We start from the raw sequence: 72,089 nt of genomic DNA, 5'->3' as shown, positions 1-72,089 counted from the left end.
TTGAAGAAAATCAAACCAAGTCCATCTGCATTCAAAAAAGAAATTGCCAAGTTCACAGGAAAATCCAAGGCCCCATTCTGTAATAAAATCAAGCTTGGTGATAATATCATAACAAACTCATCTGATATTGCACATAATTTCAAAAGTTTTTATTCATCAATTTTTGAAGAAACTGTTCCTGTAATTCCTGTTGATGATCTTAATAATAGAGTGTGGTCATGTGTAAATTCAACATCTTCATTTGATGAATCTTTTAATGCACTTGAAAATGCCGATTCATATCATTTCGTTTCTCCTGAAAAGATAAGATGTATTATTGGGAATGTAAATACAAAAAGATCCTGTGGCCCAGATGGAGTCTCTAATTATATCATCAGAAGATTTCCTGACTCCACAATAAATTTACTTACCTGTATCTTTAATAATTGCATAAACAACGGATACTTCCCCTCGCAGTGGAAAATCGCCAAAGTAATTCCCATTAAAAAGAAAGCCACCACCGACAGTATGGATAATTTCCGCCCCATCTCTCTGCTGTCAAATATTGGGAAATTGTTTGAATTGGTCCTGAAAGAGAAATTGGAAAAAGAATTTACATTTGACCCAATTCCTAATTTTCAATTTGGGTTTAAGCGAGGCCACTCTACTCAACATGCCCTGCTTAAATTCCATAACGACATCACGTCAAACTTAAATGATCAAAATTGTACGGTTGCCATTTCACTGGATATACAAAAAGCCTTTGATTCCGTGTGTCACCTTGGAGTTTTATATAAGCTTATTGAACTTGGTGTTGATCCATTCATTGTCAAAATCATGCAGAGTTTTTTCACATCACGCAAATTCATGGTGCAAATTAAAGACGCAGTTTCCTCTCTCGGTGATGTGAAAAGTGGTGTCCCTCTGGGCAGCATTTTATCGCCATATTTGTTCAACATTTTTCTGCACGATTTTCCACATGTCTCTCAGCATTCGAAAGCCATACTATATGCAGATGACTGTCTAATATACGCACATAATATGTCTCCATCATGTGCATTGAACTTCGCGTCTACTCACCTGAACATAATCAACGATTTTTACAAGCGCTGGGGTATAAGAATCAATGCTGAAAAGTCTGTCGCGATCTGCATTCGTAATGCATCGGGGAAGTGCCCCAGGTATGTGGTGCCAGAAAGTAAGACGCTTAGGCTCTCACTGGATGGCGTAGATATTCCTTTCAAGACATCCATGAAGTACTTAGGCATAACATTCAATAACTTGCTGAAATTCAACGTCCATGTACGCTCAATTATGGAAAAAACAAAGAAAATGTTAGGGAGATTTTCATTTATCCTTAATAGCAAATATTTACCGCAAAATACCAAGCTTTTGCTATATAAGGTGGCGATACGGTCCATCCTTATTTATGGTTTTCCAATCTGTTTCTCTATTTCTCCAATAGTGGCCAAAGAGTTGGAAGTACTGGAGAGAAAAGTTCTAAGAAAATGCGTGGATAAAAATTTTGAAACCCCACATAAAAAATATTCAAATACTTACATATACAATTCCGCCGGAATTGTTCCTTTCTGTAAGTACGCAATTCGTCATCATAGAAGGTTCATAGAAACGCTGGCTGAACATGAAAACTCCCTATTAAACTCAATATATGACTTGGAAAAAGATACCTCCTGGAATGACTTGCCTTATCTTTCATCGGTAGGAATCCTGAATGAGAATCCAGAGGACGATAATGATGAATATACAATGCCACCTTTCTTCGCCACCTCACTTCCAGGTTCCCATAGAGGATAAATAGTCTACAATCTGTGATATAAAAAAAAATATTAGTTATACTATGTTGCTTTTTAAGCATATTACTTTACAATTGTTTGTATATTTATACAGCTCTAGTATTTTAAGAGCGCTCGTTTATACTTTTACATTTACTTACCAACTGTGATCTATACACATATTCGCTGTTTTTCATATCGCAAACAGCTCTCTTTTTTTGTTATTTAGTTTTAAAATGTTATTATTTATTATATTCAGACACGCAGCTCTGTTCGTCATAGCTTAGGCCTCGAGCATACCTTATTGACATTTCATTTGTTTTTATTTTCATTTTGCTTTCTCACAAAATTCGCATGTAGCATATAATCTACATTCATTGTTATTAGAGCAAGACAACAATAGTTCTAAGAATTACAAATTGTCAACATCTTACTTTGTATATCTATACCAACGAAAAAGAAGAAGACTCGAATAAAATATTACTTACTTACTTAGGGGTAGTTTACACTATATGTAAATGTCATATGACGTGAACTTTTCCATCGTTATATATTCGCTAATATGTGCAATATTGGAGATTTTTCTTTCGCAATTTACTCTGTGCGTCCACACCAGCAATTATGTAATAAAACTACGTCTCCACATTCCCTCCGTGGGTAGATATGGAATGATTTTATTTTGTGTCATATGACATTTACATATAGTGTAAACTACCCCTTACTTGTGTACATTGTTCAATTTAAATTACTCTAAGAACGACGATAAAATATGTCCCATCTCTAACAAATGAGAGAATTTATCGAAATAAATAAATTATGACAGGAAAAATAAAAAATTTAAAAATTTATTAAAAACCCAACAATTTTTAGAAAAACTGCAAAATATGAATGAAAAGTAAACGGTTTAACTACTAGTATATATTCAAATCATAGCAAATTGTGTCTTCTCTTTCATTGCAATTGCATTTCTTGTCCATCGTTTCAAATTCGCGTACAAATTTAGAAACAAAAATCAAATGCCTGCCGGAAAGTCTGTATACCAAAAAGTTATTTTGGCAGGTCTCTCTCTCGTTAATTTTCAAAATAGAAAAATTTGAAAATTTACTGAAAACACCAAAATTGTGAGAAAAAATAGAAAACATGAATGAAACTAATATAATTTAATATTAAATAGATATCTGAAAGAAGGACAAATAGTTTTTCAGTTCATATCAATTAATTCTTTCGTTCATTAGTTCATTCGTCTTTTGGACGAAACTTTCTTTAATATCAGTAAACAAAAACTATGAAAATATGAACCAAGTTGCTATGAATTGTGTACCATGTCGTATGAACGGGTTAATTCGTGTTCATAATTATGAGAACGAACGACGTTATTCAAATGCTGGTATGAACATGGCATTACTTAGAACTCACTTGGATAAAAGAATCGTTCGATCGAGATGACTCCTTAGTTGAAAATTGGTCTGTTCCTTTACTTTAAAAAATGGTAACGGTGGCAAAAAATGGTAAAAGTGGTGAACTGGTCTCATATAAATTGTATGTTTGTTGAAGTAAAGGAACGCTTTGCAGGTTAAAAATGGTAAGAAATGGTAACCTCAGGCAGGTAAAGGAACAGAACAAATGTGAACGTTTTAGTGTACTGTTGTAGACACTTGCAAAACATTCACTGTAAACATAAATACGATTGAAATATGAGTTGTCAATATTATACCATATATACAGAAATTTATGAAAATTTTCTTCAGTCTGAGTCTTTACTTCCTTAAATAAACATTGTGTTCTTTTGTATAAAAATATAAATTGTGTGTTCCTCATTTTACCAACCAAGACCCCAATAAATTGGCGACGAGGATTATGGCAGATCAAAAAGTTTTGGAACTATTGGAATTGCAGAGCAAACTCCTAGCAAGCTTGACGAATGGAACTCCTCTTAATAAACATCCAAATGCTCAAAAACAGTTAATTGAGAAATTATGCAACAGCATTTCAGAATTTTGCTACGATGAAAACGAAGGTTTAACATTCAGTAATTGGTATTCCAGATATGAAGACATATTCTTGGTTGAAGGAAATTCGCTGGACGATGCTGCCAAAGTAAGAATCCAAGGGATAATTCGTTTGCAGAGTCAGTCAAAATCTTAAAAGAAATTTTTGGATTACAAGAATCTTTGTTCAGCACAAGATACAAATGTTTGCAAATAACTAAAAAACCTGATGTGAAAATTTCAAGCTGTCGGAAATGACTCCAGACCAGTTTAAGTGTCTTGTCTTTGTTTGTGGCCTACAAGCGCACAACGATTCGGAAGTTCGAACGAGATGTTTGTCATCATTAGAGGATGATTCTAACAATTCCCTAAATAAGCTAGTCACTCAAGCCCAAAGACTACTTAACTTGAAACATGATACCGCCATGGTACAAGACAATTCACAAACAAATGTACATATTGTCAAATCAAACCATAAACATTGGAAAAATACAGATAATCAAACCACAAAAGTTCCCAAAACACCATGTTGGAATTGTGGAGGGATGCACTACTCCAAATTTTGCAACTACGCAAAGCACACATGTACACAATGCAAGATCACAGGACATAAGGAAGGTTATTGTAATTCTAAAAAACCGAACAAATCAATGCAAGGTCAGAAGAAATTCAATCATCACAAGAAATCAAATTCGCCTCAGAAAAGTGTCGTTCAAGTCAATCGACTATCATCCGCTTCAAATCGGAAATTTGTCATGGCCACTATTAGCCCAACATCGCCATCAGGAGGAACAGGTCATGATATCAAAATGCAAATCGACACCGCTTCAGACATTTCCATTATTGGTAAGAAACTCTGGATGAAAATGGGAAAGCCAGGAACGCAATGCGATGACAAGTTCGTAACAAGTGCTTCCAAAAACAAAATCAAAGTCATAGCCGAGTTTCCATGTCAAGTACGGCTATCAGGTGATGTACAACAATGTATTTTATCTGTAGTAGACATTGATACTCTTTGCATTTTTGGTGCAGATTGGTGTGAAATTTTTGGCTTGTGGGACAAACCACTTAACAGAATTTGTTGTCAATTACAATCAAAAGAATCTGTCAATAATGAACTGTCGAAAATTAAATCAGAATACAGTGACGTATTTCAAAACACTCCATCCAAATGCTCAAAAACACAAGTAGAACTACATCTAAAACCCGGTGCTACACCAATTTTTAGAGCAAAAAGACCAGTCGCTTACGCAATGCTCCCATTAATTGAGGATGAGTTACAACGATTGCAATCATTGAACGTCATAACTCCAGTTGAATACTCTGATTGGGCAGCTCCAATTGTGGCAGTAAAGAAATCAAATGGCACGGTACGGATCTGTGGAGACTACTCATCAGGACTAAATGATAGTTTGGAACCACACAAATATCCATTACACCGTCCGGAAGATTTGTATGCAAAGATCGGTAACAGCTGCATGTTCACCCACATTGATTTGTCGGATGTATATTTGCAGACGGAAGTTACACCGGATTCTGCAAAACTTCTCACAATAAATACCCACAAAGGGTTATTCAAATTCAATCGTCTAGCTCCAGGGGTTAAAAGTGCTCCAGGCGCTTTCCAACAGCTAATGGACACCATGCTAACAGGAATCGACGATACAGCAGCCTACATTGATGACATTATCATCGGAGGTAATACAGCGGAAAAACATTTGGAAAACGTACACAAAGTTCTGAAGAGGCTCCGTGAGTACAATTTTCATATAAAATTTGAGAAATGCACATTTTTCTCAAAACAAGTAAGATATCTGGGAAACAACAATACACCATCAGGACTAAAACCAGATATAAACAAGCTCAAGACAATTTTGGATCTACCACCGCCAACAAACAAATCTGAACTGAGATCTTTCCTCGGATCTATCAATTACTATGGCAAGTACATACCAAATATGACAAACTTTAGGGCACCCTTAGATTACCTGCTTCAAGACAGTGTAAAATTTGAGTGGAATCAGCAATGTCAACAAACTTTTCAAAAGTTTAAAGCAATTCTTAACTCAGATTTACTGTTGACGCATTATAATCCTTCACTACCAATCAAAGTTGCAGCTGATGCCTCAGAAAAAGACATAGGAGCATTCATTTGCCACATTTTTCCTGACGGTTCGGAAAAGGTAATTGAACATGCTTCTCGTACATTGACACCGGCAGAGAAAAACTATTCCCAAATAGAAAAGGAAGCTTTAGGGCTAGTTTATGCAGTGAAGAAATTCCACAAGTACATCTATGGAAGAGAGTTTATTTTATGTACGAATCACAAACCCCTACTTTCAATTTTTGGCAGTAAAAAGGGAATTCCGGTATACGCAGCAAACAGACTACAAAGATGGGCACTGACACTCATGATGTACAATTTCAAGATACAATACGTAAACACCAAGGAATTTGGATGCGTAGACATGTTATCAAGACTTATCAACAATACCACAAAACCCGATGAGGACATAGTCATAGCTTGTTTAACACTAGAAGCTGATTGCACAGCATCTCTTCAAGATCATTTCAACGAATTACCTATCACATTCAATATGGTAAAACAAGCCACACAGCAAAATGCAATATTACAAACTTTAAAAAAACCACTACAGAATGGTTGGGATTCAAAATTATCACCACATTTAGTTCAATACTACTCTAGAAGAGATAGTTTGTGTGTCATTCAAGATTGCATCATGTTCAACGATAAGATGGGAAATACCTGAGTGTCTTAGACCGCAAATACTAAAGCAAATACATCGTGGACACCCAGGTAAAGAGCGTATGAAGACACTCGCAAGAAGTCACGTTTACTGGCCAGGGATAGATGAAGATATCGCTATCTTTGTAAGAAATTGTCAGAAATGTGCACTTGCATCAACCAAACCTGTCAAACACACTCTACAGTCATGGCCATTGGCATCCAGACCAATGGAAAGAATTCACATCGATATAGCGGGACCATGCAATGGTCAATACTATCTTGTAATTGTCGATGCTTACTCAAAATGGCCTGAGATTGTCAAAGTCTCAAACATTACAACTACTACAATGATTTCAAAATTAACGGAAATGTTTTCCCGCTACGGAAACTGTGACACACTAGTGTCTGACAACGGCACACAATTTGTCAGTGATCAATTCCAGGAATTCATAAAATCAAGAGGTATCAATCATATAAGAACTGCCCCATATCACCCCCAATCAAATGGACAAGCAGAAAGATTCGTTGGAACTTTCAAACGAGCCATGAAAAAACTTAAGGGTGAGGGAAATAGTGATACAATACTGGAAACATTCCTTCAAACATATAGATCCACTCCAAAGGAAAATTCAAAATCTCCTGCAGAATTGTTTCTAAATCGTAAAATCAAAACAACACTCGATTTATTGAAGCCACAAAATGATACGAAGGACAAACAACGAAATGTCAAAATGGAACAACAGTTCAACAAAAAGCATGGAGCAAAGCGGAGAAGCTTCAAAGCAAATGATCTCGTATATGCTCAAATTTATAGGAATGGGAAACAAATGTGGATACCCGGAACAATAGTGGAACGAGTGGGAGTAGTTAACTACAACGTCTACATTTATGAAGGTCAGAAAACAAAACTCATTAGATCTCATATTAATCAGCTGATCCAAAGAACAGACAAAGGTATTCCCGATTCAACGGCAGGTTCTATTCAAATGATGATGGAGATTTTTGGTATAAAGCCCTGTACTCAAACTGAACAGCAATCACATGAAGAAATGGAACTAGTAATTCACGATGAACATTCACCAAATCGACAGCAAATTCAGAATCCCGAAAATATAGAACACCAACCAGATGCTGTTTCCATTACTGATTCTTCTAGCTCTCTTGAAGATGACCGGCGATCACCTGTAATGTTTAGCACACCTACAGCTCCATCACCTCCACCAGTTTCAAGACCAACTCGCAATCGTAGACCGCCAGCCAGATTTATCGATTAACTTAAAAAAGGGAGATGTTTTAGACACTTGTAAAACATTCACTGTAAACATAAATAATATTTCTAACTACATACCATTGAAATATGAGTTGTCAATATTATACCATATATACAGAAATTTATGAAAATTTTCTTCAGTCTGAGTCTTTACTTCCTTAAATAAACATTGTGTTCTTTTGTATAAAAATATAAATTGTGTGTTCCTCATTTTACCAACCAAGACCCCAACATGTACAATGCTTCGCGTTTAACACTGCCGTACCGTTAGATTAACTTTGTTCATCAGTACAACAAATAATATAGTATTGTTGTCTTGCTCTTACCAATGTAATCTGTATATTTCATTTTCGTGGTACATCAAAAAGTCAAAACAGAATTGATCTTTCGATTCCCTCTGAAAGAATCGAAGAATCATAAAGTGGGGTTCAGACGATCAGTTTTGACTGACAGCTTTGCTCAAATAATCGATTGCTTGCCAGTGTGGTCGTTCATTTTTGTCAGTCATCAGGCAACCACAAAATTTTTTGTGGATGTTGGACAGTCAGCTGTTGGTTGTTTGTTTGTTTGACCGTGTGAACGAAACAACGTCAGTCAAGGAATAATTTAGCAGAGTAAATATCAAATAAAAGTGTTGAATCCCAGAAATTCCAAAATAAGTTACAAAATCACAATTAGTCTTTATTCAAAAGTAAACGTAAACAGAATGAATATGCATGACAAGTTATAATACACAAAAGCTAATATGTTGACAAAAGTTTTCAATGAAGACATGATTGAAAATTATTTGAATAACAAGTAGTTTTTTATTTCCAACATTCCCTCGCTCCTAATTTTCTTCTCCTTTAATTTTTTTTACGAATTCTTTCAGATCTTCTTGGGGTAAACTGCTGTCTACGTTTTTCGTTGCGTCGTATTATGAAACTATTTTCATGTTCAAATGGTTCGTTAGTTCTTTGCATAGCCGGTTGAGAGTTTTGGGAATTTCGATGTGTTTCCACTGATGCCGTTGGAATTAAAGCTTGATTAAATAGTTCTATACTTGTGGAAGGATTTGCAATGTTGGGTGGTGCGAATGGTGGTGAGCGACTATGGCCCGTTTCTTCTCTTGAATTTCGACCTGCTTGCATATCTGGAATTATTATGTCAATATCGTCATAATTACGTGGTAAATGGAATTGTTAATTTAAGTTGTTATCAGAGCTGACTTCCATTCTGCTTTTATTTTGATTTTGATGCCGTCTGATTTCTCCCTGCGCTGTATTTACCAAATACATAAGATTTCCTATTCTTCCTTTTACTTCTCCTTCTATCCAGCGCTTCTTACCAGAAAAGTTACGTACATAAACCTTTTTATTGAAATGGAATGTTTTCTTGAAAAATACGGGTTTAAAGTAGGACCTAATATGTTCTTTTCCGGCCAACCATTTTTCACATAATTTACGATAATTTGTAGTGTTTTGTCTTCTTTCGTGTGCAACGATACCGTCTCAGAATCTATAGGACAGTCTTGCAATACAATGTTGTATACTTCATCAATATATTGTAATTCCTCTGATTCAGTTTTATCGAATTCATTGTCTTCACCCATTGGCAGTCTTGATAATGCGTCAGCGTTTGCATGATGAGATGTTGCTTTATACTTTATAGAATAATCGTAGGCTTGCAGTGTAATGGCCCAACGTTGAAGTCGATGCAGTGTCATAACCGGAAGTTTTTTGAATGGATGGAATATAGTCGTGAGAGCTTGATGATCTGTTACTAATTCAAAGTGTCTGCCATAGAGATATTGATGAAATTTAGTGATTCCGAAAATTATGGCAAGAGCTTCCTTCTCTATTTGGGAATAATTAACTTGAGAAGCATTTAGTGTTTTCGAAGCAAAACATATCGGTTTTTCAGTGCCATCCGGAAATCTGTGCGACAGCACTGCACCTACTCCGCGGTTTGATGCGTCAGTTGCGAGAATGATTGGATATTTGTCATCATAATGGACTAATTTAGTTGCATTCATTATATCTTCTTTTAATGCTTTGAAAGCCGATTCTTGTCGATCAGTCCAAGCAAATTTTGCATTTGTTTTTCGAAGTTCGTTTAATGGCGCTGCTGTTTTCGAAAAGTTAGGAATGAATTTGTTGTAATAATTTATTTTCCCTATAAATGCCTCCAATTCCTTTATATTTGACGGTCTTGGCATAAGCTGAATAGCATCTAATCTTTTTCCTGAAGTTCTTATACCATCACAATCAATAATATGTCCCACATATTCTACCGAAGATTTCGAATTTCACATTTCTCAGCTTTACATTTAAGTCCATAGTTCTTCAGTTTCTCTAGTACCTTAATCAGATTTTTTATGTGTTCTTCGTTAGTCTGGCCTGTTACAATTACATTATCGAGGTAAATGGCGCATCCAGGAATATCTCCTAATATTTCCTCCATGAATCTCTGAAAAATTGCAGGGGCACTTGAGATCCCAAAAGGCATTCGTTTATACTGATATAGACCAAATGGGGTATTGATAACCATAATCCTTTGTGCTGCTTCGGAAAGTTCAATCTGCAGATATGCTTCACTCAAGTCAATTTTGGAAAAATACTGACCTCCTTGCCGTTTGTGAAAAAGTTCTTCTATTTTTGGTATTGGATATCTTTCAATTTCGATTTGAGGGTTCAAAGTAGCCTTAAAGTCTGCGCATATTCTAATGCATCCGTCGGGTTTTTGAACCACGACAATTGGTGAGGCCCACTCACTTGAATTTATTGGCTCTATAACGCCATTGGACACCAGGCGATCGACTTCCTGTCTTACTTTTTCGTGTAACGCGAATGGTATATTATATGGTTTCATGAATTTTGGAACTGAATTTGGTTTAAGATTAATCTCTGCTTTAAAAGTTGAACAATGTCCAAGTCCTTCAGAAAACACTACATGGAAATCTTTCAATACTTCCTCTAATTTACGTTCCAAATCTGTAAGATTATCACTCAAAACTTGAAAGCAGTTTTCTTTCAACAGATTATTGTATGGACATTCCATCTCAAAACTGAATTCTTTTAGCCAATCGCACCCAAATATGCTGGTGACATTTTCCAAATCAACTACGTAAAGCGGCAAATTTCGTATTTGATTGTCAATCTTAACATCGACGTTAATCATTCCTTTCAGAGGCAACGTAGCTCCTCCATAGGATTTTAGAGTTTTATTACTAGGACTACACAAAGGTTGGTTTAATTTTCTATAGACGTCAAGCCCAATCAATGAGCATGAAGCTCCAGTGTCTAATTGAAATGACAATTTCTCATTATTTACCTTGATATTGATCATCAGTTTTCCAGTTTTTCCATTGTTGATAGTGTCGATTGCTTCAATGTGACTTATTGATGATTCTTCTACTGTCGTTGCCTGAATTTGACGAATGTTACCAAGTTTTTCTGGTGACTTACATACTTTCGATATGTGCCCAAACTTTGAACACCTATTGCATTTGGTTTTGTTCTTGAAATGATAGCATTCTTCTCTTTGGTGACTTTTTCCACAACCAGGACAAGACTGTAATTTGCTTGAAGTAATATTTCTGTTTGACTTATTATCTGGAATGCTGTAACGCTTTACAGCATGAACTTCATTGGCCGGTTCCGTTGAATCTTCGATTTCGCTAGACGCCTTCACAGTTGCTTCAAAAATGGAACAAATTTGCAAAACCTCTTCTAAGGATGGATTCGATTTTTGCAAACATGCTGTTCGAACTTTTTCATGTGGTGTGTATAAAACAATCATATCCCTTATCTTATTATCGACGTACGATTGTTTGCAGCCTTCATTCTCACACGCGAAGTTACACTCTCTAGCAACTCCCCTTAAATCTGCAACCCAATCCGCATACTTCTGATTCTCCTTCATTCTCGTCTGATTATAAAATTTAAATCGGGCTGCCAAAATATGCTGCTTATACCCTGGTTACACTATTGAAGGTTAACCCACTGGGTTTAATAGATCCAGTGGGTTAATCTTTGCTGGTTACACTTAGCTTTTCGAGGATATAAACTGTCAGCTGTTGTTTGTTTACGTATACATACAAAATAACTAATGAAGTCGTGTTTTACACTTCTACAATTTCTCGTATGAGATATCGTCCCCTCTTTGCTCATATTGGTATATTTTACACACAGGGATACATTTTTGTATCATGGTATCAAGCGTACTTTTTGTTAAAAAAGTGTCTAATGTAAAAAATATATATAATTTTATGATTTTCAAATAACTTTAGATTTATTAACTCCATAAAATCTCATGCGACCAATCGTAAACGTGTAAAACACGACAAACTCTGTTGCAAAAACAGTTGCAACTTTTGGTACTTATTGAGTAGAGTTGGATTTTTTTGCACAAATACGGAATACAACACTGTATTTTTGGTGGATTTGTGCCGGATTTAAAATAAACCCAGTCGTGAGAGGATTTAATTTTTGTATGGCAAATCTGGTCAGATTTGACCAGATTAAGCAATAAATCCTCATAAAGTGGGTTAACCCGGCAAAAAACTGTAGTGTAACCGCACTATTACTTAAAAAATGTGTGTCCAATGCGGAAACCAATTCCTTGTATGTTTTTTCTTGAGCGTTTCCATCAAAAAGTTTTTGCAATAACTCCAACATGTCAGATCCGACCCAGCTAAGAAAACAGGAACGTTTCGTGTCTTCACACGTGACAGAACTTGCTTCCATATGTTGGTCCAATTGAAATCGATATGTTGACCATTGATCTGTTCCAGGAATGAAGCTCTTAAATGAAGGAATCACGGAAGGTTTCTGGTTCCTTGAGAAAACCTCCTCTAAAACAGCTTTATTTTGAGCCATCATTTGTGCCATAAATGATTGATTGGATTCCTGTAGTTGAACCAATATCTGCGAAAGAGAGTTTAGATCCATTGTTTATTGAATTTTTCTTTATATCCTCGTCGCCAAATGTTGAATCCCAGAAATTCCAAAATAAGTTACAAAATCACAATTAGTCCTTATTCAAAAGTAAACGTAAACAGAATGAATATGCATGACAAGTTATAATACACAAAAGCTAATATGTTGACAAAAGTTTTCAATGAAGACATGATTGAAAATTATTTGAATAACAAGTAGTTTTTTATTTCCAACAAAAAGTTAAAAAAGTCGTGTGTTTTTATTAATTTGATTGATTATTATTGCAAATAAGAGATAAAAATAGCAGACAAAAATCTTTTCCTTCATTTTAATATCGGCCAAGCAAAAAATTGCAAACAAAACGACAAACATGGACAACGAACATGAATTTTTAAAGGAATCTTTCGTTGCTACGAAATGCAAAGATGCCTCTGGGACATAACCAGTCCAGAATATATGATGCGCGACATTAAAACAAAAGCATATGGAGAACTACTAAATGTTATGAAGAAATACAAGAAGGATTGTTCTATTGACGACGTCAAGAAGAAAATAAACGTAATCCGCTCATCGTACAGAAGGGAATTGAAAAAAAAATAAAGCAATCTGAATCTTCTGGAGCTGGAGTGGACAGCGTTTGGCTCAGAATCTCGAATTTCTTTTAAAATATTCACATGTGAATATTGTTTTCGGGAGGCTATCCATTTTTTTACCCATTTCCTTCTTCTTGTCACCTTATTTTCTTCCTCTAAAAAAAGCATAGTACACACGGTCCAACAAAACTGACAGTCATCGAGGTCTATTTCGTTAATATCAAAGCCTAACGGAATAATTACTTTCCTAATCACTAAATTATACCTTAAATGTTGTATTTCAATCATTTTTAGCTAACAAAAAGTTTTTATTTGCCAGAAAATTGTCCTAAAAGTACGTTGACTGTCAGTTTTGACTGTTAGTGAAATGATCAAAAATGCACATCCAATCTTTTTGTCATACATATTTATTAATAAAAGTTGTTATTTATATGATTTTATAGATATGTGAACACAGTAATTTTGTTAACTTGACTGTTGGTTTGTCATCCAACTTGAATGACTGTTTGGCCGCTACGAACAGCACAACAAAACTGAAGCAATCGATATTTGACCAAAAGCTGTCAGTCAAAACTGATCTGATCTGGTCTGAACCCCACTTAATAGAAAATCGATCTTTCGATTCTCTATGATGTCAAAACTCGATTCCGATTTTTAGATTCTTCAAATCAAAGAATCGAGGAATCGATTACTCGAAAATCGACTTGCGGTTAGCGGTTTCTCCTGGAATGACTTAAAGGAGCCATTGTGAGAAATACCAAACGATAAAAGCTTTGTTCCCGTACTTTTAAATAGTAAAACTCGTAAAAGAGAGAAACATTTTTGTCACACAAAAGTTTTTTTTCAAAAAGTTCGGGTACGCATAAATGGAAAAACGTCAAAAAAGCTGGAACAAATGTCAAAGTCGGCGTACCAGCCAATCAGACGCCGGCATCCATGTTACTATTTTTTACATCAAATTTGTCGAGTAAAAAGTTTTTAAAGAGAGCGTCATTCAGCGCCATTTTTGTTTAAAGAGAAGTGAACATTTTACAACTTTTTTGTGTACGGGAACGGGGTTTCGGGTAAAATGTGTAAAAGTCGTAAAAACTTTTTTGTTCTGGAACAAAGCTAATATATCGTTTATCTATTACTGCTATGCCATGGCAGAACTACCAGGTAGTGGTATCACACCAGCTGATCGAATATGAAAAGTCATATCCCTTTATAAAAAAATTATTTTTGTTGTAATTTCCCCAACAACATAAAGAAAGTTTTGACATAACATATTCAAAATTTTACGATGCCACTACCTGGGTAATTGTGCCATGTGCTATGCCCAAATACGACCGTATTCACAGGGCGTGTGTGGTGAAAAAAGTAGAACATATGTATTCTTATGAGAACTACCGAAATACGTCGAGCGTACCCAGCAAAATGTATTTGAAGTTGTTCTATGTGAAGTAGTGATTGCATAGCTTTTTCTGAAGCAGTCCAGGCAGAGTCATGAAAAATGCATTCCGTTCTTCACATTTTAACAATGTCCGATTTGAATCAATTTCATACAAATTTCACATTTTAGCAATGTTAACATTTATAATAATTTTTTGCAAATAAAATACTTAATAACATTAAAAACAATTTGTTTTATGTAATTTTAATTACGTAGCAAAATGTTTGTATCCAAAAAAGTAATCATGAGTGCAATTTGTTTCGGACTACATCTTTATTTGTAGCCAAAGAATCATGAATGCAAGTGACTATATTTTATTATGTGAAAGAATTTATGATTTTTACAATGCAGCTAGTATGAAGTCTATTTTGGATCTTAATCACGTCTTTTGCATGATTCCATGGACGCATTTTGAAGATGTTTTTGGGTGGTTTCGAATTTCTTGCCTATTTAATTTGTATTATACCATCCACTATAATAGTGCGGTTACACTACAGTTTTTTGCCGGGTTAACCCACATTATGAGGATTTATTACTTAATCTGGTCAAATCTGACCAGATTTGGCATACAAAAATTAAATCCTCTCACGACTGGGTTTATTTTAAATCCGGCACAAATCCACCAAAAATACAGTGTTGTATTCGGTATTTGTGCAAAAAATCCAACTCTACTCAAAAAGTACCAAAAGTTGCAACTGTTTTTGCAACAGAGTTTGTCGTGTTTTACACGTTTACGATTGGTCGTATGAGATTTTATGGAGTTAGTAAATCTAAAGTTATTTCGAAATCATAAAATTATATTTTTTTTTTTTTTCATTAGACACTTTTTTAACAAAAAGTACGCTTGATACCATGATACAAAAATGTATCCCTATGTAAAATATACCAATATGAGCAAAGAGGGGACGATATCTCATACGAGAAATCGTAAAAGTGTAACACACGACTTTATTAGTTATTTTGTATGTATACGTAAACAAACATCAGCTGACAGTTTATATCCTCGAAAAGCTAAGTGTAACCAGCAAAGATTAACCCACTGGATCTATTAAACCCAGTGGGTTAACCTTCAATAGTGTAACCGGGGTATAAGATGTATTTTGACTTTGAACTTTAAACCTTTTTAATCCCTTTATATAATGATAAATTTGAAGTATATCATAGTTTTTATAGTCAATATATTTCAATTTCAAAAATAGCATAAGTTTCGTAGCATGTCATAAAAATACATACATTAAAAGATACCACAACTTTTTAATAATATTTCCTAATAACCCTGACAATTTTCAAATCACTGAGATAATATGCATTAATCAACTTCTTTGATATCCGCAAAATTATTTCTATAGAATACATTTTTAACCAATCGAAAAATCAATTCAAAAAACCTTCCATGGAATGTATATTTATTCACTTCAAAGAACTACTGCAAAAAGTGCGATTGAGATGCAAAATAGACAGTATTCTCGCTGCACCATGCCCTTGTAAAAATCATGACTTCTTTCACGTAAAAAGATGTAGTCCGCAATCACTTGCACTCATGATTCAACTACTTCTTTGGCTACAAACATTTTGCTGGGTATACTTTTTGTAAGTTGAACATTTTCAACTTTGACAGAACGTACGATATGTTATTGTATGTATGTATGCGTGTGTTTTGTATTTTGAAAAGACCAACAAAACATGAAATACAATTTATTGCAAAGAAAAAATGTTTGTTTTACGAATGAAAACATTTAATAAAGTTTCAGTCGGGGTTTTTGTGTTTTAAATGGGATTTAGGATTCAACGTATTTGGGTAATACGGACGCTCATAGAGCGTTGTTGTGGTAGGTAGGTGAATATTTTTTGTACGTCACGACTTAAATTAGGTATAGCTGTTACAAAGATATTACTGATAGAGCTGGTAAAACATCGATATTCCCAACATTAGATAGTTTCGATATAATATTTTAAAATATAGTTGTCAACACCATTAATTTGGAGATGAAAATGGCGGAAATGTCAATGCTTTTCTTGACATTTTGCACAAGTAGTTCACAGAAAGGTAAAAGAGAATACACAATTGCTTTTATTTTATAGAAATATTAAAAAATGCATTTTACTTTTCAGAAAAATGTGTGCGTGTAACTACGGACTTAAGGCCTGCGTACATAAGCTGCCTGGCCTGATTGCCTTACTTTCCTGCTTCATTTTTGACATAACAAACATAAAAGAATAAAGAAGGCCGAGCAAATTTCGAACTGGGTTGCCCTTTTCTTTTTTATTCTTTTATCAGAAGCAAGCAAGGTAAGCAGGCGAGGCAGCGAAATTTCTATTTATTTCAATGAATTTTAGGTTGCGAATTAATAAATATAAAACAAATGTCGATATGCAAAACTATCTATCGATATTTAATTTTTAAAAAAATAATCGATTTTATCGATAGTCATATCGATTTTTTGCCAGCTCTAATTACTGAACACATCCTTTAAAAACTATAACAAACATATTATAGACCGTTTACACTATTAAAATAAAATCGATCTTAATAAAATTGAGCATACAACACAAATTGTACGTAATACAAAAAACAAATATTTTATAAAAATCATAAAAACGAACGTTAATGAATATTTCCAAATTAACGGAAAAAGTCGTCTAAGTTCATAACAGCTGATTTGACATTTATTTGACAATTAAGACAAAAGGAAAAAAGAAATCTACGAGCTTTGTCAAAGCAAAATAAAAAGAAGTAAAATAAAATAATAAAAATTTAAACCAGTGAAACAAAAAAATAAATAACAGTGAAATTTATTTTGTTTATTTTTTTTAAGCAGCCATGTTTGTTTTTTGACATTGCTGCAGATCTACTATTTTTCCGTTTCTTACTTTTGTGCAAAACTTGTTACGTGAGAAAAATGTTCACAGTTCTCTGAGAGAAGAGAGAACTTCTCTCTTTTGCTACTTTTACTATTAAAAAAGTAAAGGAACAAAGCTGAAGTGCATTTACATCTGTTTTTTTGGATCATTTGTTTACATATACACGCACTCAATATGTGTGTTCGTTTACTCAAAATTTGTACAAATTGTTACTGGATGTTGTTCGTTTACTCTACAATACAATGCAAAAGACCTTAGTCGATTACTAGAAGTTACTGCACTTGTACGAATATGTACAAATTGTTGAGTAAACGAACACACCTAATAACACATAACACGCACACAAGCCACCTACACAATACCCAACATACCAAAAAAGCTTGAAAATTATATTATGTGTGTTCGTTTACTTAAAATTTGTACAAATTGTTACTGCATGTTGTTCGTTTACTCTACAGTACAATACAAAATACCTTAATCGTTTACAAGAAGTTACTGGACTTGTACAAATTTGAACAAATTATTGAGTAAACGAACACACCTATTGTAATAAGCTTACCAACCATGGTAGAATAAAGTAAAGGTAGGCCACAGCTCACAGCTGATTACAATTTTTTCTTTTTATGGCCTAATCTGTCAAAAGCAGGGTTGACATTTTGTACTGTTTTTGTCATTATGCAATTATACAGGTAGATGTATCGCTGAATTGTTCCAACAAAAATTTCTGCTGTAACACTATATCTTAAAATTGAAAACAAGGACAAAAAATGTGTATTCGCGTGGCAAAATAAAATTGTTGATTTTTTTAGCAAAACTTACGAATGAAAGTTTTATCAAATATTGATATTAATTTAAATTTGTTCCAAAAGTACGGGAATGTAAAAATTAAAATTTTTGAAAAAAATTCTGCTGACATTTATCTGCAAATCGGATGCCAGCAATCACGATGTCAGATTAGCCAAACTTGTCAAGTAGAAAATAAGTGAATGACATTTTTCACTGTCGTAAGTTTGGGAAGAACTTTTGCTATTTTTGGAACACTTTACCAACAAGAATATTCTGGAGCCTAGCTAAAGAAATGTTTTTACACTATATGGCACTTTTAACATATAAAAAGTGAAGCTCTAAGTTCCATATGTTTTTGTAATACGGGATAGCTATGCAGGTACATCTACCATTATTATTGTACCATGCCATTTGACGTTTTAAGCCATGGCTGTAGGGTGGCATTTCTCAGTGATTTTCATACCTGGGACTGGATTCTTGTTCTATGAAAACTTGAAATGAAAAATATTTCCTTTATAATTTTTTTCATTTGACAGATTTTTCCTTTATAAAAGTTTTCATTTCACATTTTCATAGAAACAGAATTGAGCCCCTGGCCTACCTCTCCTTTATCGTACCATGTTACCAACATAAGCCTTAAGTGGGGTACACACGATCAGTTTTGACTGTCAGTTTTGCTCAAATAATCGGTTGCTTGCCAGTGTGGCCGTTCATTTTTGTCAGTCATCAGGCAACCACAAAATTGGTCTGTTCCTTTACTTTAAAAAATGGTAACAGTGGCAAAAAATGGTAAAAGTGGTGAACTGGTCTCATATAAATTGTATGCTTGTTAAAGTAAAGGAACGCTTTGCAGGTTAAAAATGGTAACCTCAGGCAGGTAAAGGAACAGAGCTAATATTTTGTGGTTGCTGGACAGTTTGACACTTATCGATATTTCCGAAAAATCGACAGTCAAAACTGATCGATGAAAACACACCTATTAGACGTCTGACTACGGAACATCCAGAGATTATACCGCCTTGTGCCGAAACATTGATATGGGTACCAATGGATGGACATTGTGGAGTCGGGAAAATGTTGGGTGGTGGAACCAGCAGAAAACAAAAATAGTAACATCTTAATAGCGAATGCCCTGGTGAAAAGCAACGATGATAGATTGATTTAAGTTAGAGTTTTGAACCTGTCAGACAAGCAAGAGCAAATTTGCCAATTTTCCGACGTTGGAAAATGTACACCAGCCGAAGCTGTAATCAATTTGGAAAATAGCACCGAAAAATCAGCAGCCATGGAAAAGAATCACCTCGCTTGTTACATCAAAGAGTGGACACACAACTTATCACCTTCCGAGAAGAACAAGGCCAAGCAGTTATTATGGAAACATGCCTCTACCTTTGCGTCTACAAAAGGGCATCAAGGAAGAACATCGGTGGTGAAACATGAAACAAAAACACGGCAGACGCAAGACCAATAAAACAGGCCCCAAGAAGCGTTCAACTGGCAAAAAGAAGCGAAGTCCAGTTGTGTTCCCCAGTAGTTCTGGTCAAGAAGAAAGATGGAAGTACCAGATGTGTGGATTACAGAAAACTAAATTATGTCACCAAGAAAGATAGCTACCCGCTCCCAAGAATCGATGACACACTAGACACCTTAGCCGGGACGTCTACCCTCGATCTGCAGAGTGGTTAATGGCAGGAAAAGATAGCGTTTGGCGTTAACGGCGGTCTCTGGCAATTTAATGTCATGCCGTTCGGGCTCTGCAACGCCCCGGCCACCTTTGAAAGGCTGATGGAGCGGGTACTGAAAGGGTTGCAGTGGAAGTCGTGCTTTATATACTTGGATGACATCATAGTCATGGGACAGACCTTCGACGAACACCTCACGAATTTAAGGAATGTACTCCAGCAGATATCGTCTTCGGGTCTAAAACTTAACTTAATAATTCTCCTGAGCAAAAATCGTCAGGTAAATTCAATTTTGCCAAAACAAATTTTGAACAATTACGACTTATTTTAACTGATACAAGTTGGATTCAAGGAGGTAACTTAGAATCAGTGTTTCACATTTGTATAATACTCTAAATGATGCGTTCTTATCAACTGTACCAATTTTCAAAGTGAGTTCCGATAAAGGACCACCTTGGTTTACTCCATATCTAAGGCGATTACGTAATATTAAAAGTAAATTATTCAAAAAATTTAAAAAATATAATACTTTTTTCAATTATTCTAATTATTCTAAAGCTAGAAATAAATACAACACTGAAATCTTCACTCGAATCCTAAAAGTTTCTATAAATTTGTAAACTCGAAAAGGAAAGTCAAAGAATTTCCTAACAGTATGAAATTTGGTTGCAAAGAATCCTGTGATACAGTTGAAATAGCTGATATGTTCGCTCAATTCTTTCAAAGCACATACTCAACATTCTCTTTTAATAATAACACTATGCTACAGTGAAAATTTGCAGTGGTTCTGATCAGTGTTGCCGAATTAGACGATTTATCGTCATTTTGACGATTTTTTGGCCCAAAATTGAAAAATGACGATTTGACGAGTTTATGGTCCAAAATGACGATTTTTCACTTAATCCAGAATTGCATGAAATAAAAGACGATAACTATATTTTGACCAAAATTTCACGAAAGATTTTAAAGAAAGCAATGTTCCAAACTCGATTTTATGAGCTTTTTTAACGTTTATAGCAATTTCCAGATGGATTGGCTATATTTAGGCACATATCTGGAATAAAGGTTTTTGCCTCATCTTCGATTTACATCAGCTGAAAATATTTATTTAGGATTGTTAATGGATGAAACTCTTCCTTGAAAAGTTTTCGAGATAAAATACTTCCTACCGAAGCCTTCATTTATGACAGTTTTTGTCGATTTTCGTGTGCCCATCAAACAAAATGAACGTGTGCTGACAAACATGGACGATCACACTGTTAGGCAAGCGATATTTGAGATAATCTCTCATTTAAAACTGGCAATGTGTACCCAGCTTTACCTTGCTGCATTACTGCAAAATCACTAACCACAGGGAAAACTATCATCTTCTGAAAGCTGGTTTTATAGCGGTATTTAAGTGAGATTGGGTTAGATTTATTGCTGTGGGTTGTATATTTTATGTTGTCAGTCCCATTGACAAAACTATCAGCGAAAAAATCGCACTAAAAGGTAACCAAACCTAGTTTTGGATCATGTTGACGATTTTTGACGATTTTCCAAATTTCGTTGACGATTTCCGACCAAAAACTGTCGGCAACGCTGGTTCTGATGCATAAATTCCGTATTATGGGAGTCCATGGAAGACGAAAATACCTTTGGTTTCTTTGGACCACTTCGCTTTTTGATTCTATTACGGTAAATGTGGTGAAAAACGGGGTTTCTTGGATTTTCAACTTAAAACGAACATAACTTCTTTTTTCCGCAACGGATTTTTACAGCTTAATTTTTATATAAAAGGTGAAAATCATGTCTTTCGAACAAGCCATAATTTTTAATAGGGCAAAAAATAGGGCAACAAATGGTTAAGTTATAGTGATTTAAGTGTGACAAAAACGCATTAAAAACAGGAAAATGCTTTTTCCTCGTGCTCTAGGCTGCGTAGAAGACACCAAACTGCGTAATTATTTACTTTTATCAAAAAGGAAATTTAGTTAGCTTTACAAAGTGGGAAAAACCAATGAAATCGGTTGAAAAATAGATGAGTTATATTTTTTTTTTGTTTTTTCCTTTATAAAAGTTGGCACCTTTGGGCGTATGATTGTAATTTGAATTTGTCTACTTATTAATTAGGCACAAGGTACCAATCTTTTATAAAGAAAAAACCAAAAAGTTAAAACACTAAAGATGGCATAACTCACACATTTTGCATTTTTCCCAATCCTTCTCGGTAAAAGTAAATAATTACGCAGTTGGTGTCTGCTACGCAGCCTAGAGCACGAGGAAAAGCATTTTACTGTTTTTTTAATGCGTTTTTATCACACTTAAATCACTATAACTTAACCATTTGTTACCCGATTTTTAAAAAATGATGGCTTGTTAGAAAGACATGATTTTCACCCCAGCACGTGGTGCAAAATGACCCACTTTGTCGCAATTGTGACTCTTACCCCTGGCCTTAGTTGGTGCTGCTGTATAATTTTCTTTTAATGCCCGCTTCACTGCTGCCTCGATCTCGTTAACAAGAGATTTGGGTTCATCGAACTCGGTATCCAGTTTGCTGACCTTGTGAGTCTGGAGATTGGTGATATGCGATACACGACGTCATTTATTTTCGTGACTACCTTGTAGAGGCCTTCCCAGTGCGTTTGGAACAATAGTACCAGTTGCCCTTCTTGGAACACATCAGTATTTGCCGCTTGATCGTACCTGGCCTTCATGCGGTTGCTGACAATTTTTATCCGATGGCGTACTGCATCGTGGACTTCACTGAAAGAGTTTTGACTGTTTTCGTCGTTATCAGTTTCGGGATTTGGTTTGGCACCGAATATCAAGTCACCAGGTAGCTCCAATTCATTTCCGAACAGAACTATGGCTGGGGGTCGAGATGTGGAGTCATGAATGACCGACCTATAGGCCAGTAGGAATTGTTCATCCCAGTCTCTTTGGCCGCTATCTACTACCTTTCGCAGATGCTCTTCCATGGTGCGATTAACAGCCAGTTTCTGTATGTCGAAAGAAGAATGTGTGCGAATGAAACACGCCCGAACTTTAGTTTTCGAAAAATTTTACCTTTGCCTTTTCTTCAAAACAAAAAACAAATTTGAAAAACACACAAGAGTTTGAACGTGTTTCTTTCGCACACATTCTTCTTTCGACATAGAGAAACTGGCTGTAAATCTTTCCACCATGTCATCTGATTGTGGACGCAGGGGCGTTGTCCTCGTTTTCTTGATTCCGTAGGTGTCACACATTTCTTTGAAGATCCCTCCCCCTCCCTCTCCCAATTACGATGTAGGCACCCATCTATTAGAAGTAGACTTTTCCACTGTGCCCAATAAGATTTCAAAAGGGGGCTTTCGGGCGCTATTTCTTTGCGACTAGGGCGTTCCCAATTTCAATAGCAGAAATTATTTTGCCTAGGGTGCGATCTGTTACGCCGACCAATCCTCGCCAGACTCAACCTGCAGCAGCCCGCACATCGACGATACTTGCTTTGCCTTTAGCCTTCGAGCAATGTCTGCATCAGCATTACCGTGTTTTCCACCTTTTCTGTGTTCGATGCTTAGGTCATAACTCTGAAGCCTTTCGATCCAACGGGCCAATTGACCTTCCGGGTTCTTAAACTGGAGCAGCCATCGGAAAGATGAATGATCGGTCCTTAACAGGAAATGCTGTCCATACAGGTATTTGTGATAGTGTTTGACGCTCTCCACAACTGCCAGCAGCTCCCACCTCGTCACACAGTAATTCCTCTCAGGCTTCGACAATGTTCGGCTGTAGTACCCGATGACTTTTTCTTGGCCGTCTATTTCCTTGGAAAGAACACCACCGATACCGTATGTACTGGCGTCAGGGTCCAACACAAACTTACCGCCGGGTACAGGGTACGCCAAAGAGGGGCTGTGCAGAGCATGTCTTTGAGTTAATGGAATGCCTCTTCCTGGTCGTTGCTCCATAGAAATTTCTGCCCTTTTTGAGTCAGTCGGTGTAAGCTTGCGGCAATGCTGGCAAAATTGGGGACAAACCGACGAGGCTGCGGCCAGTCTCTGACGGCTTTAATCTTCTCGCTATCCGTCGATATGCCCTCCGTCATTACATGGTGCCCCAGGAACTTCACCTCTCGCTGGAAGAGGCTACACTTTTTTTTCGAACGAACGTTCCCATGCCACTCTTCCCCGCCACTGCCGACCGAGGGGGCCACCCCCGTATAACGTAGGGAGAGCGTACACCCCATAATCCGGATTATGGAGGGTTAGTAGGGTAGGGAAATTCCGGCTACAGTTAGACATCAGCCGATTTACATAATAATACTACTAAACACATTAATAAAACAGATTATGCAATAAGGACAACACAACATATATCTGCCGTAAGCATAAAGAAAAAAAAAAAACAAATAGTTAAAACACAAAAAATGTTATAACTCCGTAATTGTTCGAAATTTGTTTTGGCAAAATTGAATTTACCTGACGATTTTTGCTCAGGAGAATTATTAAGTTAAGTTTTAGACCCGAAGACGATATCTGCTGGAGTACATTCCTTACATTCGTGAGGTGTTCGTCGAAGGTCTGTCCCATGACTATGATGTCATCCAAGTATATAAGGCACGACTTCCACTGCAACCCTTTCAGCACCCGCTCCATCAGCCTTTCAAAGGTGGCCGGGGCGTTGCAGAGCCCGAACGGCATGACATTAAATTGCCAGAGACCGCCGTTAACGCCAAACGCTATCTTTTTCGGCTATCTCTACCTGCCAGTAACCACTCTGCAGATCGAGGCTAGACGTCCCGGCTAAGGTGTCTAGTGTGTCATCGATTCTTGGGAGCAGGTAGCTATCTTTCTTGGTGACATAATTTAGTTTTCTGTAATCCACACAAAATCTGGTACTTCCATCTTTCTTCTTGACCAGAACTACTGGGGAACACCAGGGACTCGACGACGGTTCGATCACACCACTGTCCTCCATTTCGCTTATCAACTTCTGGACTTCGCCCCTTTTTGCCAGTTGAACGCTTCTTGGGGCCTGTTTATTGGTCTTGCGTCTGCCGTGTTTTTGTTTCATGTTTCACCACCGATGTTCTTCCTTGATGCCCTTTTGTAGACGCAAAGGTAGAGGCATGTTTCCATAATAACAGCTTGGCCTTGTTGATAAGTTGTGTGTCCACTCTTTGATGTAACAATCGAGGTGATTCCTTTCCATGGCTGCTGATTTTTCGGTGCTATTTTCCAAATTGATTACAGCTTCGGCTGGTGTACATTGTCCAACGTCGGAAAATTGGCAAATTTGCTCTTGCTTGTCTGACAGGTTCAAAACTCTAACTTTAATCAATCCATCATCGTTGCTTTTCACCAGGGCATTCGTTATTAAGATGTTACTATTTTTGTTTTCTGCTGGTTCCACCACCCAACATTTTCCCGACTCCACAATGTCCATCCATTGGTACCCATATCAATGTTTCGGCACAAGGCGGTATAATCTCTGGATATTCCGTAGTCAGACGTCTAATAGGTGTGTTTTCATCGTAACCCATATTTAATGGAATTTCCACATTGGACCATGTCATCACACGTTCTTTCATATCCAGATTAAGACCAAAGGCAATCATAAAATCTGCGCCTATTATAACTTCGCCTACGATATCAGCCACTATAAACTCGTAATCGACCGATTTATTGACAATAGTTAGTCTCACGGTTATCTTTCCATGTACTGCCGCAGGTTCCACTGTTGCTGTGCGCAGTCTGACTCCATTTAGTGGCGTTATCTTTCCCTTCGCCAGATCTGGGGCTCAATTCTGTTTCTATGAAAATGTGAAATGAAAACTTTTATAAAGGAGAAAACTGTCAAATGAAAAAAATTATAAAGGAAATATTTTTCATTTCAAATTTTCATAGAACAAGAATCCAGCTCCTGATTTGATGATGTATCCAAGGCCAGAATTCGCTTGTCGCCATTGATGTAACCAGTTGTTGTAAGGTTGTGGTTTTTCTGTTGTACTATCGCTATGGAGATTGTGGGGCCGTCGTCGATGGGAGCCAGTTCATGCACCGCTGGACTGGCTCGATTTAGTTTAACGGTGACTCATTTCCAGAACGTTGAGCCATTCTTTCACTTTCTTTTGACGGGGGTGGTGACGATGACCTCGATCGCTTGCGCTTCGCTCTACGTTCACGTGCAAAATGACCCACTTTGTCGCAATTGTGACACTTACCCCTGGCCTTAGTTGGTGCTGCCGTATAAATTTCTTTTAATGCCCGCTTCACTGCTGCCTCGATCTCGTTAACATCGAACTCGGTATCCAGTTAGCGGACCTTGTGAGTCTGGGGATTGGTGATTATTCTTGCCGTCTCTTGTGCAAGGGCATACGACACTGTTTCAGCATATGACGATTTTGGTGACGCATACGTAGCACGTTTGATCTCGGGGTCACGTATACCATTCACAAATGTTTCGATTTTCATACGGTCCAACAATGGATGGTTTTCTCCTGGATACGTCATTAGCACCAAACGTTCTACCTCCGTTGCGAAGTCCTGTAAGGTCTCATTTGGCTTCTGTACTCTTCCCCTTAATTCCATTAAGTAGATGTTTTGCTTATGTTCGCCACCGTACTTACGTTCGAGAGCAGTCATTATATCTCCATAACTGTTTCTAGAAGCGGCAGAAATAGTCTGTATTACCTCAGCAGCACCGCCCTGCAATGCCATAAGTAGTGATACAGCCTTGTCGTTCCAAGAATCTCTAGCAGCCACTGTCTCGAACTATAATTTGAACACATTGAAAGAGGTTGAGCCGTCGAACACAGGAGGCTTGATTTTTGTTATGAATAGCTCTCACTTTCCAGATCCGACATTTTCCTCTCAAGGTTCACAAATTTCTCGTCATGGGCCAGAAATTTCCCGTCAACAGACAAAATATTTTTATCCAACTCTTTAATTTGTACCTCCACGTTTTCTACCCTCTTTTCAACGTGATGTGCTCTAGTTTCTCGTTAATTTTTCTAGAGTTCTCTTCTAACTTTTCATCCATGGTAGAACAAATATAAGGTAAAGTTAATACTACAACAAATACAACTCGAACAACAACCACAAAGGAATTTGTTTTTGTTTGTAACGTTACTGCCAGTTGGAATTTATTGGAATTTAAAAAACTAATAATTTTTCACATTTGGTTGAATATTTTGGAAAACATGAATGAAAATTCGTTACATTTTCAATTTTTATGTTTCCACATCATTCCACTAAATGCATAAATTCTCGCAGAAAGTAGAATTTTGCAGAAAAGTTTGGGGTCGCTGGAAATTCATAGAAAAAGGAGAAGCTGTTTCAATGTTTTGTTTTAGAAATCAAAGAAGCACATGTTTATTAGGGCTTTATTTTTTTAAATTTTAACAAAATACCTCACATATTAACAAACGTTGTTCGCCTCTACAAGCGGTGATTTACTGCGCGGCTTATCGTTCGAACTTGGAGGAGGTTACATATCATTGATATGAAGAAGTCTTTCTGGGAAATGGTTTTTTCCGAATGATATATTTTTTTTTCTCAAAAAATATATGTCCCTAATGTACATCGAAATAGAAATAAATGTATAAAATGTCATATGAAATTTGACACTAACGTTTTCTTTCTACCATGCTTTTCCTCTATGTTATTGTCGAATTTGGCAAATCTTTCCTCCAATTTTCTGGAATATTCTTCACTTTTTCTGGAATTTTCTTCCATTTTAGCATCTAGTAGTAAAAATTAGTAGCTTCTTGCAGGTTCTGGAACACAGCAATAGTTTTTACTACATATCTTTATAATGACGAATTTTAAAATGCTTTATTGCCCACAAAACGAATATCGGTAGTTAAGCGCGTTCTTATACTCTCTACCATAATATGGAGGGTATAACTAAATTTGTAAAACCACGTCCGTCCATATGTCTGTCGAAATCAAGATACAGCTCGCAATTTTTAAGATAGAACTGCATAATTTGGTAGAAAAGTTTATATTACTCCTAGAATGTTTGGTGTTGAAAATAGGCTATATGGTCCACGTTTTGATATAGCCCTCATAGAACCATACCTCCCTATTTTCGGTGTTTTGAAGGTTTAAGCCTCATTATCTCACCGAAATGGCTGAAATTTGGTTCGGGTCGGCCGAATTTATCGCCGTTATTACTTGTTACAATAAAATTTTGTGTTGCTATCGGCTATAACGACGAAACGTACGAAGCCGAAAAAATTATAACAATTTGTGTTGTGTTTTATAACTCAAAATGGTGGACAGAAATACTTGTAAAACACTGACGTACAATATGTTCGCAAATATGGTTGAACGACTGCAATACCATTCCAAAGTGTACGGTCTCCTGTTATTGCTAATTTAGATTATATAGCATACCTGTTGTATTTTAAAACCCTTAACCACACTGTGTTACAGTGATTCACAGAATCACAGTTTTAGTCGGTATATGAATGTCTCTTCATCAGCTCCATTCTTGTCTATAATTGTCGTAGTTATTGTCCAACGGAGAGCAAATTTGGTATATTCATTTCTTCGGATCACAAAAATGTTGAAAATGGGTTCAGATATGGATATTACTGCCAGCGTATTGGGAAATAGTTTCAGAATAAATGTAAGTGTACCTTTGGATTAGGGTCTTGGAGTCCTTTGTAAACCTAAAGCAAATCGGTCTCGATAAAAGTCATGGGGGTGAGCTTTGTTGAAGAATGCCTCTTCGCTGACTTTCGTAATTCAAATCTAATTAATACAAATAGCTATGAAATCCCCATCCGCCCAAGAACGTTTGTACTTTATTTCTAATAACGGAAAAAATCTACTTCAGCATATAAAATACAAAATTACAACCAAAAAGGTCGAGGGCTATAACACATCTTCCAAATAGAACTATGTTTGGCAAAGTATTGAAAAACCCTGAAACTCCAGACAATGGGATGTAAGAGTTTCCTCTTTAAAATATATATCGTTCTGTTCCCCAATATAAAATGTATCCTTCTGTTGGAATAAAGGTAAAAATACCAACAAGTACCAAACTCTTTGAACAAAAATGTTGGTAACTTTTGTGGAGGGATATCCATAGGAATGGGCGAATTGAGTCCTTACTTAAACTTAAGATTTCTTTGTAAGGACCCTATGCAAATTTCTGACAAAATGGGGCACAGCCTTACTCCAAATACTCTGATGCTTATTTTATTCAATCATTTGGGATCTAATATCGGCATTTCCATCAGACAAAGTGTATGTGCAGTAATTCGTCGGTCCTCAACAAATATGTACGTTTCATAAAAGTTCAGCTGAAGTTACAATATTTGTCTGAAGTGTCTGAACTTGTTAAAATTTTTCTGTTCAAGTATGGGCCATTATTACATGTGTTCTTTTACTATCTGATGGATTTGAAAATGCAACATAAACTAATTTGGAAGCATAAAAAATATAATTTTCACATTGAAATTTAATGGCAAGAAGCTCCTCCTTGAAATTCAATCATCACTTTTAACATTAACTTAACCGGAACGCTATAAATCTGTTCGGTAAATCCAAACTATAACAAAAGAAGACTTATAATAATGGGAATATACCAGTGTATATTAAAGGTGACTTTATTTTTGGAAAAAAAAAAAACATTGTATAAATATTAATATAACCTGTTATAACTATTCATCGAGAATTCAACCATATCATTGGCGCAAAAAGAGCAACTAAATTGCCCAACCATGCAAACTTTATCTGTTTTTTTTTTTTTTTTTTTTTTTTTTTTGAAGCAATTAGGGACTTAAAGCAATCAAGGTCATTTCGAAAGCCATTTATTTTTCGGGGATTCTATATAAAGAAATTAAAATGTAAATGAATTAATTAGGTTAGCTTTTAATACTTCATCTTATAAAATTCGTATCTTCGCTCTTTTTCTTGATGGAGTTTCACTGATATTTTCTTCGCAAAAGCTGGAGCTACTAGTTTCTTCTACATAGTTCGCTAATTCGCTGTCCTGTAAAACGAATGTTAACTCTAGAGCTGACAAAGTGTTTATGTTAATAATTTTCTGATTCTTACAGTATATAATTTGTGAAAATATATTGTTACGGAATTAGGTTTAACTATTCTCCGTGTAGACGTTGTTTTATTCCCCGATAAAACAGTGTTCGTTTCATATTACGTTTCTACAACGCTTTATTTACTTTATTACACTTATTCGGAACCGACTTTAATTACTGAGCACACAGCTTGTCTCTAGTAAGCACGCAGCTATTCTTTATCCGATCTGTTCAGTTCAATGCTTAATACACAACTAACACGCCGTTGCTGGTTCCACCTGTATTTATCTCAAAATTCCCTCGTCCAAGAATCCTCTAGAACACCTCTGGCAACACCTCGAATCTGTGCAACAAACACACAGGCGCACTAAGCGAACAAGCAGACTCACATACATGGGCGAAGATCAATGCAAGTGGACAAGCAAACTAATGACGTAATTACAACAACAAACAAATGCAAGAAATAAAGAAGTAGCAAACTAAACGATAATTATTTGATTATGGCAAAACAAACAAAAACACATTAATGAAAGGTAAAGTAAGAACTAGAAAGATGAAGAGAAATCTACATGGCAGTTTTTGTTGCTTAAATAAAGTAACTGCGTAACAAAACTTTACGTTACAATTCAAATTTTTAAATTAACGGAAATTGAACTAAATTAACTTAAACTTATCAGTTACATTCGTAACATTGCCTCCCGCTTAAGCCTGTTCGTCCCGAATAGGCACAGTTTCCTCTCGGTGGTATGGGCATTGGTAGCACTGCCTCCCGCTCAAGCCTGTTCCTCCTGACTTGGCACAGCGTTCGTTCCGTAGCGGGCCAACCGTTCTAGATGTACCACCTTCATCTTCGATCTAGGGCTGTCGCTCTTCTGTATGCGATACACGACATCATTTATTTTCGTGACTACCTTGTAGGGGCCTTTCCAGTGCGTTTGGAGTTTGGGGCATAGTCCTTTTTTTCGTTGTGGGTTGAACAATAGTACCAGTTGCCCTTCTTGGAACCCATCAGTATTTGCCGCTCGATCGTACCTCGCCTTCATGCGGTTGTTGACCATTTTTATCCGATGGCGTACTGCATCGTGGACTTCACTGAAAGAGTTTTGACTGTTTTCGTCGTTATCAGTTTCGAGATTTGGTTTGGCACCGAGTATCAAGTCACCAGGTAGCTTCAATTCATTTCCGAACAGAACTTTGGCTGGGGGTCGAGATGTGGAGTCATGAATGACCGACCTATAGGCCAGTAGTAATTGTTCATCCCAGTCTCTTTGGCCGCTATCTAATACCTTTCGTAGATGCTCTTCCAGGGTGCGATTAAATCTTTCCACCATGTCATCTGATTGTGGACGCAGGGGCGTTGTCCTCGTTTTCTTGATTCCGTAGGTGTCACACATTTCTTTGAAGGATTCAATGTGTAAATTAAAACGTAGTTTATTATCTAAAATGACACCGAGATCATCAAATGAATCAACATCATCTAGCTTGTGAGAACCGATAAAGTATTCAAAATAAAGAGGTCGACTTCTAAACAGCGATAATTTTTTGCATTTCTTTAGATTTAATGACATACCGTTTATACTACACCAATTTACTAGAGAATGCAAATCATGTTGGAGTTTTAGTGCTTGATTACGCGAATCAAGATTACAAAATAGTTTGACGTCATCAACAAACATTAAAACTTTAGAAAAATATATCACAGAAAGAAGGTCATTTAAGTACAGAACGAAAAGTAATGGTCCTAAATGACTACCTTGAGGAACGCCAGAGTGAACAGTAATGTCTCTTGAAATTATATTATTGAAAGGTACCTTTTGGGAGCGATCTTGCAAATAAGAAGAAATCCATGATAAAAGTGTAGTTGATAGTGCGGTTACACTACAGTTTTTTGCCGGGTTAACCCACTTTATGAGGATTTATTGCTTAATCTGGTCAAATCTGACCAGATTTGCCATACAAAAATTAAATCCTCTCACGACTGGGTTTATTTTAAATCCGGCATAAATCCACCAAAAATACAGTGTTGTATTCGGTATTTGTGCAAAAAAATCCAACTCTACTCAAAAAGTACCAAAAGTTGCAACTGTTTTTGCAACAGAGTTTGTCGTGTTTTACACGTTTACGATTGGTCGCATGAGATTTTATGGAGTTAACAAATCTAAAGTTATTTGAAAATCATAAAATTATTTATTTTTTTACATTAGACACTTTTTTAACAAAAAGTACGCTTGATACCTTGATACAAAAATGTATCCCTGTGTGTAAAATATACCAATATGAGCAAAGAGGGGACGATATCTCATGCGAGAAATTGTAAAAGTGTTAAACACGACTTTATTAGTTATTTTGTATGTATACGTGAACAAACATCAGCTGACAGTTTATATCCTCGAAAAGCTAAGTGTAACCAGCAAAGATTAACCCACTGGATCTATTAAACCCAGTGGGTTAATCTTTGCTGGTTTATGGTTTTTATGGCTTGTTCGAAAGACATGATTTTCACCTTTTATATAAAAATTAAGCTGTAAAAATCCGTTGCGGAAAAAAGAAGTTATGTTCGTTTCAAGTTGAAAATCCAAGAAACCTCGTTTTTCACTACATTTACCGTAATAGAATCAAAAAGCGAAGTGGCCCAAAGAAACCAAAGGTATTTTCGTCTTCCATGGACTCCAATAATACGGAATTTATGCAACAGAACCCCTGCAAATTTTCACTGTAGCACAGTGTTATTATTAAAAGATAGTATGTGCTTTGAAAGAATTGAGCGAACATATCAGCTATTTCAACTGTATCACAGGATTCTTTGCAACCAAATTTCATACTGTTAGGAAATTCTTTGACTTTCCTTTTCGAGTTTACAAATTTATAGAAACTTTTAGGATTCCGGTGAAGATTTCTTCTCATTTTATCAAGTTAATTTGTGTAGCACTTACAATTTTCAGTGTTGTATTTATTTCTAGATTTAGAATAATTAGAATAATTGAAAGAAGTATTATATTTTTTAAATTTCTTGAATAATTTACTTTAAATATTACGTAATCGCCTTAGATATGGAGTAAACCAAGGTGGTCCTTTATCGGAACTCACTTTGAAAATTGGTACAGTTGATAAGAACGCATCATTTAGAGTATTATACAAATGTGAAACACGAGATTCTAAGTTACCTCCTTGAATCCAATTTGTATCAGTTAAAATAAGTCGTAATTGTTCAAAATTTGTTTTGGCAAAATTGAATTTACCTGACGATTTTTGCTCAGGAGAATTATTAAGTTAAGTTTTAGACCCGAAGACGATATCTGCTGGAGTACATTCCTTAAATTCGTGAGGTGTTCGTCGAAGGCCTGTCCCATGACTATGATGTCATCCAAGTATATAAGGCACGACTTCCAGTGCAACCCTTTCAGCACCCGCTCCATCAGACTTTCAAAGGTGGCCGGGGCGTTGCAGAGCCCGAATGGCATGACATTAAATTGCCAGAGACCGCCGTGAACGCCAAACGCTATCTTTTTCGGCTATCTCTAACTGCAAGTAACCATTCTGCAGATCGAGGGTAGAGAACCATGACGTCCCGGCTAAGGTGTCTAGTGTGTCATCGATTCTTGGGAGCGGGTAGCTATCTTTCTTGGTGACATAATTTTGTTTTCTGTAATCCACACAAAATCTGGTACTTCCATCTTTCTTCTTGACCAGAACTACCGGGGAATACCAGAGACTCGACGACGGTTCGATCACACCACTGTCCTCCATTTCGCTTATCAACTTCTGGACTTCGCCCCTTTTTGCCAGTGGAACGCTTCTTGGGCCTGTTTTATTGGTCTTGCGTCTGCGTGTTTTTGTTTCATGTTTCACCACCGATGTTCTTCCTTGATGCCCTTTTGTAGACGCAAAGGTAGATGCATGTTTCCATAATAAGTGCTTGGCCTTGTTCTTCTCGGAAGGTGATAAGTTGTGTGTCCACTCTTTGATGTAACAATCGAGGTGCTTCTTTTCTATGGCTGCTGATTTTTCGGTGCTATTTTCCAAATTGATTACAGCTTCGGCTGGTGTACATTTTCCAACGTCGGAAAATTGGCAAATTTGCTCTTGCTTGTCTGACAGGTTCAAAACTCTAACTGGAATCAATCCATCATCGTTGCTTTTCACCAGGGCATTCGCTATTAAGATGTTACTATTTTTGTTTTCTGCTGGTTCCACCACCCAACATTTTCCCGACTCCACAATGTCCATCCATTGGCACCCATATCAATGTTTCGGCACAAGGCGGTATAATCTCTGGATGTTCCGCAGTCAGACGTCTAACAGGTGTGTTTTCATCGTAACCCATATTTAATGGAATTTCCACATTGGACCATGTCATCACACGTTTCTTCATATCCAGATTAAGACCAAAGGAAATCATAAAATCTGCGCCTATTATAACTTCGTCTACGATATCAGCCACTATAAACTCGTAATAGACCGATTTATTGACAATAGTTAGTCTCACGGTTATCTTTCCATTTACTGCCGCAGGTTCCCCTGTTGCTGTGCGCAGTCTGACTCCATTTAGTGGCGTTATCTTTCCCTTCGCCAGATCTGGGGCTCAATTCTGTTTCTATGAAAATGTGAAATGAAAACTTTTATAAAGGAGAAAACTGTCAAATGAAAAAAAATATAAAGGAAATATTTTTCATTTCAAATTTTCATAGAACAAGAATCCAGCCCCTGATCTGATGATGGACTTTGATGCGCCTGTATCCAAGGCAGAATTCGCTTGTCGCCATTGATGTAACCAGTTGTTGTAAGGTTGTGGTTTTTCTGTTGTACTATCACTATGGAGATTGTGGGGCCGTCGTCGATGGGAGCCAGTTCATGCCCCGCTGGACTGGCTCGATTTAGTTTAACGGTGACTCATTTGCAGAACGTTGAGCCATTCTTTTACTTTCTTTTGACGGGGGTGGTGACGATGACCTCGATCGCTTGCGCTTCGCTCTACATTCACGTGCAAAATGACCCACTTTGTCGCAATTGTGACACTTACCCCTGGCCTTAGTTGGTGCTGCCGTATAATTTTCTTTTATTGCCCGCTTCACTGCTGCCTCGATCTCGTTAACAAGAGATTTGGGTTCATCGAACTCGGTATCCAGTTTGCGGACCTTGTGAGTCTGGAGATTGGTGATATGCGATACACGACGTCATTTATTTTCGTGACTACCTTGTAGGGGCCTTCCCAGTGCGTTTGGAACAATAGTACCAGTTGCCCTTCTTGGAACCCATCAGTATTTGCCGCTTGATCGTACCTCGCCTTCATGCGGTTGCTGACAATTTTTATCCGATGGCGTACTGCACGGTGGACTTCACTGAAAGAGTTTCGACTGTTTTCGTCGTTATCAATTCATTTCCGAACAGAACTTTGGCTGGGGGTCGAGATGTGGAGTCATGAATGACCGACCTATAGGCCAGTAGGAATTGTTCATCCCAGTCTCTTTGGTCGCTATCTACTACCTTTCGTAGATGCTCTTCCAGGGTGCGATTAAATCTTTCCACCATGCCATCTGATTGTGTACGCAGGGGCGTTGTCCTCGTTTTCTTGATTCCGTAGGTGTCACATATTTCTTTGAAGATCCCTGACTCAAAATTTCTTCCTTGATCGGAATGGACCTCGGATGGGACACCATAGCGACAAATCCAATTCTAGCTGAACACATCCACTATTGTCTTGGCTTCCTGGTTGGGAATGGCCTTAAGGCCTGCGTACATAAGCTGCTCTGCCTGATTGCCTTGCTTTCCTGCTTCATTTTTGACATAATAAAAGTAAAAGAATAAAGAAGACCGAGGAAATATCGATCTGGGTTGCCCTTTTCTTTTTTATTCTTTTATCAGAAGTAAGCAAGGTAGCTGGCTGAAGTCATCGGCTGGCATATTTGGTAAATGAACAAAAGGAAAATGGTAAATATGATATCATTTTCCATATGTTAATTTAGTCCCGGTCCACAATACAATGATTTCATTGCAAAATTTTCATGAAATGATGTGTTCTTAGATCGACTTCCATACAAAGTTAATTTTATGAAATTGCTGTAGTGGGGAACTCGATCTATGAACGTCTAATTTCATGAAATTATTTCATTGAAATCACTCTAGTGTGGACCGGGACTTACGAATATGCCTTATCTGACGAGGCCTTTAAAGGCTGGATAATAAAAGAGTCATAAAAGTGTCAAACATAAAGCAAGGCAAACAAGCGGCACAGCTTTATAATTTTCGAATTTTTCAATTGTAATTTCAAACTGATTAGTATTTCAAATAATTTAATTTATAATAGATGATGTGTTCCAGAACCTGCAAGAAGCTGCTATTTTTTACTACGATAACATTTTTTCCTTTATGTTATCGGAAAAAATAGTAAAAATTAGTAGATTCTTGCAGAACTGGAACAGACCAAGAATGTTTCTATTTATAAATTGAATTACATTTATTCAATTCGATGTTTTTTAGTCGCATCTAGATTTTTTCATTTTTTATTTGTAGGATGAAATATGATCACTTCAAATTCGTGTTAATTTTTAATCCGAATATTTTCATTTGAACTTCAAATGCAATAATTGCAACTTCAAATAAAAGGGTTAAAACTTTAAATTGAATAATTCATATTTAAAATTTAAATTAAAATATAATTTTCCAATAAATTAATATAAATAAAGGATTCCGATTGAAATAACTTAAGTTACCCAGCAAAAAAATTTGGAAGTAGTGCAATGCAGAGTTATGATTTCAATACATTTTTCGATGCAGTCCACACGGAGTTATGAAAAATGCACTCCGCTCGATACATTTTAGAAGAACTCGCTTAAAGATCCCTAGCCAAGCAAGCCAATTTTTTGATCCCTAGTCTTTTTTTCTGAACACAAGAAAGAGTGTCTAAAATTATAAGAATTTGTTTAAAGAAATGCAAACTAAAGTTACGAACATTGCTGTTATTCACGAGACGCAAATTATGTTTGAAGTGGAGTTGGAGCTTTTTGGAAATCTGAACTGGAGTAGGAGGAAAAATAAAAAAACCATTTGGATGATGAAGCAATATCCATTGCGGTGCCATAAAAAGCAGAACAGAGGAAATAAACTAACTTAGATCAAATTTAATGGAGAGCTTTTTATAATTTGTGTTAATGTAATAAAGTTAATATTCTTGTGTTACACGAATAAGCAATGTATTTTATTTATTTTGGGATATTTGCAATGGCTTGCATTTTATAGCATCTTTAGACCGCATTTCAATACAAAACACTACATCAAAGGCTGTGATTTGGATCGAAAATGGAGTGCATCCTAGCTGTGTGCCGTGGAAGCAAAATGGAGTGCATCCTAGCTGCGCGCTCTCTTGTAAAATTCATAAGTGAATTCCATGGTAGAATAAGAAAATGTAGCAGCAATACACAGCTGACTGAACTGGGTTGTAACGTTAGTGTCAAATTTCATATGACATTTTATACATTTATTTCTATTTCGATGTACATTGGGGACATATATTTTTTGAGAAAAAAAGTATATCATTCGGAAAAAACCATTTCCCAGAAAGACTTCTTCATATCAATGATATGTAACCTCCTCCAAGCTCGAACGATAAGCCGCGCAGTAAATCCCCGCTTGTAGAGGCGATACAACGTTTGTTAATATGTGAGGTATTTTGTTAAAATTAAAAAAAATAAAGCCCTAATAAACATGTGCTTCTTTGATTTCTAAAACAAAACATTGAAACAGCTTCTCCTTTTTCTATGAATTTCCAGCGACCCCAAAATTTTTTGCAAGAATTCTAATTTCTGCGAGAATTTATGCATTTAGTGGAATGATGTGGAAATACAAAAATTGAAATGTAACGAATTTTCATTCATGTTTTCCAAAATATTCAACCAAATGTGAAAAATTATTAGTTTTTTAAATTCCAATAATTTATAGACATCTTGTTTTGTTTACAAATTCAACTGGCAGTAACGTTACAGACAAAACCAAATTCCTTTGTGGTTGTTGTTCGAGTTGTATTTGTTGTAGTATTTACTTTACCTTATATGTTGTTCTACCATGAGTGAATTCATAGGAAAAGATGTACTCCAGCGGCAATTGTTCTAGTGATTTGCATCCGCGGATACAAACTTTTTGCTGGGTTATTTATGACATAATTTGAATTTCAATCGAAATTCATAAATTACAAATAAAACAAGTAGGAGACATACTCTCAACCACTGACAAAAAAAATCCAAACCAAACACAATAATTATGCCGTATATAAAATATATTGATTTTGTATCACGAGCTTGCTTTAGAATCTGTACGTACCATAAAGTGGGGCTATATTAAGTCAATGACATATACCAAACATTTTTAGTAACCAAACTTCTTCATAAAGGACTCGAAATATTAAATTACGTTAAACTAAGTTTGGAAGAAATTTTTGAAAAAGTTTTAGAGTTATATTGCACAATAGCCATTTTAGTATGTGCCGGCAGGGTTTTGGAGCGTTTGGGTCATTATCACAGGAGGTATTCACTTTCTCCGGAAAAAAAATTTACCGTTGTAAATGAGGCCGCTAGAACAACTTACTGAAAAAAGAATCAAAACGATGCGAGAGGAGATCTTATTAAACTTCTTTTTTCCTAGGGAAATACCCGAAGGAGTTGACCAATATAGTCCATATTACAACCTGATACATGACTGGATAAAATAATACGATGAGCAAAGTCTGCACCAACCAGAAACTCCCTGCGAGAATTATCTTGCGGATTTGTCATTTTGTTTGGTGCCGTCAGGTTTTCTTGGAGCTTTTAGGCCAATATCTCAGGAAGTATGGACTTGCGCAAGAAAAAATTTTACCGTCGTAAAGGGAGCCGCCTACAGAAACAAATTTTGAAACGAGTCGAGAGGAGCTCTTAAACTCCACTTTATTCGAATTTTGTGTGGAAGGTATCCTAAGGAGTGGACCGATATAGTCCATATTTGAGCCCGGTCTATATCTGGAAGAAATAATACGATGTGAAAAGCTTGGACCAAATCGATTGCTCCCTTCGAGAGTTATCGTTCACATCATTTTACAGACAAATTTTAAAAATTTGTGGGGAGGTACCGGTAAGAGTGGACCGATATGGCCCATCTTCGAACTTAAACTAAGTTTGGACAAAATATTACTATACCCACATTTGGTTTGAATCGGTTGATCCGTTCGAGAGTTATGGTGGGCACCAGCCAGACAGGCAGACAGATGGACGGACATGGCTAAATCGACTCCAAATTGTGTGAAACGAATTTCGTCCAAACATACTTGGGGTCTAAAACCGTTATTTCGACGAGTGTATATGTATACCCTTTCTAGACTAAAGGCTGAGGGATATGATAACTCAAATTACAATTGAATTAATATAGCATCGAATTGGAATATACATACATATACCCTCATAAGATTAATATTCCATAAAACAGTTTTTCATTTTATAAAGATTTTTGCTTCTCCTGTAAAATTATTATTTTGTTAGTTACGCCTTTGGGCATTTATGGTGACGATATGTATGTATATACCTGCATTTTGGTCTCATCGGATAGGTCTGCACTATGAATAATGATCGACTGGTAACATTTTTTACTTTACTCTGTCGGAGCTTTACATAGAAATCCAAAATGTAGTTCCATCGAATAAAGTGTAATTCTTTCATATAGACCTAACGTAGGTAATCGTGACATCCAAGGACATTGCTTTGACAGCTATATGGAATCAATTATTTAAATTTATGAGCCTTGGCAACCCACACTTTAGCATTGCCATATTCATCTTTTGGTAATATGGCTCAATTAAGGACTGGCTTACAAACACGCACACATAAACCAAGATCACTATTAGTTGTTGCGTGTGTGGGTATCGTTTAGATTGTTTATGGTGTTCACTGAAATTCTAAATCACATACCTATTAATTAAAAAACAAGACACGATAATTGTTATGAAACTTACGCATTTGCAATATCAAACTAAACGGCAGCCGGAAGTGAAGATGGAATTAGTTTTACAAACTAGAAAACAAATTACCAGTGTAATTCTTAAAATTATAGTTCATTGAGATGTAGCTGCTGTCGTTGTTTTTTCCTTGTTTTGGTTCAGTATGGTAACATTTCGAGATGGCATTGCCATCTGTGTGAAGAGAGATAAAAAACAACAACGAATAGTGAAGTGCGTTGCGTTTTTATTTTTTTAGTCATAATGGCTTAATTAATGGCTCAAAAAATACCATCGCAGTCCCCCGACTATAAATTTAGGGTTGCCATTTACTAGCAAATTGTGTTGTGCTTTGGGATTGATTAAAACAAACCAGGGGCTGGATTCTTGTTCTATGGAAATTTGAAATGAAAAATATTTCCCTTGTATTTTTTTCATTTGACAGAGTTTTCCATTATAAAAGTTTTCATTTCACATTTTCATAGAAACAGAATTGAGCCCCAGGTTCCAGAAAAATACTTCAATTCCATAATTTACCAAAGACATCAACAAGGAAAAAGCTAGTTTTTCCTCACAGCAGTTGGCGTATACGCTTTAAGACATTAAAGGCCTGGGTACATAAGCTGCCTTGCCTGGTTGCCTTGCTTTTCTGCTTCATTTCTGACATAATAAAAATAAAAGAATAAAGAAGGTCGAGCAAATTTCGAACTGGGTTGCCCTTTTCATTTTTATTCTTTTATCACATGCAAGCAAGGCAAGCAGGCGAAGCAGCTTATGTAACCAGACTAAAAGGCCGTGCTTGCGTGAATTGCAAAGAGGCTCTGGCATTCCTTTATAATTGCACATTTGGGACGATTGAATCTGTTACGGCCTTAAGCGTTTTGTTTTAACTTTGGTCATTCGTGCTGCCAAAAAACAGCGACGCTTTTGAAGAGGTTGGCAGCGCTATCGCAGCCTTCATTTGGTTGCGTGCTTTTGGCAACACGAAACGTCAAAGTTAAAAAGAAATCTTTAACCCTTCGTTGGACACCGATATTGTTTGTCACATTCGTAACACATGAGTCTGGCCAGACCCATGTAATAAATATACATTTTTTAGTAAACTTAATTAATATTTTCGTATAAAAAGTTGTAGAATACGTTTTAAAGATCCTAATCTTACAAATATAATCGTTATTTGTCAAAAAAAAACATACCTAAAAACACTAAATTTAAGTCGTGTTCCTTTACGTACCTGAGGTTACCAGTTTTAACCACTTTTTACCCGCAAAGTGTTCCCTTACTTTTATAAGCATACAATTTATATGAGAGCAGTTCACCACTTTTACCATTTTCTGCCATTGTTACCATTTTTAAAAGTAAAGGAACAGACCATTAATTAATTAATTTTATCAAGTTAGTAAAAACGGACATATGCCTATGGAGTAAAAATTCGTACTTTTCTTGTCTCTATGCTCGAAAATCCTATTTATATATAATTTTAATGCACTATATTTTATTTTGGGGTATTACTCTGATTGAATAGGGTCTATTTTATAAATTTACAGCTTATTGCAGTGCAATAACGATAATATCAATAGGTAAATGAGGGCATATGTCCTAAGGATTTTCTTCTAAGTCATATGGAGAATCCTATATTTGAACCATTCCACTCCACAAAAAGAGCATAAAGGCTTTGTAATGGGTTCTATTTGTCTAGTTATGTGTAAAATTGTCTAAAATAAATGTGTAACCCTATTTCCAGGGGATTTTTTTTAGGTTGTGGTACGTACACTGATTTCAAACCCATCTCCTACTTTTGCGACCTTTTTACGTGCAATTTTGAAGACATGGTATGGTGAAATGCGACAAATTTCATAAAATGGTATTCATTCTGTCAAATAATGTGGAAAAAGATCCAATTTTAAGAAAAATTTTGGAAAATTTTCAATAAAAAATAGGTGCGGTCTGGCCAGACTCATGTGTTACGAATGTGATATGTATGCCAAAAAATCCTTGTAGCTCCTTTTCTGGTGATCCTTTTGACTTCATGTTTGTTTCGTTAGAAAGGTAAGAAAATTTCATGAAGCTACCTGAAATCTCAGGTCCATAGCTTTATTTTAACCCAGTTTAAAATGCAAAATAAAATGAAAAAGGCCTGGCTAGACTCAGGTGTCCAACGGAGGGTTAAGCCGAAAATACAATCAACGCTTGAGTAAATTTTTGCGTAATTTCTAGTAAGAGTAAAGAAACTTAGTTGTCATTTGTCTTTAATTCTTCTACCAGAAATGACGCAAACCTTTATTCAAGCCTAAAACACATCCAACGTTTGAGTGAAGTTTGGCGTCATTTCTGATAAATGGTGTAAATGTAGTCCAACTTTACTGATTTGAATGTATTTTCGGGTTAAGCATATATTGGGTTCGTATCATAACATAAGGCCTAGGTACATTAGAATCGACTGCTTGCCTTGCTTCTGACAAAAGAATAAAAAGGAAGAGGACAACCTAGTTCGAAAGATAGCTCGGCCTTTTTTATTGTTTTAGCAGAAGCAAGCAGGCGAGGCAGCTTGGGTACATAAGGTGCCTCGCCTGCTTGCCTTGCTTCTGATAAAAGAATAAAGAAGGCCGAGCCAATTTTCGAACTAGGTTATCCTTTTCTTTTTTATTCTTTTATCAGAAGGAATCAAGGCAAGTATGCGAGGCTGCTTATGTACTCAGACCTTGAAGCAGGCGAGGCATTTAAGGATTGATAGTCATTTAAAAAGAGAACCAAATACTTATAAACTTTACGGAAGTATTCAGGCACTTTCCGCACTCGTCTATATAATAAAATTATAGAGAACAAGTTACTGAATCTGTCACGTATCAGTAATACGGAGTTTACTGTAAAATAAATGTACAGGGGCTCAATTATAGCTTTGTTCCTTTACTTTTTAATGGTAAGAGTGGTAAAAGAGAAAAGTGTCAAGTGTCTGTACCTTTACTTTTGAAAGTGGCAAAACCGGCAAAAATAGTAAAAGGTGTAAACTGCTCCCATATGAATTGTTTGGTGTCTGAAGTAAAGCAACGCTTTTCGAGTAAAAAGTGGTAAAACTTGAAGATTCTTGCACGTAAAGGAACAGAGCTTATGTCTTATGCCAGACTATGAAAATTTTCATGTACGTGAAAATGAGTTTATAGGCAAGAGGTGAGAAGGGGGTGAAACTCTGTACACAAGGTTCTGTAATCTGAAATTATTATTTGTGTTTAAATTCGTAACTCTCAAACCAATACAAAGCAACGAAAATATCAAAATTTTCATATGATTTCATATATGTGCGTAGACGTCAATGAAAATTTGGAAGAAATTGGAAAACGTTTTCAATGAAAATTTTCATAGTCTGGCATAAGACTATGAAAATGTGAAATAAAAACTTTTATAAAGGAGAAAACTGTCAAATGAAAAAAATTATAAAGGAAATATTTTTCATTTTAAATGTTCATAGAACAAGAATGCAGCCCCTGTATCCTTTTACAATATAATTGTATTTATCCTTTTGTTAAAAAATCTACCTTCATATTATTTCACAGCCATAGCTCTGTTCCAGAACTAAAAAGTTTTTAAAATTTTTACCACTTTTACACATTTTGCTTTTGCGTTCCCGTACACAAAATTTATATGAAAATCGTTTACGACATTTACAACTTTTACGACTTTTACGCCACATATCTCAACAGCAGCTGTGTTGATGATGCTACCTTGCAGAATATACACTATACACTTGTATTATTGTCCTTTAGTTTAATTTATCCTCCCTACCTGTTACCTGCCTACTAAATTTAGTGCACGTTGGCAACTCTACTCTAAAAGAAGAAGCACGAAAAATGTAAACAGGTTTATTTGGACGATCATCGGAGATCTTTGAATATCCTCCGTCACCGTCACGCCTTCATTTCTTCACTAGTTTTGGTTATTGTTTGTGTAGTATAGTGTGTAGTAGCTGGTGGATGCCCAAAGAGTCTAAATTACAGATGAGATGACGTCCCTCTCTCAAGGTTGATAATTGGATGCCAGAAAATGTTTTAATTAGTTCAGATGAAATGAAAACTGGTTATAAAGAGAGCAGAACACAGCAGAGAGGGTACCTATCCTACTGGGCAAAACCGAAACTCCGCCGCCACCGAGAAGAAAAAAACTATGGAAGATTCATAACAAAAACATACTCCTCTCACCAGCGTGTGTACCAACCAGCAACAAGAAGAGAGAGCGACTAAACATCTTTATATGCTGCCGATGACATCTAACAACTCAATTATCTTCTGTATACCTACACACAACAACATCATATTAGTGTGTTGTTTTTTATAGCCGATATAATTAAGCCATCCAGAAAACGTTCAGAGCGCGTCCATTTATTCCCGTGTATACATACCTTCACACAGTATAGTATTTTTGTATTTTCCATTGTTTTTGATCAGCTGCAGTTATTTACATTTCAACAAATCAAATCATGGCTAGACAACGCATATTCACACCTTCAACAACAATTTAGTTTGGAATAATTGTGCGCAAAATTCTAAATGAAGAAAACAAGAAGTTCCTTTGGCCATACAGAAACTACAAGATAAGTTCATTAACGCCGACAGCACTCTATCAAATTACACGCCACAGTCGTCTCGACGGACAGACAACGGAAGACATGATCATCGGCAGCAGCAGTACCAGCCTACAGCAGATGAAAGGTAATCAAATAATAATGTGTAACATGCGTGTACCACAAAATAAACCAAGACGAAAAAAACTTACAAAATATTATTATACACACAACTTGGAGCGGCGCGACACTAACAACAATATTGTCAAAAGCACCAGCTCTACATGTGAATATGTTTGGAAGTAGTTCGGATTTTATAGTTTTCATTCTTGTTTTTTGTTTTGTTAATTATTCCCCAACTTTAAAGCGTATGTATGTGATAAACGGTGTGGTGTGGCTGGCGGTGACAACGAGAGCAAAGTGAGATCGTATCGATTGCTTCTTTGAATTGAAGTTTTTCACATAGAGTAGATCACCCCCTTCCAAATACTTCCATCTCATCTTCGGCATAACCAATTTGGATTTCTCTTTGACGCTGGCGGCCATTGGTTGGAAACCAAAAAAAAAAAAAAAAAAAAAAAAAAAAAACAGATTCCTAGTTACCAAAAAACAGAACAATCTCTCGTCTCTAAAAACATAGATTTTATAAGGTGAGACAATATCCTGTATAAAAAATTGTGAAAGTGTATTGATGTCGTCGTTTTCTTATGTATTGGCTACTGGACATACCCCAAAAGCAGAAAAAACTCCACAAACGATATTGGCTGCTGTGTTTATTGTACTACAAAATATGGAGCATCCACAAAATTGAACGTGTATTGGTGGTTAACAACATCTCAAGGATTAGTTAGTAAGAATACCAAAATTACAAACAAAATACTCCTGAGGAGGAAACATAGATCATCATTTTGAAAAGTACTTTAAATTGGATATTGTAAAAGTGAGACAGAGAAAAGGAAAGACAACTATTGACGCCTTTCCAAACAGTTTTGGATAATATATGTTCCAAGGTAAAATACAAAATTGCAAAAGCTCCCGATAGCTTCTTGTGTTAGCTTTTTTGCTAGCTTATTCCTTAATTTTCATACCAATTTAGACAAAAAAGACGTTGGCTAAGATTTCATCATGGCAGATCAATATCAGTGGCCGTAAGTATAATTTTTATATTGTTCCTATTCATTTTCCATTTATCATATACAATTCAATATTATATTTACCCTATACTGTAGAAACAGTTGAAAAACTTGAATATACAATTTAAAAACATTGCCAAATATAAATTATATTCCTATCCATGGGCTAACTCTCTAACCTTGGGTTAAATGTCGTTTAGAGGCATCGAAGTACGAATGAAACAGTAACAAAGATCTGATTATTATTTTAACGATCTTTTCTTCTTTTTAATCCGTTAATATCTCAAGGATTTGCAATCAAATAAAACATTAGCAACGTTCAGTTTAAGGACTTAATGCACTCAAAACTATAATTGCTAGTCGCCTACTTTTTTGCATAACACCTATATTAGGCCAATTTTTATAAAACTTCTATCAGAAGTTCCAGCGTGCGGGAGCCTACTTTCAAGACTGGCAAAGGTACGCAGGATTATAGCGACCATGGAAAAAAGTCGGGCTTACCTGTCGCTTTTTTGCACTTTTAAAGACCATATCTCGGAAAATATGGACTAGCCCCAGATAATTTTTTTTTTGTGTTCAAGACAATAACGTCTATATGTATGTGGAAAATTTTCAAAGTGCCGCGCCTTAACCCCACATAAGTCCAAACAATCCCACGGCAACGAGTTCTTTCGCACCGGATTGACCCAAAGACATAGTGTTTCGGGCAGCGGCTGTCAACCCAGCATAATACCAGTGCTTCTAGGGAGGTTTCATTCTGATACAACAACAGCAAAATAAGCCCAACATTTTCTTATAAATTAGAATACATATTTCCCAAGTAGCAGGCCTGCCTATGGACAATTGTGAAAGTCGGGTATGAGAACAAAATTTTCTTATATATTATAAGCTTATACCAATAGCCAAGCTTTGGACGGGGATTTATAGCTTTCACGGCTTCGCGATTTTTTGGAACTTTGAAGGCCTAAATCTTGGGAAGTATGGTCTTCCCAATGCAAAATATATATTGTTGTTTTTTTTTCAGATAGCAGTCTTTGGGCAGAGGAATTAAATAACGTAACTCCGCACAAATAACTCGACCCTTAGAGGTAGTGTAGTCTGGTAGTGTTTGTGGTCTGAGTCAAATTTGTAGGCAATATGATGTTTTTGTATCACTAAGATGTACATATTTCAATCCAATTGCTTCATAAAGGTATATTTTTGGTCAGATCACCTTTGGATTCTGCGGGTTTATGTTAGATTTGTGAATGTGTAACTTAAGGGTCGATTATGTATGACAACCTCACTGAGTTGTCAAGAGGCAATATCATCGTTTTGAACATTCAGCAACTAAAAATGTAAAAAATTCAATAAAGTAATGGGAATTGGAAAAACATCTGTTCTCGTCAACTCATTTCCATTCCTTCCATTCGATGACCTTTTGGTCCAATGTGATTATCCTGAGTAAAGTTGAGCATAGTGGTAGAGAAACATTTTTGGGTCACTTCTCTAAGTGGTTCCGACCAGTTACTTGAAGATTCATTAAGCTTGTGGTAGAAATTTTAACCTCATCCAACCAATACGTTCAGCACTCAGCTGCTCAAATGGTAAAAATCCCTCTTGCAGCTTGTCTTTTATAGACACATGCTGGTAATAAACTTCAGACGCAAAATGCCGCTGGGACATTGACTGACAATGGACATTCCAAGCAGAGGCCAACAACAGTAACAGTCAATGACGCTAAGAACAGATCTGCCAAAGAAGTTTAATTAAGAGGAATTAATTAAGCACTACATATGTTCTGTGAGGTACATATCTACGCAAATTCGTGGGACGAGATCCGAATTTGCATTCTTCTTCAGAAGTAAACTTAGGTAGATGAGACAATTCGAAATAACTTAGAAAGGTGGGTAAGACCCTCCTCCCAGCCCATGCAGATGCTCAAGCCAAATCCTCTAAAGAAGTTGCAGCGAATAGAAAAAAAGTGGAGAAGACGAAGCCAACTGGAGCTTTCTTATTACATATACCCTCCATCATAATATGGAGGGTATAATTAAATTTCTCATTCCCTATAAATTATATATATTCTTTTATTCCCCCAACGAAGAAGCCATTTAGACGTAAATTTTGCTAAATTTTGGTATTTAGTCTTCGTTGGGGGAATAAAACTTTCCACCAGAGAATGGTACCTCTCGATTTTGTGTGTTTTAAAGGTTGTGGCCTCAACACCCCACCAACATAGGTGAAATTTGGTATTTAGTCTTCGTTGGGGGTATACAACTTTCCACCTGAAATTAGTTGGTACAGGTCCATGTCTTCATATAGCCCCTATGGAACGATACCTCCCGATTTTCGGTATTTTGAAGGTTGTGGTCTCAATATGCACCGACATGGTTGAGGTAGCCTCAAAGAACTTTATTTTGAAAGTTTTAGCTACATTATTCAACCGAAATAACTGAAATTTGATATTTAGTTTTCGCTAAAAGTACAAAACATTATTACAGGTTCGAAACAACCTTGTTTAGGTATAGCAGTCATTTAAGATTTTTTGAAGATTTTAGTCACATTTTTTCTACCGAATTGGTTGTTAAGTCGAAATTTGTGTTCCCTGAATCGATATTGCTGTAATTTAGTATTGTGTGATGCCAGAGGATACAAAAGCTCTATTCGGAAAATTGTAAATATTGTTCCATGCATTGAAAAAAAAAAAAAAACAACGACGACGACGTCCATATAAGCTCTTTGAAAGGGAAGGGAACTTTGTTCCTATTTACTTCAATGCAGTTCGTAGTGGAGTTTAAAAAGAGTACTTGTTTTTAAAAGTTTTTGGACTTCACGTTTTGACGTCAAGCTGATAGTTGATGATCGTTTTTACCGTCTTGTAAAACTTTAGCCTTCGAGAGTGTTGTCCACTTGGAGTTCTAGCTTGCTATGGGGAGGGTATTATAAGTTGGTTTTGCCCAAAAAGTTTGTAACGCATCAACATAATGACCTTAGACACTTACTTATATATACCAAAATGAATGTCTCGACGAGTTGATTTGATCTGGCTATGTGTGTACGTCCGTCCGGACCCCCTCTATAAGGGGTATACCAAAAGCAAAACTTGAAAATGAAAGTAGAAAATATCACCTCTCTAACGATGTAAAGTAGGTTGCGGTATGTGGTCAAACAACGAAGATATCACAATTGTCGCAGGTTAAACCCAACTTTTCATTTTTGCGGTTTTAGTTATAATGACGAAAATCACAGCTTTTTTTGGGAATCTTTCCAAAAGCAAAGCCCGACTATGAAAGTAGAAAATCCCATATTTACAATGATGCAAAGTAGGTTGGCGTAGGTGGACAAATAACGGAGATATCACGCTACATGTCGCAATTTGGATCGGATCGCCACGAAATTTTGGTGGTTAAAGGGGGTCTCCAATGGGAAGAAGGCCGGATAATAACCAGGGGTCGAAATGGGCAAAACACTTATTTGTAGGAAAAGTCAACGTTTTATTCCAAAGCAAATATCTCAGCGTCTATAAGGGGTATAACAGAAACAAAACCTGAAAATTAAAGTAGAATATATCAGAATAGGTATATAGAATAGGTGTCGTAGGTGGTCAAACAACGAATATATCGCAATAGTCGCTAATGAAATTTTTGGGGGTTAATGAGAGCCCCAGAGAGGAACGAGCCTGAGCCTATTGGGTTTGGTGATGGTCGGATAATTTTCAGGTGTAGGAATGGGCAAAAACGTATGTGAAGAAAATTCAACGTTTTATTCTTATGCGAATATCTCCGCTTATAGTAAGAGTATTCAATGGAAGAAGAAAAGTGCTGGTGATGCTCAATTTTCAGGGGTCGGAATGGGTAAGCAACTTATGTGAAGAAAATTCAATGTTTTATTCATATGCGAATATCTCCGAAGAAGAAAAGTTTTAATTACATTGATGCAATCTAGCTTGGCATAGGTGGTAAAAATATGGAGATATCGCAAAAGTCGGTAATGAATTTCAATTTCAATTTTTTTAATCGCGCTATAGGTTGCAATTTTGATCGAATTGTCACGAAATTTTGGGAGTTGGTGCGAGTGCCACAGAGGAAGAAGCCTGTTAGTGATGTTCGGATAATATTCAGGGTATGGACAAAAATTCATGTGGAGAAAAATTCAAAGTTTTATTCTTTTGCGAATATCTCGGCTTCTAGTAGGGTATTCCAATGGCAAAGACTATCAATGTAAGAAGAAAATATCGCCTTTGCATTGATGCAAAGTAGGTTGGCGAAGGTGGTCAAACAAGGGAGATATCACAATTGAATTTCAAAGTTTATAACAATACCAAGAACGATCTTTGCGTCACAAAGTTTATAACAATACCAAGAACGATCTTTGCGGCACCATTGAACAACTTACTTCCAACTTTACGTCTAAACCTACTACAGGTAATGTTTGCACGTTTGAACTAGTCTTCCATTTTCCATAAACGATATTTACTCCCATATCGTTCCTGTTTTGTACGACTTATTGTTATGTGACCGCATTTGTGGTTGACAATATTGTGGTTATAAATGATTGTGTTTATTACCAATTTCATTAACAAAATAAATGACACAGTTATATATTCGTAATCGTTTCAAAACCAAATACATAGAAGAAGTTTGTATGTAAGTCTTAAAACAATGGGCACCTTAAGCTGAAAAAAACTTTAAGCGGTATTTTGTATATGGCGTTTAATATCTGTACATGTACAGCAAACATAACCGCAATATTGTGGTTTATCCTGTGAGCATTTAAATTTCATCTTTTAGCATTTTTTATTCAGAGCAGGAAAAGGGTTGTACATGATGAGCATTTGTCTAGTTAGCAAGACTTCTTTAGTATATTGACATCCCATTAAAGGAATGAAAAACAATTAAGCATTCTAAATCATTCAACCTGCAAAATTTCGATATCTCGTGGTGTTACTACAGATGATTGAATGTATATCAGTTTTAAATACAAATTTCGTTAAATTAGGGGATGATTTCTCTTTTTTAAAATTAACTGCCTTCCAATTTTGTTCTATTTAAAAAAATGTATTCAATGTGTGTTTTTAATTGCAATTATGGCGCCATCATATTAACAGTGTAACAAAGTAGTGGTGATAATCATAGCTTCTGAACAGGTTATTTAATAGTAATATTTTTCAGTTCAACTCACAGTTTGATTGTGTGCGGTGTTACTGTTAGTTGTTTTATATTAGTTCGATTTATGAGTCTGTATCCGAATAAAATTACCATAATTTTCTATAAATTTTATGCTAATAATTATAACATAATCGCGCCTAACCAGATTCGTAATATCTCTATCAAGGGTTTGTGTCGATTATTTGGTTTTATGTCTCTCTACACTTTTTATGGAAATTAGGAGGAGGAGGGACGGAGAATGAGGCTGATTTTTAAAATCGTATTCAATTCGGAAGGCAACAATGAAATCAATGCTTAATGGAAGATATTAAGCGCGTGTTTAATAATAGAAAAAACAAATGGTTCCGTCTTGTGTGGTTGTTATTCGTTTTTTAAATGTTGAAAATTATTTTGGTTTCCAACAATCGATGGCATGGCCCTTATGAATGATTTACTATTCACCGTAATAATTAATTTCGCATAAAAATTGTAACACGAATAATAACAAAAGTTTTTCTTCATTTTAATGTTATGCTGCATAGAAGTGCGGTCACATCTAACACATTGATGCGTATTATGTGTGCATTGTCCTAAAATGTAGGTGTTGACCTAATCGTGGTTATGTGATCTTTACGAGGAAGTAAAGAAGTTCCGCCTTAGCAATTTTATATTGAAGTAATTTGGTAGGTTAGGTTATGTAGTAGGGCTAGAAATGTTCACATATTCACCTAGTGAACAAATCCTGAAGGTCCGGACTTCGTTCTATATTGATTTTTGCTCCACTATGTCGGGGGAGGTATGTTGATTTTGGCCAAAAAGTTTGTAAGACATCGAAATTCTGAGGCTTGTAACCACGCTAAAGGATGCAAATACGATCAGCTCGTCACAAAATTTGTTGTTGAGGTGTGGTCCAAGAGAAGCATATTGATTTTAGCTGGACAGTTCAAAAGGTGTAGTTTTTCGTGTAGTCCCGGACACAATACCAATTGAGACGGCTGCATCGTTCGGATCTTAATTGGTCTAAAACCAATCGTGTTTGCCTTGGTAGCTGGTGTTCTTCTACTTCTTCAAGCACGGCATCAGTGTGACTGCTGTCTGATAGGCTCGTTGACTTAGTGGTTCTCGTCTGTACCTTTGGATCTCCCTCCTGAACATGAAGATCTCATCTGACGTGTCTGGGTGGGGAAGCCTGTTCACAAGTTCATGGCACTGAGGCTCACGGCAATCTTGCTGTGTTTATTCTAGGGTAAAATCTTCTTGTAGTTCTCAGTGTAGCTTTCTGGCAGCTTTGAATATTCTTCCACTGTAGTAGCGCTAACATTTGCATACTAAATTGGCGCCTCATAGCTTACCACAGACCGACTTATTGTTGTGTCTGCACCAAGTAATCCCGGCCAGTGACTTGAGGACCTTATTCCTACTCCTGCTCCATATTTTCAGGGAATATTGTTTCAGCCGCCCAGGTGGTGAACAGTGTGGCATTTATCGGCGGATATTTTCATATTCCTCAGATCGAAGAACTGCACTAGGTTAGCTATGTAGACATTAAACCCATCACATATGTATGTCATCCACGATAGGACCCAAGATCGTACAGTCATCCAACAAATATTTTGATCTCTATGCCGTCTGGAGGATGCGGAATTTCATATAGGTAGAAGTTAAACACTTCCGGAAATATTATCCCACCTTGGGAAACTTCCTGTTTCTCTCTTCGGGTCTTTGGACTTCTTATTTTTGAATTCCACAAACGACTGGCGTCCACACATAAAATTGATTATTCAACGTTTTAAGCACTGCTAGAGGGAACAGCTTGGCATGGTTGACAGTATCGAAGGTGTGTTTGATCTAACGGCCTGCACTGTTGTAATGCTGTTGTTGATTTCGGAATCCATGCTGATGTTGGACAACTAGGATACTGCTTCTCATCACGGGGAGGAGTAGTGCCTCTACAATCTTCATTACTGATGACAGAAGGGAGATCGGCCTCAACGATTCGCCTGTGAGGGCTCTTATACGGCGTAGCGCGTCGAAAGTAACAGCCGTTCTATCATCCTTCTTTCCCTGATTAAAAATTTTCTCAATCATTTACCAATTTTGCATTGCTTCAGGTGGTCTTCTTATGCTCGCCTACAGGTCTAAGACTTCAAGTGTAAGTTCCCTAACTCTTGAGTCTTCAGTGTTCGCAAGATGAAGTTCAACACGGTCATTTGCTAGTCTTGTGTCTTTGCTAGGAAATTTAGTCTAATTTTGGGTATTCGACCAGCATACATATATGTAGCGAGCGGCTACAGCTGTTCTTATATCCCGAAAAATTCTCTCAGTTACCCGAGAATCTGACGAATTGGGTTGCTCTCCGAAGCGTGAGGTTAAATTCTTTGAACACTTGACAATCAGCTTTTCCATAACTCAGAGTTACCGACAAAAATCAGTAAAATTTAAATAAAACAAGTAAAAAAGCATTAAGATCGGCCGGCCCGAACTTTTTATACCCTCCACCATAAAATATTCTGTACTAAAACGGAATAATTATATTCTTCCCTTCTAAAATTTTAGGCGTAGATATTTTGTGACCACTGATACCTAAGGTACCTAAGGTAAAAAAGCATAAAAAATTTATTCAATCGGTAGGGAACCTTATATGGCACTATATCAAAGTGAAAATCGGGAGGTACAGTTATATAGGGGGCTATACCTAAACATGGACCTATGTTGACGGTTTTTGGTGGAGATATTTTGTGACCACTGGAAACCCCAAACGTGAAATTACCTTAGTTCGGTAAAAAATCTAGGTAAAATCTACAAAATACCGAAAATCGGTACCGTTATATGGGGGCTATGCCTAAACATATACCTATGTTGACAGTTTTTGTTGGAGATGTTTTGTGATTACTAGGAACCTCAACTGTCAAATTACAGATTTTAGCTAAAATACTCAAAATACCGAAAATCGGGAGGTATCGCTATATGGGGGCTATACCAAAACATGGACCTATGTTGACGGTTTTTAGTGGATATAATTTGTGACCACTGGGAACCCCAAACCTGAAATTACAGATAGTTCGGTCAAAAAATGTAGTTAAAATCCACAAAATACCGAAAATCGGTAGGTACCGTTCTATAGGGGCTCTACCCAAAACAAAAGTTTTTGGTGGAGATATTTTGTGATTACTAGGAACCTCAACTGTCAAATTACATGTAGTTTTAGTTTTTTAGCTAATAACCTCAAAATACCGATAATATGGAGGTATATGGGGGCCAAAACATGGACCTAAGTTGACGGTTGTTGATGGAGATGTTCCACTGGGATCCCCATACGTGAAATTACAGGTAGTTCGGTCAAAAAATGTAGTTAAAATCCACAAAATACCGAAAATCGGGAGGTACCGTTATATGGGGGCTATACCAAAAAGTGTTCCGATATAGCCCATCTTCGAACTTGACCTGCCTATGGTAAAAAGACGCTCGGGTAGCGCTCTAGCTCAATTATTGCGAACGCTAGAGTGATTACAACAGACAAACAGTCATACAGACGGACATGGCTAGATCGTCTTAGAATTTTATCCCGATCAAAAATATACATACACATATGGCCAAAATAATAAGTACATCATAGTTTATGTTTGATTTTGTGCTCCACAATCAGTTTTTTCTCAAAAAGATGTGAACTGCTTTACATTTCGGAACTTCTATTCGTAATCAATGATGCAACATGCATAAAAACTCAAAAAATTGGTAATACTATTTTTCTGTGCCAATTTTTTCTAGAAGTTCAAAATTTGGTTGGCCAAAAAAATAAGTACTTTTTGAATTTTTTTAATATTTACCAATAACCGAGTACGTTTTAATAAAGGTTGGTTAGTAATTTAACTTCGCTAATAATATTTAACAAAAATAAAATAAAAATTAATTGTTGGATGGGACGAATTGAGCACTATTACACTGGAGAGAGGAGATTGGCGTCAAAATTAAGAAATTAGGGAAAAAATTTCCATAATATCAACATCCCTGGAATAGCCGGTGAGTTTTTTCTAAAACACATTGAAACCAAAATAAAACTGAAGAAACACTGTTTAGGCCTAAAAAGGCAACAATAAACAATGGGTAGACCCATTGTTGCTCTCGCTATAGAGACCTATTAAACTCATCTTGGGTAATTACTGTTGGCATAGGTAATGTTATATTCACCCGAATAGCTCGGAGAATACTAGGGGCTACCAAATTACCAGAATAGTTAACAAAAGGCGTTCAAATGTTTCGGGAAAAAATTTTGTTGACGAGGTCCTCCTTAGCTAACAATCATATGGGTTGGTCCGCAAAAACGTACATAAACAAAATTGGCGAAATTTCCTCTAGAGAAATGAAATAAAAATGAATAAAATAAATGTATTCTGTAACAATTACGGCTAGATGAATTGTTACAAAAATCCAATTAAACACGGAGGTAGCCACCTAATGGTATGAGGCTGCATATTTTTCCTGGTATGGTCTTTATCCAATATATAACATTACAGATGCTGGGAGATATATAACATTACAGATGCTGGGACCCACAAAAACATATTGATCAACACATTGTTGCTACAAACAGAAGAAAATTTGTTTTTTATAAGGATTTTTCAAGAGAACTACGGTCCAAAACAGGACAATATAATAAAGTTACTTGACTCGCCTATGCAGTAATCGGACATGAATGCAATAGTAAACCTTTGCGGAACTTAAAATAGCGCATTGGTACACAATCGTTCCAAAATAAACAACGAATTTGGAATTTTATTCAAAAAATGTGGTATTAAATAACTGTTCAAAATTACACCAAACTTCAAAGCAATATGCCAAAAAGAATACAAAAAGTAGGTCAAAATAAAGGTGGAAGCAACAAATATTAATAATATAAACATCCTAAATTACAATCTATCCTAAAACAATTGAATATACTAATATAATTTATTGATTTCATTTATGTTGCAAAACATACATTTAAACTGAACTTTGTCTTACAGTGAATACATTTTCTGAATTGAACGAAAAATATGCATACTTATGTTTGTACTTATTATTTTGGCCATATGTGTATATACTTTATATGGTCGCAAATAATTAGTTCGATGTGTGACAAACCGAAAAACACACTTAACACACCCTCCATACTATGGTGGAGGGTATAAAAATCGTGAATGAAAAGATTTAATTAAAGTTGACAGCACTTTGGATATCGTTTAGACTTAGCGACTACTACGTTTTTGTCGCCATTTTACCGCAAATTTTGGTTAACTACCGAACATAAAGAAATGGGTTACAGAATTCCACTACTGACAAAAATCGGTAAAATTTAAACTGAACTTTGTCTTACAGTGAATACATTTTCTGAATTGAACGAAAAATATGCATACTTATGTTTGTACTTATTATTTTGGCCATATGTGTATATACTTTATATCGTCGCAAATAATTAGTTCGATGTGTTACAAACCGAAAAACACACTTAATTTACCCTCCATACTATGGTGGAGGGTTTAAAAATCGTGAATGAAAAGATTTAATTAAAGTTGACAGCACTTTGGATATCGTTTAGACTTAGCGACTACTACGATTTTGTCGCCATTTTACCGCAAATTTTGGTTAACTACCGAACATAAAGAAATGGGTTACAGAATTCCACTACTGACAAAAATCGGTAAAATTAAAACCCAAAATTAGGAATGAAAAGTTCAAAATCAAGCCTACAAAATGAAACAATAACAACTTTAAAAAAAAATGACAGACTTACTGAAAATATTAAAATAAAATATATGTCATACACAATTAATTGTAAAAACAAAAATAAAAAGATTCATATCGAAGAAAATGGTTCATACACGACTAAAATATTTTTAATTATTTTTATATATACCGAACTTTCTTCTAAATAAATTACACCATAGCATAAAACAATAACATCACACTTTCTTTTTCCTTCCTTTCATATCCTTTTGCACTTCCCGTTTTCATTTAAAGGTACACCGATTTGCAACATTTGACATCAAGAAGAGCGGCCGCTGTTGCCGCATCACAATTCCTCTCACCATTATATTCAGTTATGAACTGTTGCAATAATGGCAATGAACCAGGATTTGGGGCGATGCCACCCATTACAAGCACTACTAGAAATCATCGTGAACATGGTGGCCGTGATTCACCCAATAGCAGTGCGGTGACAAGTACAACAGCTGCACCCACCACCGAACCGAAATCATACGGTTGTGATTCCTCATCACCGGAAATGAAACAGCAACCCATTACATCTGATGCAAAAGTGCAAAATTCAGTACAGTGCCATGAAATGCCGGCAGCATATAGAATTCCCGGCTATATTGAACATTTATACTCATTACAGTGTTTAAGTCCCAATGCTTCCTTACATGGTAAGTAGCGTAACTGCCATTTGTTTTTTTTTAGTTTTGAAGTAATACCTTTCTTTTTGACTAACAGATAAATTTTCCCAAAAACATTTTCACATAGCTGGACTAAGTATGAATTCCAGTGATTATTTAAGATCTTGCAATATGGGTTCGGTCCGGGAATTACATCCAGCAATAGCAGTTAATCTATCAGCAGCCAACAATGGCTATAACTTTGGCCTTAAAAATAAGAGTATTAACTCTCATTCTTTTATAGCTTCTCGCAAGCGAGCTTTATCATCGTCACCGTATTCAGATGCGTTCGATATAAATTCAATGATACGTTTCTCACCGAATTCCTTAGCAGCAGCTATGGGTGGTGCCTGCCCCGGCCCGAATATGCCCAATGCTTGTTATGGCCATTTATCTGCAAGTAATTTTAGTCCCATACATTCTGCCATGGCCCCACATTTACAACAGTTGCAAGCACATTTGTTGAGAGTTAGCGCCGGTTTGCTACACCCCCTCTCATCGGCACATCAAGTTCCACCACCCAATATGCTGCCACAAATGGATCAGAAGCAAATAGCAAATCCTAAAACAGAAATTCCACCTGTAGCTACAACTCCCGTTAAAGAAGAATTAAATGAAAAGGAAACGAACGGGAAAGTGGTAAGTTGAGTGTTTAATTGTATTTTTCATAAATAGATGGCTATTTCAATCCAGAATATGAACGTTTCATTATTATAATAATGAGACCAGCTTAGGGAAAATGAAATAATTGGTACTCTCCAATGGGTTTCCGTATCTCCTTTCGCATCTATTTTGTTCATTTAGCAAACCTGATATCACCGCATTCTGTAATAGAACATAAGCTTTTGCATTACGAGTGCGGTAATGTAGCTATAAAAATATCCAAGGCATTGCAATGGAGTAACCCCCAGCCCGATTCTAATTACACTATGCAACAAAATTGAGTTGGACTTCTATGGAGATGGAAAACTTCTCAAGACACGCCGTTCGGCCTCGGTTATAAAAAGTAGGGTTCATATCATTGAGCTAATATGAGTCGGGCTGCACTTATTGATATGAGAGGAGTCTCTATTGTCCCTTTTGGGATGTTTGTGGGAACATATACAGTATTATAGCTCAATCATATGAAGCTTTTTTCAGGCCGACATAAGCATTTAAAAGAATTCATATTCAGTCGGTTCTAGCTTTACTTTGCCGTTAGCCATGTAAAATACTATTTTTATTTTATTTATTTATTCATTTATTAGTAATACAAAAAGCCTTAAAGGCCAAAACACTAGTATTACATAGCAAAACATTCCTAAATAGAAAAAAACTAACAATAATATGTTATAAATCTCCACTTCATTTTACTTCGTCTTGTTGGCTCCCCAGCCATAATTATGCACAATTAAAAAAATATAAAGATGAATTGACTAGGTTGCAAATAGCAGAAACAGCATAGATATAAATATTATATATAGGGAAGATTTGGTTAGAGTAGTAGAAAGCTACATAGAAGATAAATAATTACACAGCTTTAAACGAAAAGCGTTATTTGAATGCGAAAATCATTAACTTGACTTTGTAAAAATAATCCTTTGGCTTTGTCGTACAAGATGAAACTATTGCAATATATCACATTCAACACAATTCAAGTATTTTTAAAAATATGTTTTATACGGATGTGAATGGGTACCAAATAATCTATGTACTGTAACTTATAAAAATTCCATTGCGGTACAAAATATTTGTTAAAATATCCCCTGAAAAAATGGAACCCGTAAAACCCTAACCCCATAATATGAATTGTCAACGAAGATTTTATTCTTCTTGTGTGATATCTTTATAAATGTATCCCTTACCCTTTTGTATCAAAAATTCGAATCTCTTCAATTTCTTTAGCAAATAATTGAGTTATTATAAGATCGATCCCAAACTCAGGTAGACAAAAAATACAATTATTTTTGTTTATCGAATTCCAATCGATTACTGCCGTGAAATGTCCAAAACGTGCTTTGCAAACGTCATATGAATGTATAGGAGGTTCAACGTTTGCTTGCGTGACGCATTTTTTGCCTCTGACAATTGTGTTGTTGTCTCGATTTAAACAATACAATACGATGTTTCAACAAAAATGTTCAAAATTGAGATGTGGTTTGTGGAAAGGGAGTTTTTGAAACATTGTAAATTTTTATAGGAAGGGGAGAATGAAATGAAAGAATGAATTTATACGGAATAAAATCGCAAAAAATCGGATCGATTAAATTCATCAATATATAGCCAAATGCAAACATTTAACAATTCAATAAACTTCCACGGTGTTTAATTTGTTTTCTTGGATATTAGCTGGATATGTCGATTTAGACTTCTTTTATAAAAGTGGAATTTGTTATTTGTAACTGAATAGAGGAGATCGCTTGCTTTTTTGTGAGTAGATAGTGATTATAGAGTTCTCTATTCACAATATTTTTATATTTTTATCTATTCTTAGCTAAAATGGTGAAACAATAACTTTCGAAAGGAGTAACCGATTTGGTCCAAACTTTGCATATCGTAATATAGATAAAGTTCCATACATATATGAGGTTCGAACAAAATTTCCAAAAATTTCGCACGAGTGCAGTTTATGGAAATGTCTAGGATCGTTTCGAAATTTATTGCAGCAGATTGTCCTCCCAACCCTTATTACGACGATACAATATTGTTCGGGTCAAGTCCATACTTCCTGAGTATTTGTATGTTTGTACGAAGGATACTATATCTGTTTCTGGCCTAGGCAACACTACGTGTTTCCAGGCGCCATTTGACATTTCCATTGGCAAGTTTGACATTTTTTTTACGTGGACTTATCGACGTGGATTATCACTGCCAAGAGTAGTGCATCATTGAAATTAAATCTTTGTATGACGATGAAGCACCATTCTATAGCACTGGGAAAAAAGGAGGAAAGGCGTGGTCAACGATTTCCGTCCTCAGAAGATGCTCTTAAATCGTTATAAGAACATATTTAGATGTTTCATTCAGAGTGATAAAAGTGATTCAGCAATTGGTTTAAGCGCATGCAAAATTATATAAATCATGCTGGAGAATACTTTAAAAAATAATAAAAACATTTTTGATTTTTGACCGTGAACGAAGACGTTCCTACGAGGATAATAGGAGATCGCCACTGTTCGCCAGACATTAACGATATGATTAATGACTTGAACTGATATCACGTTATTGGTACCAGAATGCTGGAAAGTTTGCAGGGTTGTCAAGCTACTAAAGTCAGGCAAGGATACCAGCAAAGATTCTAGAGGCACCACTCCTCCCCCCAATGAGAAGCAGGTTTCCAGTAGCCCAAAATCGGCATGGATTCCGAAAAATGCATACCACCACAGTCGCACGGTCTGTTATTGTTCAGTTCTCGACTGATGTGTGGATATGGCGTGTAAATATCTACACACGAGACGAGGACTGAACCAGAACAGGCAGTGTGGCCGAACATCATTCATGGGGATCTTGACCTATCGAAGGCCTTCGTTACCGTCGACCATACCAAGCTATTCGAGGACATAGAGAAGGCTTCCCACCGGCCGTGTTTGAGACGTTGGGTAATCAATCAACTATACGCAAGTCGTTTGTGGAATTCAGAAATAAGAAGTCTTAGATCCGTATAGTGAACAGGGATTTCCCCAAGGCGGGTGATATCTCTCTCCGGAACTGTTTAACTTCTACCTTTCTGAAATTTCACACCCTCCAAACGGCATACTGATCTTGGCGTCGGGCCCTATCGTCGATGACAGATGTGATAGGTTAAATGTCTACATAGCTGACCTAATACAGTTCTTCCATCTGAGGAATATGAAAATATCCGCCACTAAATCACTGCCACACTGCTCACCACATGGATGGCTGAAATGAGGCTACCCTTGAACATATTGGTCGATGGTGTTCTGATCTCCACCCAAAATATTGGTTGCCGATAACATGTTCAAGTCGTCCGTGTAAGCCACAGCTAATTGCGACGAGATCAGAAGTATGAACAAGACCTTCAAGTCGCTATCCGACAGCACTTGGGGTGCAGACAAAGAAGTCTTGTTGACTTCTTACAAAGCATTACGCAGGTCTGTGGTAAGCTATGCGCCTCCAGTGTAATATGCAAATGTTAGTGGAAGATTATTTAAACCTCCCCAATACCCCTGAGGACTGAAATAGAGTGCCTCCTCATGACACCAGTCGACCATCTTTATAAAGAGGCGACAATTTGTTGGTGCAGTACCTGCTTGAGTGTTATCGCCAATTTTGTGACACGACTTTCCCACACTGCCACGTCAGGAGAGATCTTCATCATCGAGAGAAAGAGGTCTAAAGTATAATCGGGAACATCTAGATCAACAAGTCTATCAGGTAGGCTGCGCGGAAAGTTCAGTGGTATAGTGTGAATTCCGTTCTCGGAGACAACCTCCATCCATCGCAACATAAGAATGCCGGCTGCCAAGTCAAGTACAAGTGGTATTAGCTCCGGAAGGTGCAGCCGTCTCAATTGGTATTGGGCCCGAATCGACAGTATGACACCCAACGCATGCCCTGCATGTACACTGGAACCAGTTTGTAGCAGTCAACTTAATTCTTATTTTGAGAGTCCATTAATTGGGGGTCTTTATAAAATTACGTTCATTTACCATCATGTATAGAAGGGGGTTTTATTCAAAAGAAAGAAAATCAATATATTGTCATCTGGGGAAAAGAATTAATGACCTGTTTCACTAAGGCGATTCGAATACAAATTCGTTCTAATACTTCCAAGCTTCTGTTTTTAAAAAATAATTGTTACTATTTTCAATCAAACAAATATTTTCTACAACAACAGGAGTTTGGTAGTAATTCGAGAAACATATTATGGCTATTTTCGTAGATTGCTGGATTAAAAAGTTAATAATAAATATTTCCCCTTGTCTTCGGAGAATTTAACTCAAGTGAACTAAAACGTTTGTAAATACATTATTGATCCTAAACGAAAACCCGATTAGAAGAAGTCTAAAGAATAACTTCCTCTGGGACATGTTTGTATAATAATAATTGTACAATTTATTGGAAAATTACATAAAACGCAAATCCCCCAATACCAACATGTACTACTTAATGAATAACTTGCTTTCCCTTTTTTGATTGTTTTAATTTCACAAAAATATATTTCTTCTTTCATCTTACTTACAGCATCACATTGAAGAGCCACCACGTCTTGCTGTGGAACCAATTTCCTCTTCATGTAGTGATGTAACACTACAGGAGGCGGACAGTGCTTCAGCTGTGGAAAATAAAAAGACCAGAAAATGTTATACAAAATTTTCTGGTCAATGCCATGAAAACAAAACCAGTAAACCTCCAAGTGAACCATCGCCAAATGTAACACCACATAGCGTCAATGGTGGTGGCGGAAGCAGCGGTAGTGGCGGCGGCGGCGGGGGCTATGATTGTGCAAGTGCCGATACCACCGACCTTAAAGATGAACCATTGGATTTTGAGGAAACCAATTGCCATTGGAAAGATTGTGAGATTGAATTTGGTAATCTGGAAGATTTGGTGCGGCACATTAACAATCATCACATACAAAATAATAAGAAAACATTTGTATGCCGTTGGGAAAACTGTTCCAGAGGTGAAAAACCATTTAAGGCACAATATATGTTGGTGGTGCATATGCGTCGTCACACCGGTGAGAAACCACACAAATGCACGGTAGGTTTATTTCTTCTTCAAATTTTTTAATAGGAACAATAGCGGCGGATACTCAAATCATTTCAATTTTGATTTCATTTTAGTTTGAGGGCTGCGGCAAAGCTTATTCACGTTTGGAAAATTTAAAGACACACTTGCGATCACACACAGGCGAAAAACCGTATACCTGCGAATATCCCGGTTGCACTAAAGCTTTTAGCAATGCCAGTGATCGTGCTAAGCATCAAAACCGCACACATAGCAATGAGGTAATGTATACAGAAAAAGTACTCAAGAGTAATGAAAATATGTTGTCTGCCAGTATTGGAAAACCACAAAGTGGTGGTGCTGGTGGCCACAAGAGTAAACCAACTCAGAACATCTTGAGACAAAAATTCCATACAAAAACGCTACGATCTTGCAATTCATTCACTGTCGTCTTCTTCTCTTTACATAATTTTCAGAAACCATACATCTGCAATGCTCCTGGCTGCTTGAAACGCTACACAGACCCCAGCTCATTGAGGAAACATGTTAAGAGTGTGCATGGTGCTGAGTTTTATGCCAATAAAAGGCATAAAGGTTTCAATGAGAATAAATTCGATGGTGGTGGTGGTGGTGACGACAAGTCTAACGACAAGAATGGTCATATGCGTGATTATTATCAGGGCAATAGCAACTCAACGAGTCAAAGCATCAAGAAGGAGTACAGTTTGAGTGCTTCTCCCAAAGCCCACATACGTGGTATGTTCCAAAATCCAATGATGCGTACAGCGGCTGTGGCCGAAATTGATGGTGACAATGATTGGTCATCTGGTATGGGTATTGGTGGCGGTGCATATGATTATGGCAATAGCAACAGTGATTTTGTTACCAACGACGAAAACTACTGGGCAACATATGCCGATAATGTAGATGTTTCTGAATTGCCCCCTGTGCTGAGGACAATGGTTACCGGTGGTGGTCCCTCACCACTGGCCGTGGATAGTTCACCTCAACGTATACGGCCTCGTTTACAGGCCAAGCCAATGATTTCGCCCAATATGGGCATTGGCATAAGGGAACTTAATCAACGTATTACCGAACTGAAAATGGAAACAAATATCGATGACACAACCACCGGTGGTGGACCCGCCTGTGGAGGTCCCAAGCAATTCTCAGAACTGGATACCACAACCATACGCAGGGATAGCCAAAATTCCAATACCAGCAGTTATTATTGCAGCATGAATAGCCGTCGCAGCAGCCAGTGTTCACATCAGTCTTCAATGTCTACCCTGCGACCACATTCCTCATTTAATGCAGGTGGTTCGCTTTACGATCCCATATCACCGGGATGTTCAAGGCGTTCCAGTCAAATGTATAACATGAATACTGGTGCCATGAATCCCATACAGGAACGAGTCGATGTCCTCAATGTGGGCGTGAATAACAACAATTTCCGTAATGACCTCAGCCATCCGTTTATATTTAACAGAGATAAGGGAGGTAATATACCACCACCGCCATCTTCTCATTTGATTGCAAAACACTTGCATCAGTTGCAGTGTTCTCTGTTGTCCTCCACCTATTTAAGACAACTGCGTCAAAATGGTCGTTATTCCATACCGAATATTTTGCGCTTCTCTTCTGGTTTGCCAGAGAAAACCCGCCTATTGGATAGACGTTTCTCTGAATCGAATCGTAAACCTTTGAAGTTGATAATGTCTTGTCCCTCTACATTCACATATTCTCTGTTGGCCTCCCAATTGGTCAAAGCCATTGAACAGGTTAGCAAATCTCGTTCAGCCGAAGCCAGAGAACTAATGGAGGTGTCATTGGATCATCATCCCAATGAGAAAATTAATTTGGATGAGGTGGACGAAGATGAATTGATTGAAAACAAATTACTAGTCCTGCCAGACGAAATGTTGCAATATCTAAATCAGGTGGCCAACCATCATCATCAACATCATCAGGAGGAACGGCGCAATAACACGGATACCCCCAACACCGTGGAAGGATATAATACCAATTCAAATCAAAATCGTTTTATGCAACAAATGCAAATGCAAAGCGCCATGATGCCACCGCCACCCAATCCACCATCGAACAGCAGTACCACCGCCACCACAACAAACCAACGCAATAATTATGATCTCTATTCGTATGATCATTACATGAGATATCCCCACCACCAATACTATGACTGTGCCAGTAACTACTATCATCAGTATCACATGAATAATATGAATCAAGTGAAGCGGGATAGCTGTTCGGGACAGTTACCGGCACAAAATAATTGTACAGCAACTGCTACTGCGGCGCCACCAACTTCCCAAGTGTTACCATCAAGCAATGTTGATCCAGTTGATAGCTCCATGACTAGTTTAGTAGATTGGCGATTGGCCAACACCCCTGGCATGGAATCAAACAGCACCCCAGCAGCAGCCAATGCTGGTGTTAGTACCCAGCAAGTGCCACCACACGAAATACAATGTAATGATATTTCACAATCACAAATGTCACCTGCAATTGTTGGCAACAGCAATCATCCTGTAGGTGGTGCAAATGCCTACAATCAATATACCAGTATTTCTTCAACTACCTTTAACGAGAGCAATACCACACCTTCATATTCCAATAACAATAACAACACCAATAACAATGGTTCCAGTGGTGGTTCCATGATGACTGAATCCTATCAACGTACCTTGGAATATGTTCAAAACTGTCAAAGTTGGTTGAAGTCATCGACATCGAATAAGGAGGGTCCCAATGAGGCAGCATTGTATTGTGACGATTTTAATAATCCATCGAATGCAGGAGCCGCCGCAGCCGTACCCATGGTTACAAGTCAAACCAATATAACAAGTTGTACTTATCCCACCAATAATATGGTCATTAATGACATGAACTCATCGCTTACTTCGCTTTTCGAAGAAGATCTATGTTTCAAAATGATTTGAAATAATTTCGTATTACATTAAATATAAAAGAAAAATAAAATACTATTTAAAAAACTGCATAGTGTATAAGTCCATCATACATACTACATACATATATAAAACAAGACCATATACTATACGACGTCACATACATACAAACAAACATCTATATTCATTCATTCATTGCCTTTCATTACTACTTAACTCTATATATAATTAACCAACCTCCTCATTTTATATACATATACGATCTTACGTCTTCCGTACACAAAAAATAAATTTATTTCATATTTTATTTACAAAAATATATATTTTTACAATTTTTTTAAAAAATGCTTTACTTTATTAAATTTAAATTGCATAGAGGTAATTTTTTATGTGCTTTATTCTACACGAATAAAAAAAGTAAACTATTTTATATACAAAATTTGTAAATCTCTATGTGCCTTTAAAAAGAAAACAAAATACATATTGTTTTTTGACTTACTTAAAAATACTCAACGAAATGCTACACTTAACAATACTTAAATTGTTTTATTTTTTATTTTGCAATAATTCATCATAAATTTTTACAACAAGAAAATATTTTTATATACAACAAAAAGTTTTACCACCGTTTTTACATAACTTATATTTTGAAGTTTACACAAAATGAACAAATACAAAATACAATTGTAAGCATTTAAATATGTGTTTTTGTTTTAGTATGTAGTTTTTAACATGGGGCCAAGCAGGGAAAGCAAGCAAAACCAAAACACTGGAGACCACCGAAAACTTTAGGAAATACGTGTCCTAATGATTTATACTTGTGTATATAATAATCGGGTACGTTCTGAGACACACTTCACGCCTGAAGCATTTCGTTCACCTATTTACGCTTATTTTTCGAGTATTTTATGGACGGACTAGGGTGTACTCTTCTTTTTAAATGCCCTAAGAAATTCGCAAAAAAATGGAGTAAATGGGGAGAACAAAATACTTGAGGCGTTAAGTAAGAGGTGAAGTGTGTCTCAGAACATACCCGAATAAACTGTCACTCGAAGTAACAATCGTTCCATTGTCATCGAAGGCTGATGGATTGTCAAATTGGATTGGAGAACTCCAAGAGTTCTTCGCCTTCACTAGATGGAGATGGGATTGGAATTTGAGCCGTAACGTGAGTCCTATGCGCTATTTTATATCTGACTTCCTTTGAGTTAGAACATCCTTGGTCAATATTGGAGGTTATTCTGAATGAAAACTCCGTGAGTTTCTCACTTTCTCCTTTAAGCTCAAACAACAGAGAGACAAAACTCACGGGGAGTTTTCATTCAGAATAACCCCATTATCCGAACGAACTGCAAAAATGTAAAAGTGTTTCGGTGGCAAGAAATTTGAAAGGTTTTTGACAAGTATTTGATCGTCTTTACTCTTGAACAGCCAGAGGACTCAACCATAGAAAGCCGAGCGGTGGGACAGTGTTGGTGGGGCTCGACTTGTGAGGAGCCATTGATACTGTTAAGCACTCCAGGTTGTTTGAGGATATTGAGCAGAAATCTTTTCTGGCAAGTTTGAAACGTTGGATATATGTATGTAGGGCAGTCGTACGTTCGATTTAGGAACAATAAGTCTAATCCCCGTAGAGAGAAACAGGGAGTTCACCAGGGTAGGGTGATATATCCGGAACTGTTTAACTTTTACCTCTACTGTTTTCCACCCCCTCCAGACGGCATTTCAGTCATGGAAAACTTCTCTACAAATGGTGTCGTAAGACACGTCGTTCGGACTCGGCGATAAAAAGTAGGCCCCATATCATTGAGCCAATATGAATCGGCGTGCACCCATTGATATGAGAGAAGTCTCCCTTGTCCCTTCAGGGATGTTGTGGGAACATAAGTATGTATATATGAAACTACGCCACGACAGCATGTTCACGTCTGCGACAAGGTCCTCAAGTCCTTAGCCGGCAGCGTTTGGGATGTAGATAAAGAAACCTCGTTAACCACATATGTATAACGCTATAGGTCGGACTGTGGTAAGCTATGCGGCTCCAGTATGGTTCGCGAATATATATAAGTGCAACGCGATTGAAAAATATTCAAACCTGTCAGAATGCCGCCCTAAGAACTGCAACAGGGTGCCTCATCATGTCTTCAGTGGACCATTTACATGAGGAGATAAAGATTCTTCCAGTAAAGCAACACAATAGCATGCTTTCGGTGCAATACTTGTTCGTGAGAGCCATCCTAACGATCATATGGTGGATAGGACCGCCACCCAGGCTCGTCAGGAGGGATCTTCATGATCTAGAAAGAGAGGTCCAACGTTGCAAGGTCCTCGGAGAACCTCTCCCATTTATCACAGCTGAGAAGAGTCAGTTGTCACGACAAACCAGAGTAGTTTTGTCTCAACTACGCTCGGGATGGTGCAGCCGTCTAAATTCCTATAGGGCAAGGATTGTTGACACGGTGCAAAATATCTGCTCAGCATGCAGCAAAGGTCCGCCCGATACTCAGTGGATCAGTCCTATCCATCATATAGTGATTAGGGTGACTCTCTCAGTAACATTGCGTGGTCGACTGATGACATGAGGAGGCACTCCATTGTACTTCTCAGGACGGCGTTCTGACAATTTTTAATATTGTTCTATGTTCTATGAAGTAACAAATACAAATTTGAAATGTGCTATTGAAATGAAACCGAGTGTATGTTCGTGAACCCCATTGGCGTCTCATAGCATACCACAGTCGAACCTATGCCGTCAACTAGATTTTTTTGTCTGCCCGCCAAGTTCTATCGACAAAGGACTTGAGGATTTGTTCCTACATCTCAGCTAGTCGCAAATAGCTGTGACATGCGCGGACGACATGAACATACTGTCGAATGTGACTAGAAATTTGGTCTTGTTTGTTGTCGCAATTCTGCTACCATCCACCATGGTATTCAACTCTGTTCTCACTTCTGCAGTCCATGTGGTGAACAGAGTGGCCGTAGACTTTCTGGCGGATATTTGCATATTCCTTGTTCTAAAAAATTTGTTAAGATCGATCAAATAGGAGTTCAGGGGCCTAATTATGTGAGTCGATATCGAGTTTTTTCGAACCGAGTACCCAAAGTTGGTATGATAACATTCGGTATCGAGTAAAATTATCGAGTTATCGATCAATTTTCTGCGAGACATTTCTCGTTGCTACATTACCAATCGTAAACAAGCAAAAGGAAAGAAAATGCAAGAAAAGTAATGTGCAAATTGAATCTTGCTTTCGTTTATGCAAAATACAGATAAATTAGTTAATAAATGTGAAGATTTCTGAACAAAGTAAGAAGATGTAAATAAAATTTGATGAAAATAACATTTTCTATAAACAAAACTTACTATCATAGAGTTAAGGCTGTGATAGCCTTTTCTGTTAAAGAACATATGCTCATTTTCCGTTGGTTTTTGTAGGCCAAAATGGGTTCCAATTACTAATATAATTTTGTTAATTATTGCATGATATATTAAATATTATATACGAACCTCCAGGAATTCCATATTTGGTATAAAATGATTCCTTACATATAGTAGATTGCTCTGGAGAAAATCGTATATGTTGTGGGCATAGTTTTCGCTCCATTTCATTTACAACATGTTTAACAATTTTTGATGTAACACTCTGACTTCTTCTTCTTTATTTGCATATCCGTTGTTCGGATGTTAAGCGATCATACATTTTGTTACATTCTTATTGGAAATATTTATTTTATGTGGAAAGCGATAGTTGTCTGTTTTTAGCTGCTGTAAGAAGACTGAGTTCATCACGGTATCCGGTCCAGTCTTGAATATTTTTTAGCCAGGACAGTTCTCTTCGACCTCTACAACGTCTTCCTTCAACTTGGGATTTGAGAATTATCTGCAGTATCTTATATTTATTGTTCCTCATCAAATGTCCCAAATAAGAAATTTTTCGGGTTTTGATGGTTTTCATTAACTGTCGTTGTTCATTAATTCTTCTTAAGACTTCGGTATTTGACACTCGATCGGTCCATGGAATTTTGAGCACACGTCGGTATGTCCACATTTCAAAAGCTTCCAGTTTCTTCCCGTCTGCTGATTTTACAGTCCATGTTTCAGCACCGTATAATAGAACTGACCATACATAGCATTTGATAAACCGTTTTTTGAGTTCAATATTGATGTCGTGGCTGTTTAGTACTTTTCTGTACTTGAGAAACGCTTCTCTCGCCATTTCTATGCGACATCTTATTTCTTTAGAAGACTCCCATTGCTCATTTAATTGCACTCCCAAGTATTTATACGATTTTACTCTCTCTATTTCTGATTCACTGATTTTTAGTGAGGAGTCCCCCCGCCGGGGATAACAATCTTGGCGCGATGCGGGGGCTAGACGTCACAACACTCTCATTTAACTTCTTGTAGTGTTGAACTGGGAGGTTGTGACTGACCAAAGGTTATCCACTCTCTGTCACGCACCAACACGATGCACTAGAAATTCATAGTGCATCTCTGGACTGAGTGACACATATTTGGTAGCGATCTCCTACCAAAATAATGGTGAGATCCCCTAACACCGGGGTGTTATGCGACCTCGTGCTCATCGGTGTTCCAAAGGTTTGCAGTTAGGGTACCAACTGTATTAGAACGGAGCCTCGCTGATACCTGGGCACCTCAGCGAGTAGTTCAGCTCTAGTCATGGTAGTGGAGGGCTATGCCATGATCGTCCTCATCTCCCCCATTTACTCCTTTTTCTCATGGACATCAATTTTAAAAACTTTAAACCCCCCAATTCTAATTCACCCTCGGTATCGACCAATGCAAATAACCCGGACAATGATGCACCTCGTGCTAGTACGACCCAATCCCTGGGCGGGGACGACAATAAGACACTTGACGCAGTAAGTGACGCCATTAACCAGCAGAGCAGGGAGTTGCTCGATCTCCTAAAGGATAGCGAGACCCTCCGACTCAGCCAGGAGAGCCCCCCTCCATGGGACTGGGAGAGCTGGGAGGACGATGAGATGGATATCACAATTATCCCGTCTCAATCGTCCAAAGAAGTTCTCCCATGTGCCTTGGAGAGCTCAAACCTCGCGGTTGGGGATCCTGCTCCCGCAGGGGATGAAGTGTCGGTCAATTCCGACAAACCTTCCTTATGCAGGCAAGATGCTTTGGTTGAGGAGGTTACGGAGGAGGAAACGACGACGGCCTCCCCCCTTTCCCCTTCAACCAAGTCAAAAAGGGCCAGGCTAAGGAAGGACAAATATAATTATCGGAGAGCCGTGTTCTACTGCACGAAATTTATCGGCAGGAATCCAACTGAGGTAACTCAGGCGGAATTCAGGGAGATTGGGTTGAAGATTCAATTTGTGAGGCGTTTCGAAAGGAAATATCCTCACATTGAGAAACTCTTCCTCCCAATCGACCGAATCCCAACCCCTGCGAAGGATGCTGTTTCCAGCTCAGCGGCTGTGAAAAGAGCATCTTCCACAGGGACCTCGACTAAACCGATGGCGTCGAGTTGCTCGAGTCCTTTGCGGTCATCTTTGACTGCGGTAGGACCAAGCAGCTCGACCTCGTCGGCCCCTACCACGACGATCCGCTCGGGAATCACTGGTGTGAATCCTGGCGTTTCGAAGTTGGCGCAGGAAAAGACGCAGCCTCAAGCTAAGCAGCCGCTAAAGGTACCGCCTATATCGACTGCTTCGTCGGTGGCTGCGGCTGGACCTGCAGGGGATAAGAAGGGTGGAGAGCGAGCAGCGGCGACGATTGTGCAAAGGTCTGGTCAACAGACCATTGCAAAATCGTCTGCAACTGTCAGATCTCATTCTTCTGGAGGAAGGAAAGATGGAGCGTGGCACAGGGCTGACACGGCGAAGATGCATGTGGCGGGTTCGAGGGATGGCCCATCGACCTCAAAACAGGGCGGATCTTCGAGGACATCTGCGCAGGAATGCGTTAAGAGGGTTAGGTCCTCCGAAGATCCACATCCTGTTGCTAAGAGGGTGGTGGAGCATCAGTCGAACAACCAGGTGAAGTCCTTCGCAAAGGTGGCCGGTCAAAAGAAGGTAGAGAAGGCTCAACCGGGGAAGGCCGACCAAGCCGACCAAGGGCTGAAACCTTCTCAACCTACTGTTGAACGACCATCGGTGTCAGCGGGCTCCGAGGTGATGGTCGCTCCGGATGATCTTCGGGTAGCGATTATTGATAGAGCTGATCTGGATGGGAGGATCAGCGATTC

At 37.1% G+C, this 72,089-nt stretch overlaps 1 protein-coding gene across 5 annotated transcripts; it reads left to right on the top strand.

Moving 5' to 3' along the window:
• Positions 1 to 43,935: 43,935 nt before the first annotated feature.
• ci (transcriptional activator cubitus interruptus) lies at positions 43,936 to 66,558 on the top strand. 5 transcript variants are annotated; one of them, XM_073971933.1, is made up of 9 exons: positions 43,936 to 44,732; positions 44,952 to 45,234; positions 45,322 to 45,594; positions 45,681 to 45,732; positions 56,844 to 57,250; positions 57,318 to 57,898; positions 62,444 to 62,965; positions 63,049 to 63,213; positions 63,409 to 66,558. In XM_073971933.1, the coding sequence occupies exons 4-9, from the start codon at positions 45,710 to 45,712 to the stop codon at positions 65,890 to 65,892; spliced, it is 4,182 nt and encodes a 1,393-aa protein (XP_073828034.1). In that variant the 5' UTR covers positions 43,936 to 44,732; positions 44,952 to 45,234; positions 45,322 to 45,594; positions 45,681 to 45,709; the 3' UTR covers positions 65,893 to 66,558. The 5 variants fall into 5 exon arrangements, with proteins under 5 accessions (XP_073828034.1, XP_073828037.1, XP_073828033.1 ...); XM_073971932.1 differs by having other exon boundaries at positions 44,164 to 44,732; positions 45,325 to 45,594; XM_073971934.1 differs by having other exon boundaries at positions 44,427 to 44,732; positions 45,325 to 45,594; positions 45,652 to 45,732.
• The last annotated feature ends 5,531 nt before the right edge of the window (positions 66,559 to 72,089 follow it).

The sequence above is a fragment of the Musca autumnalis genome, unplaced genomic scaffold, assembly GCF_047663935.1.
Source record: "Musca autumnalis isolate F117 unplaced genomic scaffold, ASM4766393v1 scaffold_3, whole genome shotgun sequence".
In the NCBI taxonomy this organism is placed as follows: domain Eukaryota; kingdom Metazoa; phylum Arthropoda; class Insecta; order Diptera; family Muscidae; genus Musca; species Musca autumnalis.
This window is presented reverse-complemented; position numbering and strand designations above follow the sequence as displayed.

What these genes read in the sequence shown, in the direction of transcription:
- ci (XM_073971933.1), top strand. Translation starts at nt 45,710, where the DNA reads ATGGCAGATCAATATCAGTGGCC. An exon ending in GCAGATCAATATCAGTGGCC is followed by an intron (nt 45,733 to 56,843) that starts GTAAGTATAATT and finishes TTTCATTTAAAG; the next exon opens with GTACACCGATTTGCAACATT. An exon ending in AGGAAACGAACGGGAAAGTG is followed by an intron (nt 57,899 to 62,443) that starts GTAAGTTGAGTG and finishes TCTTACTTACAG; the next exon opens with CATCACATTGAAGAGCCACC.